The 57738-nt window shown below is 35.7% G+C and overlaps 1 long non-coding RNA gene across 1 annotated transcript; it reads left to right on the forward strand.

Annotated features, from left to right (window-relative positions):
- Positions 1-20919: 20919 nt before the first annotated feature.
- LOC132642603 (uncharacterized) lies at positions 20920-24113 on the forward strand. The gene is made up of 3 exons (XR_009583269.1): positions 20920-21015; positions 23206-23323; positions 23709-24113. It is a non-coding gene; the product is annotated as an uncharacterized LOC132642603 (long non-coding RNA).
- Positions 24114-57738: the final 33625 nt, after the last annotated feature.

Below are 57738 nucleotides of genomic sequence, written 5' to 3' on the forward strand. Positions count from 1 at the left end.
ATCCTCTACATTTTTATTATGTTATTTCTTATGCCTTACATACTCAGTACATTGTTAGTACTGAAATCCTTTTGTTTGTGGACGCTGCATCATGCCCACAGGTGGGCAAGGAGACAGACTTGATCCTTAGGCTGCTTATCTGGAGACTGCTTAGAGGAGCTCTATTTGATTCGGAGTTGCAGCTACTGCTACTATTCTTTTGTGTACATATATGGGTATGGTGAGGCCCTGTCCCGTATGTATGATGTTACATACTCTTTCTAGAGGCTCGTAGACTGTTGTGTATAGCTAGATGTCTCTTAGCCTTGTCGTCTCATGTTTTGTATATCATTTTGTTAGCCTCGTCGGCTTGTGTATATGTATATGGGTATAGTTGATGATGTTGATATAAAAGTGCCTTAGCCCGATAAAAATTGTATTATTGATGCATAGAGATTATGAGGAGGCCATGTGGCTCACCTAGTTATGATTGTGGAAGTATGATGAGAGGTGTCCGGTGGGTTAGCCTTGGGTGCCCGTCATGGCCCTCCGGTTGGGTCGTGACAGCATTAGTAGAGAGAGTTCTTGATGATATGGCCTAGTTTGAGGCCCTATCAGATCGTGCATACCGGATGTGCAAATTTGCTGCTTAAGACCCTAAGATAGGAATATCTAACACACCCCGTGAATAGCAGGTTATGAGAGTATCAGGAAGTAAAAGTATAAGTTTCAGCAGGCAAAAGAGGTAAAGTAAAAAAGATACGTTGTACCCAGTCAGTGAAGATTATAAATATTTACAATTCAGGCAGGGAATATAAGAATTGTGAGTCCCTTCTAACTGTAATAGAGGTACGTACAATTAGTTGCACCCATTTCAGTTTTGCTTTATGAGAACTAGTAGATATAGCGTAAGAGAAGGACGAAATTTTAGGATCTAGCTAGGGTTAGTAACCAAGAATTGTGGACAGATTGTTAGCACTAAATGACATTCCCGAATAATATGTTGAACGTGATAATAGTTTCCCTTATGAGGCGCCAAGATGGTATACTCTAGAACAGTACAGTTAGATATGATTACCAAAGTAATTGGAAAATTTAGAAGCTAGGTGTTTGAATCCTAGAAGGGATAAGTACTAACCTAAGCATGGGTTCCATCCACAATAAATAAAAATATTTGGTGACCAGAAGAACAAGATAAGTGAAGCGTTACGAGAAAAATATGATAAATGGATGATGACAGTAAGTCAAAATATGGCAGGATGACGAAGTTCGTGGCCAAGTACAAGTACAAGAGCAGACAAGAGAAGATGGATCTTAAGGTCATAAGAGAGTATAAGTCATAAGGTTATACCCACATTTCGATAAACAAATTGGAGACTCCAACAAGATTATGAGAAGGCTAAGTTAGATTCACGGGGTAACATAAATCAATATGGGCTAGCAAATAAGATATCTGAAAAGGAATTAGGGACGCGGAGGATTTCAATAACAGTTAACATCAAGAGAATTAAAGAGACCGTGTCCTAGCAAACGTTATTTAAATTACAAGAGACTCGCCTAATGAGACAAACCCAATAACTATCTTAGACTGATAAATCAAATATGATTACTATAGCAGTACTATGAAAGTGCAAGGATACCACAGGATTGTAGTTCAGTCATATACTCTTCACTTAACCATAACACGTTATACTAGCCCCATCTTATGACTAGATGATACTCAAGTCGAAAAGTTACGGCACAGCCCAGCACAAGCCAGTAGATCTTGAGGTGAGCTCTTATTCATGATTTACAGTACTTATGGTTGACGGTCGTGTGAGACCAAGTGTAACTATTTATAGATATTGGCTCTGTGTGGCATGTATAGTATGTTTTCTGGTTGTACATAGGTTGGGTTTTAGTTCAGTTTACAGAGGGGACTCTAGCAAAATTTTCACAAGTCTTTATGAGTTAACGTTCGAGGACAAATGTTTCTAAAGAGGGGAAGGATGTTACATCCCGTACCTTTGTACTTTTTTGTATGTTGAATTTGTCATAAACTAATCAACATAAGTTTAAGAACAAGATTATTTTTGAGGTTATAAGTATTTATGCTACTTTTAACAAATGATAAGTAAGTGTCGTGAAGGTTAGAGGTTAAGCGAATCGGAGAGTATAAGTTTCATCGATGTAATACCCCAGGATTTGGGGCTATGGCTTGACGCGCTTGACGTATGTAAGTAGTCCTGTGTCCCAAATAATTTCGGTCATATTCGAGTATGCAAATAAAGAGCTCGTTGTATAAGAAGATGAAGTCCCCAAATGATCTCAGACTTAAAAGTGGGATGACGATGGTTAAAAATAACATTTTGTGTGTACCAAAAGAAGATATGCACTAGTGTTATATCACATAAGCATGTTATAATACATGAGGTGTGTGGAAAATGATTATTATTTAAGTGAAATGAGATCAAGAAATTAATTATAGAGCTAATCGGTTAAATGTGGAGTATGGAAAAGATAAATGGATTATGTAATCAATTAGTGGATAAGTGAAAGTAGTGACTTCCACGCGTGTCCATGGGATGAGAATCAAATAGTGACTAGTTATATAAAGTTGGTGGTGGCATCTTAGTATAGATCAGTCATTTAAAGTAAAGGATAGGGGATGGACCCCACAATCCACTAAATAGTCCACAATTATTATTTTACTTTGGGATAAATTCATTTATTAAGACCCAACATTTGAGCTACTATTTCATTCCGTGTATTTCACTTTAAACAAACAGAATATAGGAAGCTAACTATTTCTCCATTTCCAATCATCTCTCGTAATATTTCACTTTGGAAAAACTTAGTTTGAAGAAGCAAAAACGTGTAGCAACGTTAAGTAAATGTCCAGCAGTGTTATTCAATTTTATTACGGGTTTCACTGTCCGCTTGGATCTCGTTTTTCCGTTTTGTCGCATTATTGAATTTGGGCTTTCTTCGAAGTGAAGTAAGGTTAAAGAAAAGGAGTTCTTGAAAAATAAGGTAAGATTCTCCTCCTGTAGATGAATTTAAGTCAATCTTGATCATAGCTAAGTTTTTAAAATGAGAAAGAATGAAAATTTTATTTGAGGTTTTTGTTGGCTTATGGGATGTTTGGTGGTTGTTCTAAATTTCTTGATGGCTAAGATTGATAGACTTGATGTGTTTGTTGTTATTTTGATTATTTGAGCATGGGCAAAGTGGAAAAAAATATGGGAGATGTTGTCCGATTCATTAAAGAACGAGCTTGCCGCTCGCTATACGTAATATACTAGTGTTTCCTTAGCATAACGGGAGCATTAATGTTATTATAAGTTGAGGTGCTAGATGAGATGCGTGGATTGTGTGGTTAGGTGGCTCGACACAAGTATGTAACAGCTATCCCCTCTTCTTATTTTGGCATGATTTTCCCTTGTCGAGCTACCTTTGATTATCCGCACCAAGATGTGCTACTAGTAATAGTCGTACTTGGGTTACCATGACCCTATTGTAGCTCTTCTCCCTTATTAGGAATAAGCTTATGATTAGTCAAGTTAGCTAAATAGTTACAACGATAGAAAGCATGACCATAGAACGTATAGAGTTATAGTTGCCTACGGTGCTATGATGTTTCCCTTAGGGGCTACAATATGCTTGCCTTCGGGGCTATGAAGCTTGCCTATGGGGCTATTGGCCATACAGAATGCCTTCGAGGCTGTAGAGATGCGCGCTTGCCTTCGGGGCTGTACAGATGCGCGCTTGCCTTCGGGGCTGTACAGATGCGCGCTTGCCTTCGAGGCTACATTGAGTGCTTCGGGGCTAATCATGCATGACTAGATGCCTTGTATGAGGCTAAGTAGTTTGACATCATATTATTAGTTATTTGGATGTAGAGGATGGTAAGTACAACCAGATTCTTTATTGACTCTTCAGTTATGCTCAGTTACTTTATATTTCATTTCAGTATTAGTTTCAGTTACTTTATATACTCGGTAAATTATTTCGTACTGACATCCCTTTGCCCGGGGACGCTGTGTTCATTCTCACAGGTTCAGACAGGTTACTGGGTGAATTTCACCAGTAGGACTTGCCGAGTATCATCCAGTGTGGTAAGCTCCATGTCATTCAGAGTTACCCGGTTCAGATTTTTGTGTATGTACAGTATGGGTAGGTCGGGGCCCTGTCCCGGCCATGTTACAGTTACACTCCTGTAGAGGCTTGTAAACTTGTTTTATCAGTACAGTATGTCAGTTTAAAGGCCTTGTCGGCCCTTGTACATGTTCATTTTGTTACTATTGATCGAAGATGCTTATGGCGGCCTCGTCAGCCTTCGCAGTTATGTATATATGTATTGGGTATATATGCCCTCCAGGTATGATTGTTGTTATTTACATATGATTCAGGACGCGGCCTTGTCGTCCTTGGTTAGTATTTTCTATTTGCAGATAGACCCCGTTGCCCAAAGTTGAGGGTTATCTCTCCAAAGCTACAGTTACAAAGTGGTTTGCTCGGGCCGAGTACTGGCCACGCTTCCCAGGTTTAGGCCTTGAAACTAATCCTTTGTAGGAAAATTATATTAACTAACTAAGGATTTATTTTATCGTTCGTTATTTAGGATTTAGTTTATCGTTTGTTATTCAGGATTTAGTTTATACTTCTTTATTCAATATTCGTGGATTATCAGAATTATGTTGTATTATTCCCTCCGTCCCAATTTAAGTGTCGTAGTTTAACAAGGCAACGAGTTTAAGAGAAAAAAAACTTTTGAATCTCGTGGTTATAAATTAAAGATGAGTGTTGTCATTTAAATCTTGTTGTCACCACCCGGCTAGGGGGGGCCATGACGGGTACCTGGAGCTGACTACTGAGCACCACTCATCCTGCTAGTCATCATACTCAACCTTAACATACATGATCTCAAGGGCAGCATATGCATATATATATATATATGTGTGTGTGTGTGTGTGTGTGTGTGTGTGTGTGAGAGAGAGAGAGAGAGCTCTCATGGCTAAAAAATGTTATACAAATATACAACTCTCTCCATATCATATAACAACTCCCAAACGTCAATAATAACATTCATCATATCATATTCAACAATCTTCATCGACCATGCGTTATTCAATTCTCCTACTTCTATTTCAAGGGCATCCATAGCCATGGTCATAATACAACGTTACATTCATCCTCATATAATGTTTCTCCCATGTTCTTAATATCATTTATAATATAACTATACTCGTAACATATGAAGAATCATGATTCATATTAAGCTATTACTCAAAAATGCCACTATTCTCATATTTGTAACTCATTTCTATTTCCTTCCATAATCCAAGTCTTTCAACCTCTCAATACTCTAAATAACATGAACTGATCATAAAACTTACCTTTGAGAGTATGAGAATGACCTTTGGATAAAAATACTTCTCTTGAGAAAAACCCTAGCTTCAATCCAAGGAGATTTCTTGACTTGTACAACCCTAGTGAGCATTCATGTTCTTGATTCCATCAACTCTTAGTGTTTTACTCTTGATTTCTCTTGGGTTTATGTTAAAAGAGTGTGGAAAGGGTTAGAGAGAAGATGGGAAATGAAAATAATGAACTTGGGTCCTTTATTTAAAACCTAAAAAATCTATCCCGACCAAGTTATACAGACACACATACGGTTCGTACAATTTATATGATCCGTATGTGTGACCGTATAATGGTTCCAGTGGATGCTCCAATTCTAGGCAGCTTATACGGGCCGTATCTTTTATACGGTCCGTACAAAAGACCGTATAATCCACAATTTTTCGAAACTTGTTCTCGACGACTCGTTTGATCCCCAATCCTTATGGAACCTTCTTAGTACTTATTTAACATGTCATTAACAATGTAAGGGGCGTTATAACTCTTCTTTAAGACATCATTTAGTCAACATTAACTCGGTACCTTGTGAACCCTTCCTCAAAACACGACTTATGCTTGACATTCTTAAATGAACTTTCTTCTTGTGCTTCAAACGTCTTTGGAATCTTAATGGAAACCGTTAAGTACTACTTCTTACTCATAGAAACATCATATACTTCTTACCCTGTGTTAGTCTATTCACTAGGCAACGACACGAAATTTTTTCGAAGTGTAATATTCTTCCCCCCTTTAAAAACATTCGTCCTCGAATGTTAAGTTATCGGGAATTCTACGAAAATTTTGCCAGAGTTTCCCCTGTAATTTGGCACTACTATCCTATCACAACAACCCACAATAACCATGCCTCACAGGGCTACAACATAATAGCAATAAAATTTGGCCACACACGACCCAAATACATGAAAAGAAAACATACATACCTCATAATATTGATGTCTTATCATGGATCTCTTCCGGGGGTGGGAACAAGTATGGGTAATTGGACTTCATATTTTCCTCCGCTTCCCAAGTCATTTCCTCTCAGTTATTGTTCCTCCATAAGACTTTGACTGAAGATACTTTTTTGTTTCTAAGCCTCAGTACTTGCCTATCTAATACGGTAATGGGTACCTTTTCATAATTCAACTTTTCTGTCACTTGAACATCATCTACCGGCACGATCCTAGTAGGATCTCCGACACACTTACGGAGCATTGAGACATGGAAAACCGGATGGACTGATTCAAGTTCTGGAGGCAAGTCCAGTTCATAAGCTACTTGACCCACCTTCCGGACAATCTTATAAGGTCTGATGTATCGAGGACTCAACTTCCCTTTCTTACCAAATCTCATCACACCCTTCATTGGTGATACCTTTAAGACCACCTAGTCATTAACTTGGAATTCTAAGTCTCGCTGACGGTTGTCCGCATAAGATTTCTGATGACTTTGGGCTATCAACAACTGATCTCGAATAACCTTGACCATTTCCACTCCTTGTTGAATCAACTCAGGGCCTATCAGTTGTACCTCTCTTACTTCGAACCACCCAATTGGGGATCTACACTTTCTTCCATACAGCGCTTCATATGGGGCCATTTGAATACTGGAGTGATAGCTATTGTTGTATACAAACTCAATAAGGGGTAAGTGGTTATCCCAACTACCACCGAAATCTAGCACACATGCCCGTAACATATCTTCCAAGGTCTGAATAGTGCGCTCGTCTTACCCATCAGTTTGTGGATGAAATGTTGTGCTAAGCCTTACCTGAGTCCCCAAACTTTCTTGGAAAGACTTCTAAAATTTAGCTGTAAATTGGGCTCCTCTATCCGTGATAATAGTTATCGGGACACCATGAAGTCGCACAATCTCTTTGAGATACAACCTTGCATAATTGATGTGGCGTGATTTTACGCCACAATTGACGCTTTTCGGATATACGTTTTACTTGTTTTTAAGCAAGTCTATGTTATTTTACGTGATTTTTAGTATGTTTCAGGTAATACGGGGTCCCTAGAGCCAAAGTGTGGAAAACAAGCAAAAAAAGCTGCAAAACTGGAAACAAACTGAAGGTTCTGGAAATTTTCGTGGAAAATTACTCTGCGCGTTCACGCAGGTAACCCACGCGACCGCGCCCACGCGCGTTATTAAGTCCACGCGTTCGCGTAGAAAGGACACGCGACCGCGCTGAAGGAATCGCGTGATTCTACGCGTTCGCGCAGAAACGTGGCGCGTTCGCGTAAAAGGAAATTCTGCCCAGTTCGACCAGAACTTGGGTTTTGACGATTTCTTCCATTCCAGTTCATATAAATAGAAAATTAGGGCAAAACATCAGATATCTTTGGCATAACACAAAAATTGGAGGCTAGGGTTTCATCACCAACACCTTGGAAGAGAAGATTTGGAGGCACCCAATGAGAAATTCTTTACCCATTTCTTCTACTCTTGTTTTGTATTGAATATTTATGTGTGTAATATTTTATTTCAATACTTGAACCTTATTTATGGAAGTATATATTGTTTAAGTTTGGATTGAATCTCTTGTTTTACTTATGTGTTGAATGATTTTATTCCTAATGAAGTGAGTTATTGTTTCTTTAATTAATCTCATTTTGAATGATTCTTAAGGGAGTAGCTAACCCTAAGACTTGCCCATTTATTTCGGTTTAAACTTGGAAGAGGCAAACTCGGGATTGGGAAAGATTAATTAACAAGAATTTGGGGCGTTAACCCTCATCTAATGGAAATCGACCTACGGATAGGCGACACCACTTGTAGCCATATTCGGGTGTTCTTAATGCTCCTAATTGCTTTAGGGATATTCAATTAGGTAGTCTAGTTAGTCTTCGGAAGAAGCCAATCTAGAGTCATTATCCGAGGCTAAGTAATATAAACTCACCATTATTTGTAAACCATGAAGTACATTGGATCGTTACTTGAGCGTAGTTTCCCTTGTATCCATGCTTGTGGCCATTGATCATTTTACTTGCTTTCTAGGTTAGTTTACATTTTTGCATTAGCTATAATTTTCTCTCAAACAAAACCAAAATATTATCCATCGTTTGGCTTTAGCTAACACTGGTGAAAATTCCTACTTTTCCTAATAGCCTACATATTGTTCTCTGTGGGATTCGACCCCGACTCATAGTTGGGTAAATATATTTGCATACGACCGTGCCCATTCTAATTAATAGGGTGGATTTGGACGTTATCAAAAATGGCGCCGTTGCCGGGGATTTAAGCTAACTTGCTTTGGTCCAAACTTTCTTTGCTTTATTTTATATTTATTAAAAAAAAAAAAAAACTGATCAGTTTTTGCAAAACTGTAAAACTGTCCAGTTTTTATTTCTGCAAAACTGTCCAGTTTTTGCAGAACTGTCCAGTTTTTGCCTCTGCAAAACTGTCCAGTTTTTGCTTTTGCTAAAATAAATTTAAAAACAAAAAACAATGGCATCTTGTAATGAAAGTTGGTTGGATGGTAGTTGTGAATATTTTGATGACCCATGTCCATATTGTGGAGGACCTCACTTTTGGCAAGATTGTGAAAATGCTCCCGGGAGAGAGATGTGAGCACCGTCTCAATCCTATGATGAGAGTATTTGTAATATATGTGATGGTCAAGGTGGACATTGGGGTGATAGTCCCAATTATTTTGTTTCCCCTCCCCCAAGTTGTTCTAACAAAAATGCTAGTTGTGCTTTTGAGTTTGATAGGGACAATAACATAGCAAGTGAAGAACAAAGTGCCGGATATGAAGGTGTCATGGAATTGCTCCAAGCATACTTTGACCGAGAAAGGGAAGAGGAACAAGAACTCGTCGGGCAATCCATTTTGGAAATGAACAAATCACTTGAAGATGAAAAATTTTCAATTTTCATGGATGTGCCTATTCCTCAAAGTGAAGTAGTGGAAGAAGAGATTTCAAAATTACAAGATGAACCCGAAAATTCTTGTGACCACAACAAGAGTTGTGAAATTGAAGAAGTGGTTCAACTTGAAGAAAATGAGTCAATCCATAAAGAAGAAATCTACAATACTCGGAATGAGAAAATTGAGGAAATGTTGAATGGCATTATGGCGAGAAATGAAAAATATGGGAAGATTGTGGCCAAATGGTGGGAAGCAGTTCAATGTGGAGATGATGAAACTATCCAAAACATGGATTTCACCATGCTAGGCTGTGGACGATTCTCGCCATGAAGAAAAATTTGACAAAGTGGATATTATGAGCCAAGATTGGCTAATGAATCAAACTCAACAACTTGAACTCTATGGGGATCACCGTGATGGATTTTCACGGATGATAGAAGAATTTCAAAAAAAAACATGTTGAGCAAAGTCAAGAAGTGGAGTTACGTGAAATTGCTATCCAAAATTTGGAGGCCGAATTGAATGCAAAGATTGAGGCATGTGACGCTCAATATCAAAAGGCCATGGATAGTAGTTTTAAGTTGGTTTCCAATGAAGAAGTGGTCACTATTGATTTTCAAGAGCTAATGATAAATTACCAACCAACAAATCCAAAAATAGTGAATGATGCCGAGATTGAAGAAATGATACTAGAGTTGCATAAAAAAGTTCATGAAATCGTTTTTGAAGACTCTAGTTCATTTAGGGGTAAGGATGTCAAAATTCATGCAAATTTGAAATTTGAGCGCGTTGGACCACATTCTAACCCTTTTTCAACATTGTGCTTGGTTGATGATATGGAAGTTGAACCAATCAAGCCAATGGAGAATTTTGGATATGAAGAAGAAAGCGTTTTTATTTTGAAGTTTGCTATGCCAAGAAGACAAAATGGCATTCCTCACTCAAAGGCCAAAAAGTGCAAAATGCGACATCCGAGAGTTGGCCTCTTTGTTTTTCTACCACCGCCCCATGAGCGTCATCATAATCTTGATTCAAAGTTGGGGCGCAAATTCATATCTTCCAAATAGAAGGAAAAGTGGTACAGGTAACCGTCGTGCTGCGACGTTAACTTAAGCGCTTGGTGGGAGGCAACCCATCGTTTTAAAAATTTTAAATCGTTTTTTAAATTTTATTTTTTAGAATAGTTTAGTTTATGATTTTTGACTAATCTGCAAAGTTTCAGAATTTGTGGAGTTATTTTGAGCAGGTTGAATTTTCGGACAGCCACAAACCAGTAGCTGCTGAAAATTGCAGAAACTGTCCAGTTTTTACAAAAATGTCCAGTTTCTGCAAAACTGTCCAGTTTCTGCAAAACTGTCCAGTTTTTGCTTGTGCAGTGAGGACACTGCAATGTTTTTAGTTGGGGGTGGCATGTGGTAGCACATTATATTTTGAAACTTGTTCAAAAATTTTGAAAATTTTGTTCTTTTGACATGTTGTGGATTAGTCACTCTTATTATTTTACTTTCTTTGAGGAAAAATGTGAAAACTCTTGGCTTGTTTGGTACTAATAGAGTTAGTCTCTTACATGTGAAATTGAAATGTGAATACTTCTCCAAAGTGTTGTGAAAGTTAAAAAGCAAGGCGCATAGGAAAGAATGATCTTTGTGACAACTTTTTGGCTCATTTTGTGACTCTTTACCTACTATTGTGTTTACTTTGGATTATGGGATATTACACTAGTTGATCCATCTAGACTAGTCCATATTCCATGTGTGGTGAGTGTTTGTTGAATAAATCTTGTGTTTACTTTTATCATCTAGAACTTGCCCGGTTATTCGTTCAATGCTAATTTTGATTATGTTGGTTGGAGAGATGACCTTGGGCTATCTTTGTGATTTTTGAAAAACAAAAAAAAAAAAAAAAAAAAACCTCTTTAGCCTTTCTAGCCTACCATTGCATAAATAATATCACTAGTAACCCCATTTGAGCCTACGACCTTTTCTTTTGTTGCCACATTACAAGCCTTTACCCTTTTTGATGAAGAGTCTCTCTTTTGAACCTTTCCCTCCGTGAACATGAAATTGTGAATTTGAGGCGAAAAGCCTAAGTTGGGGGTGTTAGTGTTGGTTGAGAGTGGTGAAGGTTGGTGTAGTAGAAAAGTCAAAAGAAAGGAAGAAAATTTGAAAAATACAAAAAGGTTGCAAACTTTTTGTGCAAAAAAAAAAAAAATTTTGAATAATTGGGGAAACTAGTATGCAAAGGAAGGAGTGATGTTTTGAAATGAAGAGGAAAGTGGACAAAAAGTATGTGTAGTGTTCAAGGAGGGCGTAGTCACTTGTATCCCAAATACTTATCCTACCCTTCCCTAAGCCTACATTACAAGCTTAAAAGTCCCTATGTGATCTCCAACTGAATGTTCTTGAGTTAGTGATGATTGAAAATAAGGGCAAGCTTATGGTGTGATATTTGTTAGCACTAGAATTTCTTTGTTGAGAGTGAGTGACTTTGTGTATTTGTCCCTTGTGTTGTTGTTGTGAATATAGTGATTTTGGGACTTTCTTTCTTGTGAGGGCATATGGATTACGATAGATTAGTGATGTTGAAAAATCCAAAGTTGAGTCAACTGAGCATATCTAGTAAGCTAGTAGTTTTGAGTCACTTATTGAGGCTTGAGTGTTGTTGCTTGATAGTTTTAAATCTCTATTGCATTCTTGAAATTGTATTTTGAAATGAGGGAGTTATTTGGTTGAAGCTTCACATGCTTGTAGCCTAATTGTTGGTACCAACCAAAGTCATGTTTTTGTGCTTAAAGTGGTTTCTCATTGAGATTTTTGTTTTGATTTGCTTGAGGACAAGCAAATACTTTAAGTTGGGGGTGTTGATGTGGCGTGATTTTACACCACAATTGACGCTTTTCGGCTATACGTTTTACTTGTTTTTAAGCAAGTCTATGTTATTTTACGTGATTTTTAGTATGTTTCAGGTAATACGGGGTCCCTAGAGCCAAAGTGTGGAAAACAAGCAAAAAAAGCTGCAAAACTGGAAACAAACTGAAGGTTCTGGAAAATTTCGTGGAAAATTACTCTGCGCGTTCGCGCAGGTAACCCACGCGCGTTATTAAGTCCACGCGTTCGCGTAGAAAGGACACGCGACAGCGCTGAAGGAATCGCGTGATTCTACGCATTCGCGCAGAAACGTGGCGCTTTCGCGTAGAAGGAAATTCTGCCCAGTTCGACCAGAACTTGGGTTTTGACGATTTCTTCCATTCCAGTTCATATAAATAGAAAATTAGGGCAAAACATCAGATATCTTTGGCATAACACAAAAATTGGAGGCTAGGGTTTCATCACCAACACCTTGGAAGAGAAGATTTGGAGGCACCCAATGAGAAATTCTTTACCCATTTCTTCTACTCTTGTTTTGTATTGAATATTTATGTGTGTAATATTTTATTTCAATACTTGAACCTTATTTATGGAAGTATATATTGTTTAAGTTTGGATTGAATCTCTTGTTTTACTTATGTGTTGAATGATTTTATTCCTAATGAAGTGAGTTATTGTTTCTTTAATTAATCTCATTTTGAATGATTCTTAAGGGAGTAGCTAACCCTAAGACTTGCCCATTTATTTCGGTTTAAACTTGGAAGAGGCAAACTCGGGATTGGGAAAGATTAATTAACAAGAATTTGGGGCGTTAACCCTCATCTAATGGAAATCGACCTAGGGATAGGCGACACCACTTGTAGCCATATTCGGGTGTTTTTAATGCTCCTAATTGCTTTAGGGATATTCAATTAGGTAGTCTAGTTAGTCTTCGGAAGAAGCTAATCTAGAGTCATTATCCGAGGCTAAGTAATATAAACTCACCATTATTTGTAAACCATGAAGTACATTGGATCGTTACTTGAGCGTAGTTTCCCTTGTATCCATGCTTGTGGCCATTGATCATTTTACTTGCTTTCTAGGTTAGTTTACATTTTTGCATTAGCTATAATTTTCTCTCAAACAAAACCAAAATATTATCCATCGTTTGGCTTTAGCTATCACTGGTGAAAATTCCTACTTTTCCTAATCGCCTACATATTGTTCTCTGTGGGATTCGACCCCGACTCATAGTTGGGTAAATATATTTGCATACGACCGTGCCCATTCTAATTAATAGGGTGGATTTGGACGTTATCAATAATCTTCTGCCGAATAGGTGGTTTTGACTGGAAGAAAATGAGCTGCTTTCGCGAATCTGTCCACGATCACCCATATGGAGTCATACTTGCTTCGGGAACGAGGCAACCCTACAATGAAATCCATGTTGATCACTTCCCATTTCCAGGCTGGAATCTCCATCGCTTACAATAATCCTCCTGGCTTTTGATGCTCGATTTTCACTTGTTGGCAATTTGGACATTGAGCAAGAAATTCTGCTATGTCCTTCTTCATTCCATCCCACCAGTACATTAACTTAAGATCGTGATACATATTTGTCGCTCCTGGGTGAATAGAATACCGAGAGAAATGGGCTTCTTCAAGAATTCGACAACGTAATTTCGCAACATCCGGAACACATAGCCTGTCTCGGTATCTAAGAACTCCATCTATAGAAATTTCAAATGGAGACTTCTTTTTCTCATGAAATGTATCTCTATAGTGGCTCAACTGAGGATCTTCATACTGACGCTCTTTCACCTCTATATCTAAGGATGAAACAGTTGGATTATTAATATCAATTCCTGCATTGCCTAAATCAATTAGGCGAACTCCGAGACTGGCTAGCTGGTGGAGCTCACGAATTAATTATTTCTTCTCCGAAGGGACCTCACATAGACTACCCATTAATTTGTGGATAAGTGCATCAGCCACTACATTCGCCTTCCCGGGATGATATAAGATACTTACATCATAATTTTTCAGTAACTCCATCCACCATCTCTGCCATAGATTTAACTCCTTCTGATTGAAAATATATTGGAGACTCTTGTGATCTGTGTAAATATCAATATGTACACCATACAAATAATGTCTCCACATTTTTAGTGCATGAATAACCGTAGCCAATTCAAAATCATGAGTTGGATAGTTCTTTTCATGTTTTCGCAACTGCCTTGACGCATAGGCAACGACTTTACCGTGCTGCATCAGCACACATCCTAACCCGACACCAGAGGCATCACAATATACAACATAACCATCTGGCCCTTCTGGGAATGTCAGGACTGGGCTGAAGTTAATCTATCCTTCAATTCTTGGAAACTGCGTTCAAAAGCATCAGTCCATTGAAATTTTACTGATTTCTGAGTTAACTTCGTTAATGGTGCTGAAATAGAAGAAAACTCTTCCACAAATCTTCTATAATAACTTGCCAAACCCAAAAAACTGCAGACTTCTGTAGGTGTTGTAAGTCTTGGCCAAGTCTTCACAGCTTCAATTTTTCGAGTATCAACTCGAATACCGCCAGCTGAAACGATATGGCCCAGAAAAGTCACAGAATTTAGCCAAAACTCGCATTTTGAAACTTTTTGCATACAATTCACGAGTCCGAAGAATTCCAAGGACAATATGCAAATGGTCTGCATGCTATGATTCTGTCCGAGAGTATACAAGAATATCATCAATGAACACGATCACGAACAGATCTAAGAGAGGCCTGAATACATTATTCATCAAATCCATAAACACCGCCGGAGCATTAGTCAACCCAAATGACATTACCCGAAATTCATAGTGACCATATCTCGTTCTGAAAACTGTTTTAGGAATATCTTCTTCTCTAACTCTCACTTGATGATATCCTGACCTCAGTTCTATTTTGGAAAACCACTTGGCACCCTGTAATTGGTCAAACAAATCATCGATTCTCAGGAGAGGTTATTTGTTCTTTATCGTCACCTTATTCAGCTGTCTATAATCAATACACATTCGTAAAGAACCATCCTTCTTTCGCATAAATAGGACTGATGCTCCCCATGGTGATGAACTGGGCCTAATGAATCCTTTCACAAGCAAATCTTTCAATTGAGCCTTCAGCTCTTTCAATTCTGCGGGAGCCATTCGGTAAGGAGGAATAGAAATAGGCTTGGTGTCCAGTAACACATTAATAGCAAAATCAATCTCTCTTTCCAGAGAAAGACCTAGGAGTTCATCTGAAAATTCATTCACTATCGGGACGGATTGAAAAGTCGGTGGCTTTTCTTCGGTGTCCTAAACTCGGACTAACTGATAAATATAGCCTTTAGCTATCATCTTTCTTGCCTTAAGGTAGGAAATAAACCTACCTCTAGGAGATGCTGTATTACATTTCCATTCAAGCACGGGTTCTCCCAGAAACCGGAATCGAACTACTTTCATTCGGCAATCGACATTGGCATAACAAGAGGCCAACCAATGCATACCCATAATCACATCAAAATCTAACATTTCCCGCTCAACTAGATCAACTTTAGTCTAACGATCACACACCACAATTATACAATTCTTGTATACTTGTCTAACTACTACGGATCACCAACCAGAGTAGATACCTCAAAAGGTTTAATTGGCTCGGGTTTTACCCCAATACGACCAGCAATATATGGAGTAATATAAGACAACGTAGAACCCGGATCAATCAACGCATAAACATCATGAGAGAATATAGTCAATATACCTGTAACCACATCCGGGGAGGACTCAAGATCCTGGCGTCCGGCTAGAGCATAAATACGGGGCTGGGCGCCACCTGAACTGGACGCTCCCCCTCTGCCCCTACCGCGACCCGCTGGAATCTGGGGAGTCTGCCCTATCGGGCGCACGGAAGAAGATCCAGCTGCTGATCCTGTGGGCTGAACCCCAACTCTACCACTCATCGATGGATAATCTCGCATCATATGCCCAACCTGGCCACAGGCATAGCAAGCATCTGAACCTCGGCGACACTGTCCGGAATGCAATCTACCGCACTGGCTACATCACGGTACTGGTGTTCTGCGCTAGCTAGGATTGCCCCTAAATTGAGAACCTGAGACCCTCGAACTCTTACCCTATCCTAAATGAACGGGGCGATCAAATCTCCTACCTGCAAATCAAGGAGGTGCGCTAGTCGCCGACTGGCCTGAATATCTGGAATGTGACCGTCTCGATCCACCTCTATAGTCGCTACCGGCACCCATAGATCTGGCCTTCTTACTCTGCCCCTTATCAATATCGCGCTCACCCCTTTGCGGATGTTGCTGCTCTTCCAAGTTCTGGGCATGGGCCTGAATACGGGAAATATCCATCCCCTCTTGTAATGAGGCTGTCAAACAATCTTTAAACAAATGTGGCCCTAGGCCACTCACAAATCTATGCACTTTATCCCCCATATCGGCCACCATAGTCGGGGCATATCTAGCCAATGAATTAAAGTAAAGGTTGTACTCTCGGGCACTCATGTTTCCTTGCTTAAGATTCAGAAATCTATCAGCCTTGGCCCGACGAACCTCGAGTGGCAAATAGTGATGGATGAAGGCATCCACGAATTCTTGCCAAACTGGGGGAGGTGCATTTTCTTTTCTTGAAGATATCCAATTATTATACGAAAGGACCGCCACATCCCGGAGTCTATAAGATGCCAACTCCACAGATTCAGTTTCGGAGGCATGGGTAATTTTCAATGTTCTCAACATCTCATCAATAAAACCTTGTGGGTCTTCATCCGGCTTTGACCCGAAAAACTCTGGAGGGTTTAAGCTCATAAAATCCCGGGCTCGAGTACTAGTTGCCCAGTCACTTGGACCCGTACTCTACTGCTATGCCTAAGCGGCAACTAACTATGTCAGTAGCTGAATAGCTTCGGTCATATGTTGACCCGAAGTAGCCGGTGGAGGAACTGGAGGCATAGGAGCTGGAGCTGAAGCCCCCTCATGTTCTTCTAGAACAGGCGGAGTGGGAGAGGTATTAGATGGAGCCTCATTATGAGATTCACCTTCTTCTATATCCGTTGGTGGCTCCCTCTCCACTCGTTGTGCCATAGTAGCCTTTCCCTTCTAGGCGCGGTAGCTTTTCTCTTTACCGGCATAGCTGAAATCATAACGCACAATTAGGGAGGAGAAAATCTTATAACATAGCTCTATCGCACGATCTAATAAGAAGAAAAATGGTCATTTTTCCTAAATGCCCCGCAGCTTCTTGTTTATAAGTGTGGCGCGCTTCACACCCATAAACGAGACTCTGCTAGACACGGCTCGTAGACACACCCTAGGACGGAACTGCTCTGATACCACTTTTGTCACGACCCGGCTAGGGGGGGCCATGACAGGTACCCGGAGCTGACTACCGAGCACCACTCATCCTGCTAGTCATCATACCTAACCTTAACATACATGATCTCAAGGGCAGCATATGCCTATATATATATATATATATATATATATATATATATATATGTGTGTGTGTGTGTGTGTGTGTGTGTGTGCGCTCTCATGGCTACAAAAAAATGTTATACAAATATACAACTCTCTCCATATCATATAACAACTCCCAAACGTCAATAATAACATTCATCATATCATATTCAACAATCTTCAACGACCATGTGTTATTCAATTCTCCTACTTCTATTTCAAGGGCATCCATAGCCATGGTCATAATACAACGTTACATTCATCCTTATATAATGTTTCTCCCATGTTCTTAATATCATTTATAACATAACTATACTCGTAACATATGAAGAATCATGATTCATATTAAGCTATTACTCAAAAATGTCACTATTCTCATATTTGTAACCCATTTCTATTTCCTTCCATAATCCAAGTCTTTCAACCTCTCAATACTCCAAAAAACATGAACTGATCATAAAACTTACCTTTGAGAGTATGAGAATGACCTTTGGATGAAAATACTTCTCTTGAGAAAAACCCTAGCTTCAATCCAAGGAGATTTCTTGACTTGTACAACCCTAGTGAGCATTCATGTTCTTGATTCCATCAACTCTTAGTGTTTTACTCTTGATTTCTCTTGGGTTTATGTTAAAAGAGTGTGGAGAGGGTTAGAGAGAAGATGGGAAATGAAAATAATGAACTTGGGTCCCTTATTTAAAACCTAAAAAATTTGTCCCGACCAAGTTACACGGACACACATACGGTCCGTACAATTTATATGTTCCGTATGTGTGACCGTATAATGGTTCCAGTGGATGCTCCAATTCTGATCAGCTTATACGGTCAGATATACAGGCTGTATCTTTTATACGGTCCGTACAAAGGACCGTATAATCCACAATTTTTCGAAACTTGTTCTCGACAACTCGTTTGATCCCCAATCCTTATGGAACCTTCTTAGCACTTCTTTCACACTTCATTAACAATCGAGGGGGCGTTATAACTCTTCTTTAAGACATCATTAAGTCAACATTAACTCGGTACCTTGTGAACCCTTCCCAAAAACACGACTTATGCTTGACATTCTTAAATGAACTTTCTTCTCGTGCTTCAAACGTCTTTGGAATCTTAATGGAAAACGTTAAGTACTACTTCTTGCTCGTAGAAACATCATATACTTCTTACCCTTCGTTAGTCTATTCACTGGGCAACGGCACGAAATATTTCCTAGGTTTATGTGGTCTAAAACTTGCCAAAACTTACTAAATGTAGAAAGATGCAATCTTTTTGGGACAAAAAAAAAGGAAAGTAACACACTTCAATTGGGACGGAAGGAGTATATTTTTTGAATAATTATATCTAATTAAAAATTACTAAATTAATTAATTTCTTAACTAAAAGTTTATATTAAAAAGCTAATTAATTTGATGGGAAATTATGTTAAATAACTTATACTAAACTAAGGATTTAGATTATCGTTCGTTATTCAAAATTTGTGAATTATGAGAATTATGTTAAATGACTAATTTTTGTCAGAACTTATATGAACTAACTAATTTCTAACTAATTATTTTTCAAAATACAATTAAAGTAATAATGAACTAATTTATTTAAGGGGAATTTATATTAACTAACTATTTGATAGTTAATCAAATAATTAACACATAACATTAGATAACTAATTAGCACATTAATAATTAACATAGGATAAAGAATTACACAAATAAATAAATTAACAATGAGATAATTAACAAATAATAGGAGATTACAATATTTTCCTAATTACACAATTCATAATCAATTAATAAATAATAAATTAACTAGCAAAAAAATTAATTAAAAAACACTGGCAGTTTCGGCAGTTCGAAATTGCCAGTGGAAGACGAAGCCAAAAATGCAAAAATACAATTCATTTTTTGAAATTCGAGACTATGAAACTTTAATCATGCTTAGGATTATAATGTATTTAACAAAATAATTAGAAAGTTTATAGTAAAATACCTTGGTCAAAGCTTGTTGTAGGATTGTTTGAATCAAGTTGCATGTAGCTTTTTTTCGAAATTCAATCTTCGAATCTTGTTCCTTGAATTGAATATAGCTAGAAACTTTACTTCACAAACGAGATTTTAATAGAAAATGGGGTTTTTTTTTAGGTGGGACCCAAGCTTTTGGTCCTTTAATGGAGGTTTTAGGCTTTTTATTTTTTATTTTGCTATGTTGAAGTGGGGGACCAGTGGTGGAACCCGATGCGAGTTTATCTTGGTCCTTTAACGCAATAAATTGTTGCATTAAAGAAGTTAACCATGTCATTATGGTTAACTCCTTTAATGCAACAATTTGTTGCGTTAAAGGTACTTATGTATCTCGTTTTTTTTTTCTTGAGGTATTTTGGTTCGTTTGACTTTTTGTCGGGTCATTTAGGTTCCGAACTCGGGGGAATGGTGGGGCTGGTATACTTATTCCTTTCTTGGTTCTAGATTCTTCCTTGTTCGTAGGAGATATATTACTTTCTCGTCCCAATTTGTTTGACAATTTTCGCTTTTCGAGAATCAAATGAGTTGTTCTTTGATCGTAATTTTTTTATGTCTTTTAAATACTTTAAATTATTAATTCTGGTGACTTATAGTACTTTTCACGTAGTTTTCAAATATGTAAATTTTATTTCTATAATTTTAATAATACTATGTTCAATCACACGGTCAAAATTAAGAAGTTTGACTCTCGAAAAGTGAACAGTGTCAACAAATTGGGGCGGAGGGAGTAACAAAAAATATTATTTTGTGCATTATAGTTTATCGAATTGATAATAATCACTCCTTCTGTCTCAATTTATGTGACACATTTTTCCTTTTAGTCCATTAAAAAAGAATGTCACACTTCTATAATTAGAACAACTTAACTTTAAAATCTTCCTTTTATTGATTTATAGCCACATAAATGTCTAAGGTTTGTTTTAGACCACAAATTTCAAAGTCTTCCTCTTTTTCTTAAATTTTGTATCAAGTCAAATAGTACCACCTAAATTGAAACGGAGTGAATACTACGAGTCTTCTTTTTGTCTTACAAGTTGTGAGATTCAAATCTTACATTTCTCGTTTGGGTCCACAGACTTGTGAGATAAAAAAAAATTCACACAATTATTGTCAATTGTATGAGGCACAAAAATAATTTTTCTGATAGAATACTACAGGTCTTGTATTATTTTGGAAAAATGTTCCTAAATTATAGAAAACAGAGTAATTATGCTTTTTGTTTGCTGACACAATAATCTCTTATTGTGGGCCAAATGGAGCATATATATCCCTAAACTATTGAAAGTAAAGCAATTATACTTATTTTTTGACACAAAAATACACTTACGGTTAGCCAAGTGGAACAAATATGTCACCTACTAGCATAAAGAAATACTTCTTTTGCTAAGTTGACAGTTTAGAACTTCATATTGTGAAAAGGTTATCTCGGTACGTAACTATATACACAACTAGTGAACTCATCTGCGCTACACGCGAATAATAAAACATCATTAAATTTATAAAATAATTTTTTCCATAATATTTGGATATTAAAAATATTTTAGAAAATATTCTTAGCTTCAAATCCGAATATATTCAATTCAACTTGTAATCCACTACTTAATTTTTTGTATTTTAAATATAGTTAATTTTTATATAATTAAATAGTAGGTGATTTCTCTAAAAACGTGTAAAGAAAGAAAAAGAATTTCAATTAAATTGATCTACATCTGTGCATTCATATCTATATATGTGTGTGATATACACTCTCATTATGCAGTTAAATTTTACAATATTTATATATATTATTTTCTAGGGTTTCATTCCTTGCTTGATTTCGAGCTAGTTCTTTACTTTCTTTGGTGCTTTGTTTTTCTTTCAAAAGGAAAAAACAAAGAAGAGCAAGGGCGAAACCGTGGACTCCAAATTCACAAAATCAAACTGATTTTATTTTACGCAATTGTTGTCTTTACAGTTCATTTCCTTCTTTCCTTTCTTTTACCTTTTATATTATTAATTTCTTATTTTTTTCTTTTTCAGAGTTTTCTTTTTTAAACGTTCATTTTTTTCAAAAAGAAACTATAAGTAACTAAAGAATCCAAGCATGAGCTAATTTTTTTTAATAATGTAAACTGAAAAAAAATAAGATGAAAGGATAAAAATAAATAGATAAGCATTATGATTGAATAAATCGTAATCCACCCCTCTCACTTTCACGATTCTTAATATACACAAAACAATACTGATATTCCTAGGGTAAGAATATACAATTCCGTTTAATCCATAGTCAAAAATCACTTTATCTCAAAGATTATATATCTTTTTAGGGCATACTATACGTAAAAACAATAAAAGCATTTTTTTGGGGTGAAAATTATCTTTAGTATGTTGAGAAATCACATCAACAGAAAACAAAGCAATCCAACATGAATATCATATTTGCATTAACAATGTAATGAGACACTAAACTTAACTACAAGACTAATTTTTAATCTAACATGAACGTAATATGAAAATTCCAATATTTAAGGTAAAAAAAAGTAATATAATAATTACTATTACGGACCAAAGAAAAACTAAGCAAATTTCTATCTACCATATATATGAGTACACCCTTATAAATATAGAGAAATAAAAGGAGCAATAGGGCAATTAAAACACAAGACCGACTCTCTGAAGTCTGTACGACTTGTTACTTGTAGCAACTAAGGAAGATGAGAGGAATTACCAACAATGATTCACAGGCTTAAGAAAGAGTTTCAACCAGTTTATGAAAGACTTTATTCATCCAAATACTTAGCCTCCAAAATATATAAATGCATTCACCAAAAACGCTATTGAATTATTTTTCAGCATCGATTATATGAACCGGATCCCTTGTTCAAGCAAAATTCAACAGGAAGTAGGGGAAATCATTTGCGTTTGAAACACACAAGATCAGTTTATAATTTGAACAACGTTGAGCCTCTTGATCATGAATACTTTTGGCATAGATACATTTCTGAGAAGAAGAATCTAGTAAATGGCACGAATACTTGAAGGTGGGGCTTACCCATGTTTGAAGCCTATCAGGCTATTAAAATATACAGGATATGGACGTGAATGGTTTGTAATTAATTTGAAGGACAGCAATAAAAAAAAAAAAATTGTAACTGATCCATGAGCACCGTAGCAAACGGCTCAATTTTGGTTTTCTTTGAGAAAGCAAAGGGCCAATGTGCGAATCTCTTGCACAATAATTCTTTTGGCGGTTACGAAGCTTTAGAGTTATGAATATAATTAATTAATGATTAAAAGTAGAAGTTATGAAATGTAATTATAGGAGATAGTTATTTAAAATGAAATAATTTTAAAAAATGAGAGAAAAAGTCAAAAAAAAAAGAAAAAAGATAAATGGCAATGGAGGTTATACAGAAATGCCACATATGATTGTTTATATCTAGCTTTATATTATATATAGATTGATAAACTAAATCTAACAAAAATTGACTAATGGTAATAGCTTTAGTTGAAAATTTGAATCTTTGAATTGAAGGATTCAGCAGAAAAATTGAATTTTTGAATTGATTTTTTATCTATTTAAACGTGTTCATCTAAAAATTTAAAAATTTGAATTGATTTTTCTTCCTGTTGAAATAGGTTAAGCTGAAAATTGAATCTTAGAATTGAAGGCTTCATCCTTCACGGCTACTTGTGGGTACTGGTCTTGATCCTTGGAGAGGGTGGAGGAAATTCGCTCTTAACTGCGCTCTTACAGGTAATTTTATTTAGTTAACTAATTGTGTTATATTATAAGTGAGATTATTAGTTTTATTATTTAATTCTTTAATTGTGTTAAACCATTACTGAGATTGTTTTTTTTTATCCAAATATTTTCAATTCAGAAAAGTATATAGATTACTTTATGTTAATTTATATATGATGTGGAATCCGTTACTGGAGAGGGGCATATTTGCTCCACGTGATTTTTATAATTATTTTCAATAGCTTTGGAGCATATTTGTTCCATTGATTATGGGGATTTTTATACTCTAGATTAATTAGGGGAAAATAGTTATCAGTTTTAGTCCATTTTTATTTTTTAACCCGACTTAGCCATCATCATCGTTGGCAATGATCTGTGAAGATCTGCTTGTATTCAGATCTGTAAAGACCTCCAGATTTCAACAATTTCAACAATCTCAACCTCAACTAAAGCTTCGAGAGAGATGGTGGTTGAAGGTGAGAGCTTTCTGTGGTGCTTTGTTTGTAGAGCTTGGTGGGAGAATCAGCTGGGTTATGGAGCTGCTCTGTTTTTATGATTTTTTATGGTGTTTTCATGGCAGAAAAAGATGGCTCCATGACAGGTTTCTTAGCAATTTTTCATGGTGATTTTGGGTGTATCCTTAGGGGATCAAAATCAATTTTTCTATAAGTTTGAATAATAGTGTAAAAGTGTGTATAAACATCTCTTAAAGACTATTATACACTTTTATACCATTTTTTTTGTGCGGAGTACCCTTCAAATGCACTGGTCTTTAATTTTTGCCCCTCAAATTGGTGGTCTTTAATTTTTGTCCCTTTCACCTGATACCATGAGGTTTGGGATTCGAACCAGGGCTCAATAAAAAAAAATAAAAAAGGAAGACAATTTTGCAAGACAGAATTTTGTAGTAAAATTGGGCCTGTTCGATCCGGCCAAAGTTAGGCCTTAAGGCAGAGTTTTGCTTTAAGGTAGAGTTTTAGCATGCCAGAAGGCAAAACTCTGCCTTAATGTAGAGTTTGTCTCAAAACTCTGCCTGATCAGGCAGAGTTTTGCAGGCAAATCTCTGTCTTGCGAATCCAAACTCTACCTTACGATTTTTTTTTTAATTTTTGACTTAGCAGTGGTTCAAACCCGAAGCCAAGGGGTTCTTCTAGTGAAGATCAAAAATTCAAGACTACCCAAAAATTAGTAAGGGCATTCCTGCGAATTACCCTTTTTATACAAGGTTGATATATTATCTACAATAAGTGTATAAAGTTATATACCGTGAAAAATTAAGTATACAGATGTAAATTAAAAATATAGGTATAAGGATGTAATATTTTATGTTGGATTGCATATTATCGAAATCATCTCTTAATTATTTGACTAACGGTACGAGTATTTTTGTGCCTAAAAGCAAATGGAGAACATAAATACTTTATTTTGCTCCACTTGCTGGTTAATGGTCGTAGCTTTTTTGTGCCAAAAAGAAAATAAAAGACATATGAAATTGCATCATTTTCATTAGTTCATGACTATTTTTAGCCTTTTTATGATTTGCACTTTAATTATCTATACTATTTGAAATTCTTAAAAATTGTTATTTCCTATGTTTTATTTTATATATCAGTATATAATTGATTATGGAGTTTAAAAATAAAAATAAAGACGTTCGCCACATATTAAAGTACTTTTATAACTTGAGGTTATATACATGCCATCATCATATTTCAATAAAACTAAAATGAAAAGCTCAAAACCTTAAAAATTCTGAGTGCAAAAAAACATTGTTCTTCTCGAAATATGCTAGAAAGGGAAAATATCACGAAATTCGTACAGAATGTTGTAAATATATTAATGGTTATCCATTTACTATACTTGGAAACCAAGAATACTTAGAATACTTGGCCACCAAGGAAACTTGGCCTCCAAGTTGTAATCCTGTGCCTTGGCCATCATTTTCCTCCTATAAATAGGAGGTTCATTTATTCATTTGGATATCAGTTCAAAGTTGAATAATATATCAGTCTCTCTCTATATATTTATTGTGGTGTATTTACTTTATAACCTTTATTTTATAACACGTTATCAACACGAGATTCTGTCATCTCGATCAAATACTTTGAAAGCCTCGAAGGCATTGACTTTATTTTTCTTAGTTAATGAAAAATCTTTCTAAACGTAAATTTGTTGCCTTAGATATATCTGGCAAAAGCTACCTGTCTTGGGTTCTTAATACCGAAATTCATCTTGATGCGATAGGTCTGGCAGAAATCATCAAAGATAAAAATTAGGCATCGAATCAAGACCGTGCCAAGGTAATGATGTTCCTCCGCCATCACCTTGATGAGAGCTTGAAAATGAAATATCTTATTGTTAAAGATCCTCTTATGCTGTGGAATAATTTAAAAGATAGATTTGACCACCTGAAGATGGTTGTGCTTCCACAAGCATGTTTTGATTGAATCCATTTGAGGCTACAAGATTTTAAATCTATTTGTGCGTATAATTTTGCCATGTTTAAAATTATTTCTCAGTTGAAATTATGTTGGGAAAATATCACTGATCATGATATGCTGGAGAAAACATTCTCCATTTTTCCTGCCTCGAGCATGCTCCTGCAGCAACAATACCGAGAGATGAGGTTCAAGAAATATTCTGAACTACTTTCACATCTTCTAGTAGCTGAACAACATAATGAATTATTAATGAAAAATCATGAAAGCGACTTACTAATACTATCTCATTTCCTAAAGTGAATGAAGCAAATTTTCACCATTCTAGGCGTGGAAGAGATCGTGGCCCCAGTCGTGGTCATGGCCATGGTTGAGGAAGAAATTTCAATCATGATTCTCGTCTTGCACTAAATAATATCCTTCCCCACCAGCATGTAAAAACAAGGATGAAAAGCATGAAGCTGTGCAAAAGAGAGATTCAGAAAATAAATGCTACTGATGTGGAGAAAAGGGGCATTGGCCACGTACCTGTCATACGCCAAAGCATCTAGTTGATCTTTATCAAGTCTCTCTCAAAAAGGCAGAAAAGAATGCTGAAGCAAATTTTATTACTGAAGATAATGTTGAGCCCACGCATCTAAATGTGGCAGATTTCTTTAAACTCCTTGAAGAAAAAATAGATAATCTGATCGGTGATGGATCTTAATAATTTAGATATTTTCTTCCATATTGTTACTATTAGCTATAATAGTTATGTTTCCATAGTTATGTAAATAAAGTTTGTGTAATGCTTTGTTTAATAATAATATCTACTTTAGTGTTAACTTTGTCTATTCTTTCATTTTAAAGAATACATGAAAATTCCTCAAATTTTGTTTGGATCAATGACCAATCATGAAGATATTTGTGTGATTGATTAGTGGAACAACACATGTCATATTCAAAGATGAGAAATACTTTATTCACTTGCTTAGGAAAAAGGGAAATATTAATACAATTTCCGGCAATTCGAAATTGATTGAAGGCTCCGAAAGAGCTACTATACTTCTACCTAAGGGGACGAAACTTGTTCTAGAAGATGCATCATTTTCTTCTAAATCCCCAAGAAACTTGTTAAGTTTCAAAGATATCCGCCATAATGGGTATCACGTTGAGACATTAAACGAAATAAATGATTAATATCTTGTCAATACAAAGAATGTCTCCAGCCAAAAATATGTTTTGGAGAAATTACCAACTTTATCATCTGGCCTGTATTATGCAGAAATTAGTACAATTGAAGCACACTCGATCGTAAACCAGAAGTTTAATGACTCTAGTACTTTTGTGCTTTGGCATGACCGAATAGGTTACCCTGGATCAATAATGATGGGATGAATTATTGAAAATTCAAATGGGCATCCACTTAAGAACCTGAAGATTCTTGGAAGTGGAAAATTTTCATGTACCGCTTGTTATCAGGGTAAATTGATGGCTAAGCCATCACCAATAAAAGTTGACATTGAATCCCCTACCTTTCTAGAGCGTATACATGGGGATATATGTGGACCTATTCATCCACCTTGTGGGTCATTCAGATACTTTATGGTCCTAATAGACGCATCTTTAAGATGGTTTCATGTGTGCCTCCTATCGTCTCGCAACCTGGCGTTTGCGAAATTATTGAAACAAATAATACGCTTAAGGGCACAGTTTCCGGATTATCCTATTAAGGCTATACACCTCGATAATGCCGGAGAATTTATGTCTCAATCTTTTGATGATTATTGTTTGTCAGTTGGGATAAAAGTTAAACATCCTGTAGCTCATGTTCATACCCAAAATGGCTTTGCTGAGTCATTTATTAAACGACTACAATTGATAGCAAGACCGCTACTTATGAAAACACGATTGCCGACTACCATTTGGGGTCATGCTATTTTACACCCAACATCTCTTATTCGTATCAGACCGACTCATTATAATAAATACTCCCCGTCACAATTAGCAATTGGTCATGAATCAAATATTGCTCATCTTCGAATCTTTGGTTGTGCTGTATATGTGCCGATAGCACCACTACAACGCAGTAAGATGGGCCCCCAAAGAAGGTTAGGAATATATATTAGGTTTGAATCACCCTCTATTATTCGCTATCTTGAGCCATTAATTGGAAATTTATTCACTGCTCGATTTGCAGATTATCGATTGATGAAACAAATTTCCTACAATTAGGGGGAGAGAGAAACGAAATCAAAAGAGAAATCGCGTGGAAAGTTTCATCACTATCTCATTTTGATCCACATGCCCCTATATGTGAACAGGAGATCCAGAAGATCATTCTCTTGCAGAAAATAGCAAATCAAATGCAGACGTATTTCCTGATTTGAAAAGAATAACTAAGACATATATCCCTGCAGAGAATGTGCCTATCTGAATTGATGTCCCAAAGGGACATTCTACTAGTGTCATAGCCTCTGAATCTCATACACGCCTAAAGCGTGATAGGCCATTAGGTTCCAAGGATAAAAATCCTAAAAAAAAAAACACGAAAAATTATCAGAGTGACACTATGAAAGAATATCATGAAAATATTCAAGATCTGATTAATCCTCATACTCCTGAAGATATCAGGGAACCCGAGACTCAAGTGAGTAAAGAACTATCATTAAGTTCTTATGGTGATGGGATAGATTTGAATCGATCGAAGATTATTGTTACACCTCAAAAATTTCCCCGTGAACGTACAGTGAAAAGTTTTAGATTTGCATTTTGGCCAGTCGGTCGTAAAATGGAATACGGACCGAAAAGTGGTATACGGCCCGTATACTGCCATGTCGTATTTCAACTAGCAAAATTTCAACTTTCTGTCAAATGCTTCAAATGTTTAAAAACGACTTGGAATACGGACTGTAAATCGAAATACGACCCGTAAATTGAGTCGTAAATTGCCATGATCTCCAGCATGCCTTTCTGTTTCTGATATGCTTAAATACGGTCATGAAGGGCGGACCGTAAACTAGTATACGGCCCGTAAAGTGGGTTTACGACCACTGTGCACTTCAGTCACTGTTCATTCCGGAATAGATTTTAAGTCATTAAAAGGAGACCCCAGCTCATAAAATTCATTTCATCTTCACGATATTTCTCTCTAGAAACCTCTAGAATACTCTCTACTCTTCATCACAAGAAAAACCAAGGGAAATTCATGATCAATAACACCAAATCCATGAAATAAAGTGTATGAGACCTAGCTAAAGTTCATCTTTCTCAAGAAAACCCAAAAGAAGTGAAGTAGGGTTTGGGTGCTAGAGGAGAGATTCCATTCAAAGCTTGTTCAACCACCATCTAAGGTAAGTTTCATGACTATAACATGTTGTTTAAGGTATTGGAAGGTTAAGATACTTGAATTGTAGAAAGACATAGGAAATGGGTCATTAATAAGTGAGTAGTGTTATGGTTGGATAGTAGTTGGGTTGAACTATGAATGTTGGTGATTTTTTATTGTGATATTGTGAATGTTATTGTGAATGTGTGGGAGTTCATATAGCATGTGGAAAAGTTAGTATAAACCAAGGAAGTGCCGCCCAACCTTCCCTAGAATTAGTGGCGCGTTCTTATAGTTGATTAACTAACGCAAATGTGAATTCTCTCTTGAAGGTAGAAACAAGATATCGAAGGAGAACAAGCAAGCGCTAGCCTAGCTAAACGTCAAAGGTATGTGAGGCTAGTCCTTTCTTTCTATGGCATGAATCCTTTAGCATGACTTTCTTTCTTATCCATGAATCTCTTAAGTTCCGGAAGAGATGAGTCTATGTCTATAATTAGCTACACAAGGTAATGAGTAAAGTATAGAAATTCTAATACATATGATGTGATACCCCTATGATGTTAATGATGCGATTTGTTGCTTATACTCACCTTATATGCTCATTCCCTCAAGGTGAGGCAGGATGTCGATGATTGCTCCATAATGAAATCGGGAGATCACGACCCTACGTCACCCCGATAAAGTATAGTTGATCTTGATCCTTATGCATGTACTATGATAAGATAAGCATACCATGATGAGCATATTATGATGATGATGATATAACACCGCGCCTAGTTGGCCGGGCAGTCACCGCTAAGGCAGGCAGCTATACGTATACACCATGGCCAGATGGCATGGGCAGACACCACTAGTGGGCGACATGAGATGATACCCCGAATGCGGGAGGCATGGACGCAGGCTAATGTTACTGATTATCACACTGATCCGATATGGACGGGCAGCTTACACATTTTGCATATATGATATGATGATGAGTATGAGTAAGATAGCATGCATTACTTCTTTTATATATATTTGTCAGTCAGATCCAGATGTTTCATATTGATAATCCCTTTATATCATTGTCTTCTTTCATTGTTCATGCCTCTCATACTCAGTACAATGTTCGTACCGACGTCCGTTTTCTTTGGACGTTGTGTTCATGCCCACATGTAGATAGGCAGGAGAGCTCGATCCAGATCCGTAGTAGCTGTCAGCTGCTTGGAAGCACTCCCTTGTCCCGGAGGTGCTTGATTATTCGTTTGTGTATATAGTCATGTATATGTATTTTTGGGTATGACGGGGTCTTATCCCGTCCTCATGTTTGGCACTCCAGTAGAGGCTCGTAGATGCGCAGTGTGGGTTAGATGGTCTCACGAGATGATATATATATATCACTATTTTGATAGCCAAAAGGCACATGTATATAAGGGTATTTATATTTTCATATGAAATATGAATTTCCTACGCTTGAGTATAAATGTGATAAAAAGAGCATTAAATGAGTAAGATGAGCAATAGAGCGAGCGGTGCTCGGTGGTTAGCCCCGGGTACCCGTCGCGGACCTAGTTGGGTCGTGACAATTATGGTGAATAATGTTTTTGCATATAATATTGCACTGAATATTATGAAAGACATTGAGGGTCAGGAACTTCAATTTGTCGAAGAATGTAGACAAAGATATGATTGGTTAAAATGGCAAGAGGCAGTTCAATCAAAATTGAATTCACTTGCCAAACGTGAAGTTTTTGGACGGGTAGTCCAAACACCTAATGGTGTAAAACCAGTTGGTGTGAGGAAAAGGAATGACAGAAATGAAATTGCGAGATACAAGGCACGCCTTGTTGCACAAAGATTCTCTCAAAGACCCGGTATCGACTATAAAGAAACATATTCACCCGTTATGGATAGCATAACATTTCGTTATCTCATCAGTTTATCTGTACATGAAAACCTTGATATACATTTGATGGATGTGGTTACAACTTACCTTTATGGTTCACTTGATAATGAAATTTATATAAAAATTCCTGAACGATTTAAAATGCCTGAAGCAATTAGTTTAGTGTCTTGGCAGATGCATTTAATCAGATTACAAAGATCATTATATGGTTTAAAAGAATCAGGGCGCATGTGGTATAATCACTTGAGTGAGTACTTGATAAATGAAGGTTATATAAATGACGCCATTTGTCCGTGTGTTTTTATTAAGAAAACAAAATCAGAGTTCGCTATACTTGTTGTTTATGTTGATGACATAAACCTAATTGGAACTCTAGAAGAGCTCCAAAAGGCGATTGAATATTTAAAGAAATAATTTGACATGAAATATCTCGGAAAAACAAAATTTTGTCTTGATTTGTAGGTTGAACATTTAGCAGATGGGATTTTTATCCATCAATCTGCTTATACCGAAAAAGTTTTAAAACGATTTTACATGGACAATGCGCATCCTTTAAGTACTCCAATGGTTGTTCGCTCACTTGAGGTGAGTAAAGATTCGTTCTGACCTCAGGAAGAAAATGAAGAGCTTCTTGGTCCTAAAACACCATATCTTAGTGCAATTGGTGCATTTATGTATCTTGCTAACGCTACAAGACCGGACATAGCATTCTCTGTTAATTTGTTAGCAATATATAACTCTTCTCCTACACGAAGACATTGGAACGGAGTTAAGCATATATTGCGAAATCTGAAGGGAACTAGCGATATGGGTCTGTTTTATGTTAACAATCGTAGTACAAATCTTGTTGGTTATGCAGATGCAGGTTATTTATCTTGTTATATCCCGTGTTTTCACACGTTTGGAAAAACTTGGAAATATTGGATTTTTGGAGATATAATGTCAAATTTGATATTTTGTTGAACATAGGAGTTATGCATGAAAGAATAGAATCATGAAAGCGTGGGACAAGGCTAAGGGTAATTTTGGAATTTTGGAAATTAGTTTCGGGAATTACAAAATACGATCCACACCTTATTGGGCTTGCAAAATGTGAAACAAATTGAAGCCCAAAGAGACAAGGGTGGCCGGCCATAGTAGGCCTTGGCCCAAGCCCAAATTAATTATGTCATGTGCATGGCATGTGACAACTTTATATAAGAAGACAAAGTCTTCATGTGTATCCATTAGAAGCAAGCAAGAGCAAAAAAAAATAGAAGAGGAGAGAAAGTGAGGTTCTCGGGTTTGATGGGCAAAAATAGCCCTCAAAAATCTTGTCCCAAAAATTCAATTCTTGTTGATTTCCTACTAATTCAAGGTTTCTTTGCATCTTGGTATAGTTGGTTTGGAGTGGGGAGCTCTAGAATCTCCAAGTTGAACACAAGTCCAAGTGAAGAAAACTTGAAGAAAAGGTAAGAATTTCTACCTTTTATTGGTGTTATGAAGTTTTGATTGTGTTGTAGTTTATGGAAATGTGTTGATTGTATGAAGAAATAGAAGTTTGCAAAGTGGGTGTGTGTGTGAGTGTGTGGCCGTGGGTATATACTACATATATAGCCTCTATGTGTTGAATTTATGTTATAATCTAGTCATGATTGTAATGAAATGCATATGGGAATTGAAAGTTGGATGAATTTAGTTGATGTTGCAAAATGAGCATATGGCCGTGTGGTGTAATGGTCTTGGAATAAATATGAATCAAGTTGTGTAATGTGTTGGAGTGTTGGTATTGTGATGTTTGTAATGTGAATTAAGATAGAATGATATAAGTTTGTGTTGAATTGGAATGTGAACACTTATGTCGTTTTAGTATGATTTTCCGACATTAAGGAAATGAAGTGTTTGGTTGTGAATTATGATGTTCATTGATGAATTTGGAAGTTGGAAACTTGTTATGAAATTATATGCCAAAGATTTGATGTTTTGCATAAGTTATGCTTTTGGCGGAAAAGTGTATGTCATGTATATCAAGTGTATATCCTAAGGGAAATGGTATGAGATGTCTTTAGATTTATATGGTGATGATCATGATGGTTGTTGAATACGAAATTATTGATCTTAGTTGAAAGTTGGGTTGAATTGAAGATTATGTCAACTTGTGAGAAAAATGACTAGTTGAAGGATATTTGTGTTTTTAATGTTCATTGTTGATATTGTTGTTGTCGTTTGGGTTGTTGTTGATGATTTATAGCCGAGTTGAATTCTCGGGATGTCATATGTATAGGGGAAGTGCTGCCGAAATTTCGGTAGCCAAATATGCTTTAAGTTGAAATAATGGCTTTATTAATTCACAATTGGTAAACTTGACCAATTGCAGTTTTTCGACAAAACGGGAAGTGAGATTGAAAAGGCTTAAGGAGCGTGAAAGGTATGTAAAGCAAACCCAATTCTTCCCTTGGCATGCCCTTAGTGTAGTAGGGTCGGATCCGGGCCTCGAAGGACCTCTTGGCCCTCGGAATCCGCAAGACAAAATTTCAGTTTTTCCTTCAGTAGAATTGAACCTCTTTGATACGCTTTTTCTGAAATTATGCAAACTTGCTCTAAATTATTCAGAAAGTCATAGAATGTCTGTATAACCTCTTTAGGTGACACTATATGCTTAGAGGGCACAATTTGAGCTCGCCGCCTTATTTGTCCCGAGGCGGGCCCACTATTTACGGTTTTGCCCCTAATATGCTAAAGCTTCCTTTTTAAGCGATTTTTGAAAGAAATGTTTTAATTACCCTACTAATCGCTTAACGAATATTATTTTAAATATTCTATTAAACCTTATACATTATTTTGACACCCGGAATGACTTCGGGAAAGTTAGACTTCTGTAATTTATTATGATATCTGGAATACATTTATTATGATTCCGTCCGACTCCATTTGATTTGTTTGTCTTTGCTACGCCTCATCGAGTCTTTGAAAATACTTATGATATTTTTAAATTGCATTAGTCTCTCACTACTCCATTCGTGGATGTCCCAATGTTTCCCACACTGAGCCCGGGCCAGGATATGTTGTCAAGCGTAATTCTCTGCATTGTTCGCCGCGTCCCGATGTGAGGGGGCAGGTATACGCGTACATGGGTCTGTGGAGTATGATGTGCCATGTCCGCCTATTCTGATCTGATCTGTTATGGCCATTTTGATATGACATTATATGATACGGGGCCACGCCCCTTTTTCGGATTTCTCTGTATAGTGGCACCAACGTCGGGAGGGTGGCCACATTCTGTCTGCCGAGTCCTGTGGCAGGGACCGGATATGATATGATATGACATATGTTTCTGTACGCATTCTGTCTGTTTTGGAAATATGCATTTGACACTCTGGATTCTGTACTCATTTTCTGTAACCATTATGATTTGACTTCTGTGATTCCGCTTTGCATATTCAGTACATATTTCGTACTGACCCCCTTTCTTCGGGGGCTGCGTTTTCATGCCGCGCAGGTACAGACGACAGGTTTGCTGATCCACACGTTTAGGATCCCATTTCTGCTATTTTGGGGCGCTCTCTTCTACAGAGCCCATCTTTTGGTACAGTCTGTTACTGCTATCGGGATATGTACTTTGTTCAGGGTATGACGGGGCCCTGTCCCGTCTTATGATTATGATATGTTCTGTAGAGGTCTGTGGATACATCTGTGTGGGTTCTGTACATATGTTTGGGATGTTTTGTTTTATGATAGCCTTATCGGCTTCTGTGTGCCAAGTCTGCTCTTCGGCTAAATTCTGTAGCATCCACTAATGTTATTATTATATTATTATTCTGATAATATGCTAATTTGGGTATCGGGTACGTATGGGTGCCCAGCTAGGGCAGCTGGTCGCGGCCCACGGGGTTGGGTCGTGACATATCTGATCCACATAAAACTCGATCTCAAACAGGCTATCTGTTTACATGCGGAGGTACTGCTATATTATGGCGATCTACAAAGCAGTTCATTGTTGCTACTTCTTCGAATCATGCTGAGATAATAGCTATTCATGAAGCAAGTAGAGAATGTGTGTTTGTTGAGATCAGTGATACATTTCATCAGAGAAAGATGTGGCTTGAAGTGTGATACAAAAATATCCACAGTATTATATGAAGACAGTGTTGCATGCATAGCTCAATTAAAATGAGGCTTCATAAAAGGAGATAGAACGAAGCCCATTTCACCAAAGTTATTCTTCACACATGATCTCCAGAAGAATTGTGATATTGATGTGCAACAAATTCGTCCAAGTGACAATCCTGCAGATTTGTTCACCAAATCTTTGCCAACATCAACTCTTGAGAAGATGATATTCAAGATTGGAATGCGAAGACTCCCCCATCTGAATTTTGGTCTTCGTTAGGGGAAGTGAAATACGTGTTGTACTCTTTTATTTCTTAACCAAGGTTTTGTCGCATTGGGTTTTCTTGGTAAGGTTTTTAATGAGGCAGCTCTCAAAGCATATTTCTAAATATGTGTACTCTTTTTCCTTTATTAGGACTTTTTCCCACAGGGTTTTTCCTAATAAGATTTTAACGAGACACATCATCTCTCAATGAACATCCAAGGGGAGTGTTGTAATTATATTAATGGTTGTCCATTTACTATACTTAGAAACCAAGAATACGTGGCCACCAAAGAAACTTGGCAACCAAGTATACTTGGCCTCCAAGTTGTAATCCTGTGCCTTGGCCATCATTTTCCTTTTCATTTATTCATTTGGATATCAATTCAAATTTAAATAATATATCAGTCTCTTTCTGAATACTTATTTTGTTGTATTTACTTTACAATCTTTATTTTACCACACATAAATAGTTTATAGTTTTGTTAATTTTGTAGTCCTTTGTCACAGAAAACTAGTGAGTCTCACAGTGTTTGTCGTATTTGTTGACTTAATATATTATTTGGTTCGATTAATTTATTGGCTCAGGATATACATTAGTTATCGTAATCTATCTCCAACATTAGTAAGCTACAACTCTACATATGAGCTCAGCAGTAGGGGTGTTCATGGTTCGGTTTGGGTCGGTTATTGATTAAAACCATAACCAAACCAATTTAGTCGATTTTTAAATGTCTAAAACCATAACCAAACCAAATAAAATAATAACCACCGGTTTGGTTATTATCGGTTTGGTTCGGTTTTGTTCGATTTTTCGGTTTATGACTAACAGCCATGAGACTTATCAATAAAACATTAAAAAGTTGAAAAAGACATGTCTTTTTTTTTGTTCAAATGATAACTTTTATTTATAGTTTAAGGTGAAACATACATCATAGAAACATTTTCACTATTAGTGATAGTGTAGTACTCAAGTTACCCAAAGTTGCTAAACTATTACATATAGAGCTAAAAACTAACTTAGTAGTGGCTGCACCATTTTGTCATCTTAATACACATACCTGGAAATAAAATAGAGCATAGGAGCTTTTAGTTGTTGTTTACAAACATACATATTAATTAAACATAAAGACTACCTAAAATTAAAATGAAAATATATGAAATAAAAAAACTTTGTGTAATGATCCCAAACTTTGGGGCAATAATTGCATTTTGCCCTCAATTCTCGCATTTTATTAACAAAACTTTGGGTAAAAATCCCAAACTTCAGATGTTTTTCTATCATTATCCTCAAGGCTAGGGTCTCGATTACAAGGAGTTGTTCTTTTCTGCTTTTTAGGAGGATTACCCACGGAAGAAGTATTAGGGCATTACCATGTGCTTGAGTTACAGCAAATGCTGATGTTACTGAAGTATCTTCTATAGGAACCTCCAAATCTACAACCTCTGTCCTTTTCATATGAAAAATATCAGAAGTTTAGGACTTATTCAAACAAGAAAAAAGAAAGGTATAAATTCAAAAAAAAAAAAAAAAAAACCTAAAATCAAATGGCTGACAAAGAAAAGCTAAAAATTTAAGTTAAAGACATTAGACTCTAACGTGAGCTTCTGTTAGTAGGTTTACACTTAACACTTAAAGAGTTAAAAGACTTAAAGACATGGGCTTGGACATATTCTTAAAAACATGAGCCTTAAACAATCATGTGAAATAAGTAGACCAAAAATCAAATTAGATTAAAAGGTATAAAATATTTATAATTATTTATGAAAAATTAATATTATACATATAAATAATTATAAAATTTATGTATATAATTTATCGGTTTGGTTCGGTTATTTATTCGGTTATTTTTTAATAGAACCATAACCAAACCAAATATTATCGGTTTTTAAAATTTAAAACCAAATCAAACCAAACCAAACCAAATGTCAGATTTTTTATTCGATTTGGTTAAATTTTTTGTTTGGTTTTAATTTTAACCAAAACCGTGAACAGCCCTACTCAGGGATTAAATAAAGTAAGTAGTACTAGTTACAGTACATGTGGATTGATTGGATTCCTCTAAAATATAAAATAAAATATTGGATTTCTCGTCCTTCGGCAAGCTCGATTTTTATGCTTTAATAATTAGTTAAGTGCTTGGTTGTCATCCACTTAGACTTCATTTATTTTCATTAATATTAAGACATCTGAATTTAAATGTATATATAATTTTAAAATATGCATTAAAATTTAAATATCTTAATCTAATTATTATCTTAATATATGTTGTATTAAAATCTGAATACCTAAATTATTAAGACAATTTTATTTTCTTAACATCTGAATATATAACACTTTCTTTATTTAAAATTAATGAATATAAAATTTACCCAATTTACTAAATTAATATAATACTATATCAATAAAATACTTTTAGATAATTACATAACCATCGGAGATAATGATGGCTAGAGATGGTGGTAATGGATGCACCAATTGGGGACTCTGTTGATGATGGGGATGCTTCCGGGCAGTAGCTAGTAGTGATTGTTGCTGACAGTAATGATTAACAGTGATAGTTGGTGGTGTCAATTAATAATTGTATTGGACGACAATGATAATTATTGGTGGTAGTAAATGACGATGATGGTTACCGATATATAGCGGTGGATGGTTGAGGTGATTGTCGTTAATTAGTGATTGGCGGTGATGATTGTAAATGGTGGCTAATGATGGGGACAACTGACCTACATGATTCACGGTGGTGGTGATTGTGACTGATGATGGCGGTTGTAAGTGGTGGGTGGTGGCAGCAGTTAGCGATGAAAATGGATGGAGTAGTGATGAACTGCATGCCATCTTTGTATCAAAACCTTTGAATAAACATCTTAATCATATTAATAGTTTGTTATAAATCTTAACCATTCAGATCTATTAAGACCCATTAAGTGACTGTAATAGTATAAAAACAAACGGGTTGTAATATTATAAAATAATCACACTTAATGATTAAGGTTCAAATCTAAAAAATAAACAGACTTAATAATTGATATGTGAATAATTAATATTAAGACCTTCATTAAGTGCAAACAAACGAAGTCTTAGTTGTGTCAATTGGGTTTTATGAATTGATTTATAATCAATAAAAAAAAAATACTTTATGTTATCTTCCAGTGATCCGAAACTTTATGCCAGTTCCTTATAAATAATTTATAGAAACTAATTCTAGATCATTATATTTTTGGTTTTATTAGATTATCATTTTAGTGTGTGCAAGCCAAAGTTTCATATAGGTCAATGAACAATTTTGTGCTTATAGAACGTAATAAATCGTTACTTTTTGAAGAAAAATGAAACCACTAATAAAGAAGAAACTTGCTAGATTACATCGTGTTAACAGGGCTTCAAGCACCCAAAATACGATCGAAATTGAAAAGGACATATCATTCTTGATTTAAAATGACGACTCTGTGAGATCATAGATAATTTTTCACTGCGAATGATTAATGTAAAGTGAACGTAAACAAATGCGATAACACCGAAAAAGAAATAAGGAACTTTTAAAGTGACGGTCATTTGAGAAAATATCTCGGACGCTGCAGTAACCTTTAGAGGAAATTGTTTACTCCAAATTTGGATAATCAATTAAATTTGTGAGTAGGTATAGGATATGTGGTTAAGCCTCAATCTATTTGGTGGAAAAAAGATATGTATGAATATGATATGAAGGAAATAATAATGATCAGAGATCCGCTATAGATTTACGTCTCTATTACTATATAAGTATTACTTGATTGAATAAATCTAAGAGATGAATATAATGAATCCGGACCAAAATCCGATATTGAGAGAGAGATTTGAATATATTTTCTAGTACAAAATGTTCTTGATATGAGGAAGCCAACCCCTCAAAAGTGGGGCAATGACCCCTATTTATAGTATTGCCCAATGGGCTTCATACAACAAGAGGCCCTAAAAAATAAATAAAAACTCTGAAATGGATTAGGTTGGTCATACGGTCTGACACCCGTACGATTGACAGTTAAACATGGCAGGACGGTATCGACGCATGTCAATCGCGTAACGGATCAACCGGACCAACGGCCACGATCAACTTGGCTATGGAGAAACCGGACCAAACGATATCCTTCGCTTTCTTCGGATCAAACACTCCTCCGATCCTGAAAGAAAGTCTTCATGCTCGTGCTAATTTCTTTCTTCCCTCGGACTCCGGTCTTACCGGTTTAGCATATATCCTATTTTTACCGTATACAGAAATAATATTGGAGGCCTAACATTGAGATAGAAAATCAATTCTCAGTCCTTTTTAGCTTGTTTGAAATAATACACCATATTGCAACATATTGGAGTATTGTATTATATTGTATCGTACTATATTATTTTAATGAATATAATAATGAATATATTGTCTCATTTTTCATCATTAATTTCATAATGTCGCGCACCAACAATTTAAAGAATAAACTTACAATATTACAAAGAAAATGTATTGTACCGGTAGAGTTATTATAAAAAGGTAAAATAAAGGATAAGATAGAATTACTAAATAATAAGTAGTGAAACTTACATAAATAGCTACCTTTTAATAGCTTCTAACAATTTATAGCTATTTTTTTTATATTTACAAACCGTTGCTAGTTTTTGTTGTATTCGGTTGTATTTCGCGTTTTTGAAATACACGGAAATACAAAATCCGGCAGAATAAAAATAGGTTGTATTTATGGAACAGATTCTAGGGGTGGGCGTTCGGTTTTTCGGTTCGGTTTTATCAAACTTCGGTTTGGCTATTTCGGGTTCGGTTTTTTGAAGGTGGACACCGAACACCAAACTAAACTAGTTCGGTTCGGTTCGGTTCTTTCGGTTTTTTAAAGTTCGGTTTGGTTCAGTTTCGATTTTTTCAATTTGATTTTTTTGATATGATATTAGAAGCGATTCCCTTGACACTAATTCATATTCTCAAAAGCAATAAAACATAAAACTGATAAATTGAAATCAAAATCAAACAAACAGGATATACAGGAAGAGAAAACTATAACCATGATATAGGATTCCTAGGTGTTATATACATACCGTAAGAATAATTAAGAAAACACATAAAGGACATACATTAATCCTAAAGACACATCCTAGTTGTCTTCCTTAACATATTTGATTTTCTTAACTGAAGTAGAAAATTAGGGACACAAATGCAAAAGAGGGTTTGTTACAATTGGGTTTTTTTGGCTTTACACTTAATGGGCCTGGACTATTTTAATTTTTTTGGGTAATGTATTAAATTTCGGTGTGTGTTCGGTTTTTCGGTTCGGTTTTATCAAACTTCAGTTCGGCTATTTCGGTTTCGATTTTTTGAAGGTGGACACCAAACACCAAACCAAACTAGTTCGATTCAGTTCGGTTTGTTGAAGTTTCGGTTCGATTTTTTAGTTTTCGGTATTTATGCCCAGCCCTAACAGATTCTCTTCTTTCATTTTAAATGATAAATCAAATTAAATCAACCGTGTATCACGCATAACAGCTGAAGTTCCATAACAGCTCACGTTTCTCTCTCCAAATTACTCAATTCCAAACTTTTTGAATTCAAAAAAACTCAGCACGATAATTTTTCAAAAATACAAATGTCTCCCAGAATACATCATTTTTGTTGGATTCGGTTGTATTTCAACTTTTTTAAATACATGTAAATACACCAGCAACTGTATTTCGTCATTTTGAAATACAGCGAAATACAAATGTCCCAGTGGCTGTATATCATTGTTTACAAATGTCCCATCGGAACATTCACTATAGTTACACCAAAAAAAGATGAAGACATTGAAATACAGCAAAATATAAAAATCGTGAAAATAAAGTGGAGTAAAAACAGACTTTATATTTGGAATAGTTGTAAAAACAGGCTTTCACTATATTTACACCAAAAAAAAGATGAATACATTGAAATACAACAAAATATAAAAATCGTGAAAATAAAGTGGAGTAAAAAATAGGCTATATATTTGGAACGTTCACCATATTTACACCAAAAAAAGATGAATAGATTGAAATACTGCGAAATACAATTCAAAGGAACTATTAATAGTGTAATAAAATATGTTTTAGCTCTCCATCAAGACTCTTTCATGAAGATGCATTTCTGTTTTCACCATTAAGTAATTCCCTTAAACTTAAGGACGTAATCTTTAGCATAGTCCTTTTATCATTGGCAAGTGCTTTTGGATTTAAAAGGAGTTGCAGGCAAGGCTGGGACAAATAGAGTGTTACGGGCTGCCTTAATTGTGCCTTGGCGCCCGCAACCTTGCGCGCCCGAGCGGGCCAAACGAGTGTCAGCCGCACAGGCAGTGCCAGCCCACAGGCAGTGTCAGTCGCACAGGCAGTGCCAGCCCACAGGCAGTGTCAGTCGCACAGGCAGTGCCAGCCCACAGGCAGTGTCAGTCATGCGGGCGACGTGCACCAACATGGGTGCCGAAGGACGAGAGTCCACAATCATCATAGATATGCTCCATTGCATATCCTAGGAGCAGCAAGGGAGTGTAGCAAGGATCTGAGATAAGCCCACGGGTCGTCGACGCTCGAGCGACCCCGTGCGAGCCTGAGTGTCAGTCCCGAGCATTTCCGAGCCACAGATGGAATCTTGGGATTTCGGGTGAACTCACCCTTCCTAGGATGTTATTCAATATGCTTACCAAGTTTGGCGTCATTTGAACATCATTTTCCTAAGGGCTTGACTTAGCCAAGGAGCAGTGTCAGTGTCAAAGCTCCTAAGGCCATATCGCGTTCCACGAGCATGGGAATGAGATGAAACTTCATGGAGGAGTGAAGGAAGTCAAGAGAAAGAGTTAGGAACAGGCGGCGCTTCATTTGGAGTTCGAATCATCAAGAAAGACCAAGTGTGATTCTCGGGCAGAATCATGTCCAGTGCTAAACCTTGGGCTTTTCTTTTTAAAGCATATATAAGGGGGGCAGAGGTGTCTCAGCTCAGCCAGCCTCCCCCGTACGTGCCACCATCAAGCCGTACTAAGTGAGCATCCTTGGGGGACAACCTCAAGGGCCTGCCTAGGCATCCCCATTGGATCCTAGGTACCCATACGAGTCACGCAACTCTATGGGCGGCGCTCGGCCACAGGCCAGCGTTGGGCGCCCAACGAGGGCCGGAGGCTTGACGTATGGACCGACTATGCCCTGCGGGCTATCCTTGAGAATAAGAAATCCCTCCGTGCCGATTGAACACTCGAGGCATCCATCCTAAGTGCCTCGTGTGTTGACTTGTGAGCTTGGCTCATGTTCAGCCTAGCGAGCAAGGGTCCGTTGGCCTAGACGTGCAGTCGTAGGGCGACGCTGCACCGTGCAAGATGGAAGTATGTCGCGAGGGCTACATTTAGCAAAGCCGCATCATAGGCATACTACAAAGAACACCCATGACATAGGCCAAGGATTCAAGAGTTGCCCTACTCAGGTGTCGCACCGCTCGGGCGTACATGCACCCGACCAGTGTCAAGCCAGAGGATTGGACTGTGCGCGCACCCGCGACGGTCAGCTCCTGGCGAGGGACTGTCATGTCCATATCCAACCCCAAGTGTGAGTGCAGGCAAAGACAGAACATATGAAACCTGCCACAGGGGCATTCTAGCAAGGCAAGGCCAAAGCCTTGACATCATCTCAGCAGCACCGTTGAAGCTAAGCCTCCAAAGCCATGGACATAAGATCATGCCATGAGTCCTGGGACTATCATTAGGCTGGCTCGTAGTCCGCCTGGACTACGGGCGCCGCACGGGCCATTAGTGTACCACAAACACTATAAAGGAGGCGGCCCGTGACAAGAGATATGAAACATATTTGCTATAGTCCAGTAACTGTTACAGTGTCGCAGTGTCCATATAGCATTGACCGTATTTGACCCCTTCTCCGATAAATATTAATTTCACAAACAAAATAGAATTGTGCATATCTGAGAAAGTGGGTTGGGGTTGGGGGGGGGGGGAATAAAGTAGTGGTGGTGGCGGTGACGGTGGCGTTGGTGATGGAGATGGAGGAGGGAGGGAGGGTAAGTGAGGGGAAGGAGAGGAGGAGATAGAGAAAAGAAGGGAGAGAGGCGGCAGTGAAGGGAAGGAGAGGAGAGAGTTTTTTTTAGAGTTTGGGGAAGATGAAAATTTTTAAATGTGTAGTGAGGGAGAATAGAGAGGGGTATATGTATTTTGAAAGTTATTGGACCAGTTATGGAATGTAATTTTGAAAAAATAAAGCTATCAAAATTAAATAAAAAATAAGGTAATTATTATTCATAAATAAGTCTTAGAGGTAGCTATGACAAGTAAATTTTCCTAATAAAGTAAGGCAAGATGAGAAAAAAAAAAGGTAATGACGCAACCACTCCAAATCAATTGTTAGATAACAACGAATTTAACAAAATAATCATCGTATTTAAAGTAACAATACCATAATACAACTAGTAACAGTCATGTCTCGCTTTCCACATGTATGGCTTTTATTTTACTCATAGATTAATTTTTTTCTCATGTATTTATCTTGTAGAATTTATTTATACAAGAAACGTAATTTGACCGAGTCAAATAAATCTTTCACCGACCACTCTTGATCGAAGGTACGTTTTCATCTTGGTCGGTCTTTAATTTGCAGACCCTTAGCCCAAAAACCATGTGCAACGGAGTATTTCTCATTGGGCAAACTACGTATATATACATGTTAAAGAGAAATTTTTACGAAACGTGACTATAGTTTTCTTTATTTACAAAACATAATGATATTTTACGAAACATGATGGATTTTCATATATTTTTGGTTATTTTATTTTATTTTCAGAAAATAAATTTTTTAAGAAAAATATTTTTTTGAAAAAAAAAATTATTTTAAACTTTTAAAAAAACAATTTTATATTTTTTTAAAATTTTATTTTAAAAAAAAAATTGCTCAAAGGCTTAAAAAATTATCTCAAATTTTTGTGTATGAAAAACGTATGAAATGTGTATGTGTAAGAGAAATTTTTAATATAGTTTTTCATACACAAAATGTGAATGAAATTCTAAATCTTGAGCTAGATATACACATTTCATACCATTTTCATACAAAAAATTTTTTGAGCGTAATGTTTAAGCCTTGATCGAGATATACACATTTCATACATAAAATTTGAGCGAATATTTTAAGCCTTGAGCAAGATATATACATTTCATACGTAAAAATTTAAGCGATTATTTTAAGTCTTGAATGTTGTATCAAAGTTGTATTCAATGTTATTGTAGTTGTATTAACTTTAGAGGAATCTAACATGAACTTTATACACGAAAATGTAAGCGAAATTCTAAGCCTTGAGCGAGATGCAAATTTCATACCGTTTTCATACATATAATTTTGAGGTGATTTTTTAAGCCTTGAACAAGATATACACATTTCATACACTAAATTTTGAGCTAACACTTTAAGCCTTGAGCGAGATATACACATTTCATACAACTTTCATACATAAATGTTTGAGCGAAATTTTTTTAAAAAAAAAAATTAAAAGAAGTATGTTTGTTATAGGGTTTGTAATGTTATGTGTTGTAAATAGAAAATTATCGTTACGTTTCGTAAATATTTCTCTTTAATAAATATATATACGTAATTCGCCCTTTGTGATTATGGCCTTCTGTAATAGTATGCAAAATTTGTTCCCCGTTAGATCTGGTCTATATCTGCTTTTAAAAGGAAACTGATCTCATATAACATTTAAAAGTGAAATGTTGTTCATTGAACTGACGGGGAACAGAATTTAAGTGGCCTCAAAAAAAGACTATGCGATGCAAATAATCCATGTACAACCAAGTGATATCAGAAGCCTACGAAAGAAGCCTTTTTCATTATGGAACTGATTTTGGAATGTTATACTCCATTGGGCTTTTACAAAAGACAAGCTAGCCCAATGTAGGAATGCTTTTAGGGGAATTTTCACAAATGTCTATACTTTGAGTTTTTTTTTTTTTTTTTTTTTTTTTTTTTTTTTTTAATATAGCTATACTTTTGCTAATTACATTTCATAACTACAATAACTTGTATTCAATTTGGCTGTATTCATTCGTAGCTACTTTTACACTATATTCAACTTACTGTATTTAAATTCGGTTGTATTCAAACAATATAAATGCAAAAAAATACAGGGATATTCAGCTGTATTCAAATTCACTGTATTCATTTGTATACAAAAAGACCTCTTTCGAAATACAAGCGAAAAATACATAAAGAAACACTGTATTTTACGTTAAAAAATAACGAATACACTGAAATACACTCAGAAATAAAATACACTCATATGTGAGATACAAGAAATAAAATACACTCATATCTGAGATACAAGATATAAAATACACTCAGATCTAAGAAAATTCGATCTATTGGACCAAAATACACTGTATTTACACTCAAAATCCCCGATCAATCACTAATAGAGAGCACGTTGGGCCACCGTGGGTAATCACTCAGATTTCAGAATCAACAATTATAAAAGTTCCGTCGAAGAAAAATTACAAAATATTACCGTATCCAACATTCATTTTCTTCTCTCCTTGTTGGTTATTGTTGTTGGATTGAATGGGTGTGAGTGAGTATAATTGAAATTGGTTGAAAACACCTAGATGATGCTATAAACAAAATTTGAGGAATATCAGAACTGATTTGAACGGTTTTGGAGCAAGAAATCAAACCTAAAAATGCAACTATGACGTGCGTGTATTATGTTGTATATCTTGTATATCACAAGTACAAATTTTTATGGACGTCATTGAGACATGTGTATATCACTTTGTATATCATATATCAATGTATATAGCACACAATTTTTGATGGATATATACAAATATACATGATAAGAGCAAATATATAGTGGACTATACACTGATATACATTGAGCTATGACATGATACATTGAGTGATATATAGATTGAGTCATATATAACCTCAAGTTTTCAATTTAAAATTCAGCTCAATCAGCCTTAAATCGTCTCCAAACACCTCCAAAATAAATATTCAAGTTCCTTAAAATATTTCTAGCAAAATCTAATATCACCCAATAAAAATCAAAGTCCTTATCGATGTGAATAACTGAAGATTTGACAACCTTCTTCGATCGATGCATGCCTCATTCGCATAGTTAATTCAACTTTTTAAGAAAATCGCTGAGAAATTCACCCACTGAAACTACCCCAAAAAATCTTATAAATTTCAAACCTAAATAATAGGATATAATGATAGAGAGATTTAAGCATTTAAGAGATTTGAGGAAAGTAATTGGATAAAATCTTTAGAAGAAGGAGGAAATTTGAAATTGTACAACTATATTAACGGAAGTTTCAGGTTATGAAATATCAATATTTTAGTATAACATACGGATATGGGCTCCCGAGTGCCAATTTCGTTAACTTAGGTTATTTGATGCCATCTATAACTTGTTTGGCCAAGCTTCTAAAAGACCTTATAAATTTCAACCTAAATATTATGATATAATGATAGAGAGATTTGAGGAAAGTAATTGGATAAAATATTTAGAAGAGGGAGGAAATTTGAAATTGTATGACTATTTTAACAGAAGTTTCAAGTTATGAAATATCAATCTTTTAGCATATAACATATGGATATGGGCTCCCGAGTGCCAATTTCGTTAACTTAGGCTATTTTATGTCATTTATAGCCTGTTTGACCAAGCTTCTAAAATTACCTTATTTTGAAAGGTGTTTGTCAAAAAAGTATTTTTGATGAGAAGCAGTTTGTGTTTGGCCAATTAATTTACAAAACACTTTCGAGTAGCAATTAGTGCTTGACCAAACTTTTAAAAAGTATTTTTAAGTGTATTTTTCTCAAAAATGCTTTTTGGGAGAAAAGCTATATATATATAAATTTATTTTGTCCTTTTGAAAAACGGCTTTTGCTAATCCCCAGAAACATTTATTTTCTTCCAAAATGACCAAACATTTCACTTTTTATATTTATTTTTAAATAAGCACTTTTGACCATCCAAAAGCTTGGGCAAACAGGCTATGAGTGCGGCAAGTTGTCATGCGGTGCCAAATTTCCTATCACGATTAAATGGGGGAAAATGGATAGATAACCGCTTTTCATCAATATCAAGCTATCGTGTTAAGGCTATTCAAACTTTAGCCACTTTTTAAAACGGAAGTAAAATTTGAATAAATTTACCCCTAGCTAAAATATGGAAAAAATTCAGCACACTTTGCTGGGGTTCAAAACTTTTATATGTGAGACCAGGACGGCGCTAGGTTGAGCCGAGGGGGTTCATCCGAACACCTTTCGGCAAAAAACTACACTGTATATATTAGGTTAGAATTAGTTTTTATGTATATATAGTATATGTTGAATCTCTTAGGCTTCTTCATGTGCTCACACCTTTATATTACCTTTATATTTTTGAACTCCCTTAATAAAATTCCTGGCTCCGCCACTGTGTGAGACTCCAACACAATGGGCTGCAACTTCGAAATCTAGTGTTTAAACTATAGAATTCAAACTCCAGAAAAAATTGAGTCCACAACTTAAATAACCTAAAAAGTGATTAAAGGTACCAAAATAACCTAGTAAAAAAAAAGTGACTAAAGTACCCTTTGCGCACTACATTAGTGCACAATAGGACGAAACTGCAATTTTGCAGTTTAGCCCTATTGCGCACTAAATTAGTGCGCAAAGGGTAGTATTTTTTTTCCACACAATTTTAAAGCTATCAAATTCACATGTTTTTCATACTTTGACCCAAGATTAGTCATGTTTCAAAACTCCGAAATGTTAATATTTTATATAAAACTTGATATGTTTTTTTGCGGACAATAATGTCGGCTCATTACATCAAGTTTACCTAAATGTTTGGATCGTCGTTTTAGGGGTTGTAAAGTGCCCCGAAGTAAGTTTTGTTTGTTTGAATATTGTTATCTTTAGGTTTAAGTGTTTTATTTTATAAGGTTTTGTTTTAAGTGTTTTATTTTTTAGTCAAGGCATTACTTTTTTTCGAATGTACAAATAAAAATATTATATTTAAAAATAATTCATCCAACATGAGAGGTTCAAAATAATCCATTGCAATAACCAAATAATACATCATTATTTACAAAAAAAAATATTTAAAATAATAAATCAAGTACGAGAGACTCTTCTACTATGAGACATACTTGCACCACCACGATCTCGTAGGAGGCTACACAAATGCTTATCATGGCCAAACTCCTTACACATACAGCACCCGCGAGAGTATGTCCTATCATTGACATCCATTTGATTGTGAATCCGAGTTCATGCGTTAACCCGAATTTTACGGATATACTCCTGTTTTAGCGTAACTTTTGACGCTGTATTCCAATGACACATAACTTGATACCGTTTTTCCCATTGCCTCGAAACACTTGACGGCATGAGAACACGGCATGTGATATGTTTGCCACTTACCACAACTGCACGTTTTCGTGCCCTCATAAACGGTATGTATGTTTCCTCCCCTACCCTCGTAATAAACTGTTCTGACTTTATACATACATTCAGCCAGGCTATATTCAATCATCTTGTGCAGCTAACATTTTTTCCTGGGATGCTCCATCATTTTTGAAGGTTTTGTCATCCATCTCCCACCTCTGCTAATATGGCTTTGGCTTGCTTTATTCTTGTCATAAACCACTCCACAACTTGTATGAAAGTCATTCTTACCATTGCGGTAACGGGTAGTCCCCGAGTAGATTTTAGCAAACCATTAAATGACTCCGAGCTGTTTGTTGTAAGCATCCCCCATCTCCTACCTTCATCAGCATGTAATGTCCATTTTGTAACTTTGATTTTCTTCAACCAAGTATATGCTTCTGGACTCACTGCCTTGATCGTCTCCATCTTCACAAGCCATTTTTTTTGTTGATGATCCATCGCAGCCGCCCATATCAATTTGTTGAGTGTGTCGTTTCCAAACTTCGTTTGAAAATTTGTCTTAATGTGCCTTAAACAATAGCGATTGTAAGCAAAGGTAGGCTGCCATCCCCTCCAAAGTAGACATGTTGTGCATTATGCCTTGATGTCGATCAGATAGCACGCATATGCCCATACGATCCTTAATAATATGCTGCCTCAAATGTGTCAAAAACATCCCCCATGTCTCATTGCTCTCATTAGCGGCAATTGCGAAAGCAAGATGGAATATCGACCCATTGGCATCCATTCCTACTGCAATCAGTAGCTTGATGTCGTATACACCATAAACATGTGTGCCATCTATGGATATGACTGGTCGACAGTGAGCAAAACCATCAATACATGATTTGAATGCCCAAAACATATAGTTAAAAACATTACCGGCCAGAAGCCTCCACTCTACAACAGTTCCAGCATTCAATTTTTGTAGAGCTGCCATATACCTCGGCAACTTCTGGAAAGAGCCCTCCCAATTTCCATAAATCATCTCAAATGCACGCCTACGCCCAAGATATCCCTTTCTCTTGCTTATTGTTTTATGATATACTATCTTAACATTTCTAATGCAATCTTTGGTGGGGATCCTGCCCAAGTTTAAACAAACAACACTTAGTAATCATAATTTAATTGATGTAAGAATTATAATGAACTAGGTCGAATAGGTTACCTCGGGGTTTTTGGCAATGTCTTTAAGTAGCACTTGAGCAATCATATTTATATCTAAATTAAAATTATCTGCTCAATTCTCTCCCATATCATAAGTGTGAAGTTTGTGGAATTTTGTGATAACCCACATATCATTGAGCTTAACAATTTCCCGAAGCATCCATTAACAGCCTTGATACTGTCGTCTACAAACTAGTCTCTATATTTTTCTTTGAATCATCAACCCTATACTCCCTATTTTCCTTGTAACAATAAATTTTGACTTCCCTTTGCAATGCCTTTTTTGATTTGAACACCAGAATAGAGAAACCTTAACAGTTGAAGATGGAGAAGACATTTTTTCTCTGATGTTTGGTTTTTTTCAAGAACATAAAAGACTTAAAGTTATGAAATGGATGAGTTTTTACCTCATCCAACATTCATACTAATTAGGCAAAATATGAGTGCAAAAATGAACATTTAAAAAACATGAGAATTCTATTGCGCATGAAAATACTGCGCAATACTTTTGCACATGAAAATGTTGCGCAATAGGATAAGATTTCTGAAATAATGGAGCATTGTCTTGTCACATCAAGCATAGTGTGTCATAAAAAGCGGGCAAGCATAGTGTGTCATCTATGACTCATATATTGCGCATTTAAATGTTGCACAATACAAGTTAGTGTCATAAAAAGCAGACAAATAATGGAGCATTGTGTTGTCAAATCAAGCATAGTGTGTCATAAAAAGGGGATAAGCATAGTGTGTCATCTACGGCTCATATATTGCGCATTTAAATATTGTGCAATACAAGTTAGTGTCATAAAAAACGGACAAATAATAGATCATTGTGTAGTCAAATCAAGCATAGTGTGTCATAAAAAGCGGATAAGCATAGTGTGTCATCTATGTCTCATATATTGCGCATTTAAATGTTGCGAAATACAAGTTAGTGTCATAAAAAGCGGACAAATAATGGAGCATTGTGTTGTCATATTAAACATAGTGTGTCATAAAAAGTGGTCAAATAATGAAGCATTGTGTTGTTACATCAAGCATAGTGTGTCATCTATGGCTCATATATTGCGCATTTAAATGTTGCGCAATACAAGTTAGTGTCATAAAAAGCGGACAAATAATGCAGCATTGTGTTGTCACATCTAGCATAGTGTGTCATAAAAGAGCGGTCAAATAATGGAGTATTGTGTTGTCACATCAAGTATAGTGTGTCATAACAAGCGGTCAAGCATAGTGTGTCATCTATGACTCATATATTGCGCATTTAAATATTGTGCAATACAAGTTAGTGTCATAAAAAGTGGTCAAATAATGCAACATGGTGTTATTAAATCAAGCATGTCATTTTAAAAACTCATATTTTGCTCATTTAAATATTGTGCAATATAAGTTGGTGTTATCAAATCAAGGAGTAGTATATAACATTATTGACGAACAACTAGCATTTACATTAAAACGAGTTATCATGTCGTTCTATACCCAATTTGTTGATATTGATTCTATTACATGTTTTACCCCAGCAGACATATTCGAAGCAATGAGTAGGATATGGGAACTAGATGATGATTTTAAATACTCAAATAACTCGAACAACAGATTCAATCGATAATACAATAACACAATGAGAGAGGAGTGGGATTGGTGTGTCAGAGAGGCTGCAACACTTGAACAAAACTTGAGGTCATTAGGGCTTAAACGCCCAAAAAACGTGCTATGTCAATGCTTCGTGACATTCCACAAGAGTAGAATTTTTCTCTTAACCGTTTTCGCTAAGAGAACAGTCGGATGAAAATACGTTGCCTAAGGGTAGAATATGGTCAACATGGTTACGTAAGATTCAGATCAAAGTGGGATTCGAACTGTGAGATGTCCGATAAAGATTAATGTTTTTTTATAATAATGTAAGTGGGTAGGGTCATAATGACCACCCCGAGGGTACTTAGGGGTTTTCAACTATATAAATAGCCTTTCATTTGATATTAGACTACAACGTATTCAATGTCGAGTACTAAAAATGTAGATTGGTCTTTATTCCTTCCAAATGATTCAAATAGCAGCGGTGATGATAGTTCAAATCATAGCAGCTATTCCAGTGAAACAAGTTTTCTTGATAACAATGATTTCAAACTATACGAATGAAACCCCACCTTCTTATAGAGCGTAATGATGATTTTTGCAGCATGAAATATTCAGATCTACGAGAATATTTTTGCGGGTTACGCCGAGAATGGGCATATCGGCATGCCGAATCAGAACGTCTTGTTCGTGACTTGAAAAATCTCAACGCTCAAATCCCAACAAGGTACTCAATAACCATGCCTTGAGTAGGTTCAGAAATTTGCGAGCTTGCCGTACAAAGGATTAGAAAAGAAAATAACAAAATGCTAGAAAGACGTTGTAGATTTTACATGCTAAAGTTGGCCGAAGAACAAGCATCATCAACAAGTAGAGAATTAACATCTACAGAAAAAAGATATGTCTTAAGAAACCCAAAATATTGTTCTGAGGACGATATTGAGGACTTCTATTCTGATGATGATTAGCGGTTATTTTGGTTCACTCTCTTATTTTGGGTAATTTAAGTTTCAGACTCGTGCGGTTAATTTGTATTTTTAGTTTATGATGAAGTCACCAATTTGAATATTTTATTATGTTTTTAATTTGCTTTGATTGTTATAGTCTATTATTAATTTAAATAATCTTCTTAGAGTTAATAATACATAAAAAGTTCAACAATTCACAATTTTATTTTAAAAAAAAAACACATAAATTAGTATATAAAGGGTGAAAGATTACATAATAAATGAAAACGTGCAACTAGTTAAAACAAATTACATAAAAATAAATAGAAAATACATAGAACAAAATACGTAGAAATATTAAACTTAATAAACAAAATATATAGAAATAATAAACAACAACAACATAGCATAAATAATCTTCCAAAATTTCAGTTTTTCTTTCAAAGCATTTTTCTCGTGTTGAGTTTCTCTAAGGTTAGCCTTGAGAAAACTTTATTTTTCTTTGGATTCTTTTAGCAAGACCTCCAAAAGGTCAATATTTTCTATAGCTTCCATAAGCTTAAATTGCAAGTCAAACTTCACGGTATCTCTTGAGATACATGAAGTTGCGGTATCTCTATCAACAGGAGGCTTTTTAATCTTCGCCGCTACCGTTTTATCCACGGGAATGCTATCTTCCTAATGAAAATGTTTGAAACCGCCTATATCCTATAAACATTACAAGAAAATCAGTTTTTAAAAGTAAATTATGTAGATAATGTGAAAAAAATTTAAACCCTAAAAGATTGTAAAAACACTTACTTCGGGCACTTTACAACGCCAAAAACGACGCCCTGGATTATCTTCGGTCCTTGATGTTTTAGCTTACAATAACAATCACATTCACAAACATCGGTTTCTATAGCAAAGTTTGACGTTTTAGAGCTTTGAGACAAGGGGGAGGGGCTAAAATATGTTGAAAGAGTGAAAATGGAGGAGGTGAAGAAGAGTAACTTGGAAAAATGAAGCTGGTAGGGTTTTTATTAAACCCATATTACGCACTAAATTAGTGCGCAAAGGGTACTTCGGTCACCTTTTTTTTTAACTAGGATATTTTGGTACCTTTCATCACATTTTGGGTCATTTACGTTGCGGATTCGAAAAAATTCATGGAGTTTGAACAGTCTCCTTCTCGAATTCAAGGATAGCGTCATAGAGTTTCACTAATATAAGTTCAAACTCCCGAACAATCACTTGTATAAGTGTACTAGAGTTCCACTTATATAAGTTTGGGATGTAGGACACTATACTGAAGTTGGAAAAAGAGGTCTTGCTTGGCGAGAAAGAGAGAAGCTCAGGGCCACTATATTCACAGAATTCAAATAGTATTAACACAAATTGATTTCCTATTTGCTACAGAAGTCATCACCCTCATCGGTTGGCTAACATAGTGTAATGAGAATCATCAAATGATTACAAAAATTTTATGTTTCAGAACGCAACACTATCAGCGGTTTGTAATTATAATTGTCTAGTTTCAAAGCAAAATCAAGATGAATGTCCGTCGAGATAACTCTGCTGTAGATATATTATATGCATTTTTTCATTCATCTTTATAATGTGAAATTTTATACAACATTATTTTTCGATCGAACAACTACCCTGAGTATATGAGGCTAAAAGCTAGAGTTGAGCTCTAGAATACTCTCCTGTAATTCGAAATTTGAGCCTCTTTGGATGGACTTAAAAAAAGCAGCTTATAAGTTGTTTAAAAAAAGCAATTTATAAGCTGAAAACAGCTTATAAGCAGTTTTAGATAAGCTAAGCTAAACGGGTCTAATTATTTTTTTTAGGCTTATTTTAAGCACAAAATAATTTTAAGCTAGCCAACTAAAAACTCAAAAAAACTGAAAATAACTTATAAGCTGTTTTCAGCAACTTAGAAGCCAATCCAAACGGGCTCTTTGTATGTGTGAAATTTTATAATATAGTGTCCTTGGCCCACTTGATATTTTCTCCTCTTTGTGATCTTTACTAGTGTTCCAAAAGATACGGATGATTAGGTCCGTCTTTTTCGATGTTTTATGTTAAAAATGAATGTCTATGTTAAACTCGTCAAAGTCCGAAGTGAAAGAATCATCCTACTCATTTTTGCAACATATAATATATATATATATATAAACAAAATTGAGAACCTATTAGTTGGTCCAAAATGCATTTTGCAAGTTGACAGAAAACTCTGACCAAGTGGATGTCCAAAGTCTATTTGCCAATTTACGTATGCCGTGACACAAGGTGAAGCTGAGTAAGCTAATGGAGATTTCGAGCATACGAAATTACTATTTTCTTCATTTCAATTTATTTAACACTCTTTTCTTTTTAAATTTTTTAAAAAGAATGACACTTTTAAAAAATATATATTTAATACTAATAATTAACTTTAAATTTTTATTTTACCCTCAATGAGATAATTTATAGTCACGTAAATATTTATAACATGTTGTCACACCCCTTTTTTTTTTACGAAAAATAAAAATATTTGATTTTATTTAAAAGGATTTTTCCAATTAAAGTGACATTTTGAGAAGGGATTATTTATTTATTACAGAGTCGCCACTTGGAATTGAGTTTTGGTGTTCCAAGTCACCTTATTGAATCCCTAATCAAAAGGAAATGACTCTTTATTTTTGGTCTGCGAAAACAAAAGTCCGGGTAAGGAATTCTATTGACTGGGGAGAAGGTATTAGGCATTCCCCAAGTCCCGTGGTTCTAGCACGGTCGCTTTATCAACTTATATTTGGCTAAAATCGATTCTTGGATACAATCATACTTGCCTTAGTTCTAGTTTACCCAATTAATTCGCTTTGAACATGGTGACTTATATTTTCGGCCATGCCTCACTCCCTCATATATATTCCTTTCGCTCTTTTCCTTTTATTATTTTATGGGACAACAGGATTGAAATAATTCGCATATCATCTCGGTCATCTCTAACTTATTTAATTGGGTCTTAAAATGGACCATTAACATAATTACCACTTAAATTAATTAACTATAAACTTTTATACCTTAACTGGAATGGGCTGTCATCTACATCTCAAATTTTCTTAAAAATAAAAATCACTTGTATGCCTTCAACTCAGAATAAAATCATTCACGTGCAAAAACTTGAATAATGAACATATTTACGAATAACTTGGGAATGTTAAAACAAGATAGAACTATGAGTGTATATCCATCTCAAATATGCTACTAACTATCATTGGATACTTATTGCTAATACGTACATCTTTCATTATAAAAATGAAACACATATATAAGACATTCGCACAAGGACATGATTTCCATCAAAATGTACGGCTCAAAGCGAAGATACCGAATTAAAATTATTTGTATCGGTATATGACTGAATCAAAGGACTGTAAATCAAGATGAACATTTTAAATGGCATGCTTACCTAACATCAAAAAGAAAAACTATCTAAGACAACCAAATACCTCCAAAATTAAATGTGGATTCTTCGCTTATCTATTAAACTCCATTTATTCACATAAATACTTCAATATCTCATATTTTCATTATAAAATATAAATTATAAGCATATACCATATATTTTCCTAGTATATTTTCTGTGTATATTTACATACAGGATTTAATTTTTTTTTTTACTCATAGAACATGTATTATATACATTATTATACCATGTATATATCCACTATTATAGTATCATTATATATTTATTCTACGCATATGTTTGACTATAATATGTATAATACTGTGTATATAGTTAATTTATTAACACTACAAGTTTGGAATTCTACCATTCTCATTCTAATTCATGGCAGAAATTAAATTTCAAATGGTCAGTAGTCCACGAAGTTATTTAACTCTAACATTCAAAACAATTAACATGATCATAAAAGTATGCATCATTTAATGAGAAAACATCAATCCCCAAAATATGATACAGATCCAATTCTAAATCAGATCAGCAAGAGTACATTATTTTTTCTAGCTGAAGCCAAAATACACTACTTGCTAACATACATATACAGTGCTAATTCAACACATACACATTCCATCTTTATTGTTTACACATCACCATATATAACAATTTAAGGACTCCTGTTTTTTGCGTAACTACATATATATTTTTTGTTTCTTTTTAAGAAAAAATAGCACACGTACTTATCAAGGCACCATGTTTAATATCAATACTATTAATTATCAAAATAAATAGTACTCTCTCATAATAAAGAACTGTTGCCCTTATGGCATTAATGAACCAAGAAAAACAGCTAAAACGAAAATTTTGGAAAAGTTCCTAATCATGGATTAAAAAAGGGATCACACACACACAATTGCAATAAGATGAGATAAAGACAAAAAATGAAACTGAGTCAATATTAAACAATTGAAGTCGAACAACAAACATTAACCATTGAGTAAACTTATCAAAAACCTTAAATGCAAAAGTAAAGACATATTCGGAAAGCTAGAGAAAAATTGGACCTTATTTCTCTTTAGTAATACAACGAGAAGATAGCCGTGAATCCTAAATTTGGAACTCGACCCGAGCTTTGGACGGCGACCTCGACGGAACATCGAACCTAAAAACAGCTGAAGCTCTCTCCACTGTTTTTTTTTCACCTGTTTCTAATATTCCTTTTTTTTTTCTTCCTACCTTGTTTTTTTCTGGTTTTGTATCTCCTTGTTTCTGTGCGTGTATATGCATTTATATAGGTGTGTGTATGTGTAGATGGTTGTGTGCATGTGTGACGTGGGAGGAGGATGTGGGGGGAGTGGGAGAGTGGGAGAGTTGGGATGGTTTTGTGTTGAGAGTTTTAAGGGAGAAAGTTTTAAGGGATTAGGATGGGGAAGGTAGGATGAGGACGTGAGGTGAGGGGTTTAGGTAGTTTAGGATTCTGCTGTTTCGGTTGTTTTTTTTTCAACTTTCTTTTCTCTTAAATAAAAATGAAAACAAGAATTATTTTAAAATGTGACTCTATTTTTAAAAAGTTCTCAATTGTTTTTTTAAATAAAACTTAACTAAAATTGACATAAAAATCAAGATGTCTAATCTAGACCTAAAAGAAATATTTAAAAGCTAAATAGGGTGTAAAACTTATGTTCGGTAAAAAATTAGGTGTTTACAGAATGTCCCTCTTTGCTTGGAAACATGAAGAGTTTTCAGGCAAAGATGTGAACACTGTGACTGATTTTTGACCTGATTATTATTTGACAGACGAAAAAAAAAAAAAGAAAAGGATGTGACCGAGTCCTGTTTTTGGGCATCCTACATATCCCGGGTTATAAGGGAATCAGGTCACG

This window comes from Lycium barbarum, chromosome 5 (genome assembly GCF_019175385.1).
Source record: "Lycium barbarum isolate Lr01 chromosome 5, ASM1917538v2, whole genome shotgun sequence".
In the NCBI taxonomy this organism is placed as follows: domain Eukaryota; kingdom Viridiplantae; phylum Streptophyta; class Magnoliopsida; order Solanales; family Solanaceae; genus Lycium; species Lycium barbarum.